General features: G+C 39.7%; 2 protein-coding genes across 2 annotated transcripts; both read right to left on the reverse strand.

The window, feature by feature from the left end:
- Positions 1-44,480: 44,480 nt before the first annotated feature.
- Positions 44,481-48,684, reverse strand: pus7l (pseudouridine synthase 7 like). Its single transcript, XM_039668111.2, has 9 exons — positions 48,297-48,684; positions 47,285-48,047; positions 47,052-47,211; positions 46,151-46,346; positions 45,973-46,071; positions 45,798-45,879; positions 45,284-45,576; positions 45,094-45,147; positions 44,481-45,007 (listed from the first exon to the last, which is right to left on the reverse strand). Exons 2-9 carry the CDS (start codon positions 48,036-48,038, stop codon positions 44,720-44,722), a joined length of 1,926 nt encoding a protein of 641 aa, XP_039524045.2. The 5' UTR covers positions 48,039-48,047; positions 48,297-48,684; the 3' UTR covers positions 44,481-44,719.
- Positions 48,685-48,820: 136 nt separating this feature from the next.
- Positions 48,821-56,375, reverse strand: twf1b (twinfilin actin-binding protein 1b). Its single transcript, XM_039668112.2, has 9 exons — positions 56,257-56,375; positions 55,450-55,527; positions 54,543-54,721; positions 53,576-53,671; positions 53,374-53,478; positions 52,008-52,133; positions 51,612-51,762; positions 50,587-50,708; positions 48,821-50,435 (listed from the first exon to the last, which is right to left on the reverse strand). Exons 1-9 carry the CDS (start codon positions 56,279-56,281, stop codon positions 50,268-50,270), a joined length of 1,050 nt encoding a protein of 349 aa, XP_039524046.1. The 5' UTR covers positions 56,282-56,375; the 3' UTR covers positions 48,821-50,267.
- Between the last annotated feature and the right edge of the window lie 15,266 nt (positions 56,376-71,641).

The raw sequence follows: 71,641 nt of genomic DNA on the forward strand, positions 1-71,641 counted from the left end.
AAAACGTAAGGGGTACCACTGTCGTTTTTTTTCGGGCCGAATTTTTTAGTTTCGATATCTCAGCTCTGGAAGGGGCTAGAGCCTCCATTTTTGCACTCAGGTCTAAGTCTCATGGCCCTCTATCAGAATTTGGGAAGATTGGAGAAACTTAATTTTTCGCCCAAAAAAAAAAAACGTAAGGGGTACCACTGTCGTTTTTTTTTTCGGGCCGAATTTTTGAGTTTCGATATCTCAGCTCTGGAAGGGGCTAGAGCCTCCATTTTTGCACTCAGGTCTAAGTCTCATGGCCCTCTATCAGAATTTGGGAAGATTGGAGAAACTTAATTTTTCGCCCCCAAAAAAAAGCGTAAGGGGTACCACTGTCGTTTTTTTTTTCGGGCCGAATTTTTGAGTTTCGATATCTCAGCTCTGGAAGGGGCTAGAGCCTCCATTTTTGCACTCAGGTCTAAGTCTCATGGCCCTCTATCAGAATTTGGGAAGATTGGAGAAACTTAATTTTTCGCTCAAAAAAAAAAAACGTAAGGGGTACCACTGTCGTTTCTTTTTTTCGGGCCGAATTTTTGAGTTTCGATATCTCAGCTCTGGAAGGGGCTAGAGCCTCCATTTTTGCACTCAGGTCTAAGCCTCATGGCCCTCTATCAGAATTTGGGAAGATTGGAGAAACTTAATTTTTCGCCCAAAAAAAAAAAACGTAAGGGGTACCACTGTCGTTTTTTTTTTCGGGACGAATTTTTGAGTTTCGATATCTCAGCTCTGGAAGGGGCTAGAGCCTCCATTTTTGCACTCAGGTCTAAGTCTCATGGCCCTCTATCAGAATTTGGGAAGATTGGAGAAACTTAATTTTTCGCCCAAAAAAAAAAACGTAAGGGGTACCACTGTCGTTTTTTTTTCGGGACGAATTTTTGAGTTTCGATATCTCAGCTCTGGAAGGGGCTAGAGCCTCCATTTTTGCACTCAGGTCTAAGTCTCATGGCCCTCTATCAGAATTTGGGAAGATTGGAGAAACTTAATTTTTCGCCCAAAAAAAAAACGTAAGGGGTACCACTGTCGTTTTTTTTTCGGGCCGAATTTTTGAGTTTCGATATCTCAGCTCTGGAAGGGGCTAGAGCCTCCATTTTTGCACTCAGGTCTAAGTCTCATGGCCCTCTATCAGAATTTGGGAAGATTGGAGAAACTTAATTTTTCGCCCAAAAAAAAAACGTAAGGGGTACCACTGTCGTTTTTTTTCGGGCCGAATTTTTGAGTTTCGATATCTCAGCTCTGGAAGGGGCTAGAGCCTCCATTTTTGCACTCAGGTCTAAGTCTCATGGCCCTCTATCAGAATTTGGGAAGATTGGAGAAACTTAATTTTTCGCCCAAAAAAAAAACGTAAGGGGTACCACTGTCGTTTTTTTTTCGGGACGAATTTTTGAGTTTCGATATCTCAGCTCTGGAAGGGGCTAGAGCCTCCATTTTTGCACTCAGGTCTAAGTCTCATGGCCCTCTATCAGAATTTGGGAAGATTGGAGAAACTTAATTTTTCGCCCAAAAAAAAAAAACGTAAGGGGTACCACTGTCGTTTTTTTTTTCGGGCCGAATTTTTGAGTTTCGATATCTCAGCTCTGGAAGGGGCTAGAGCCTCCATTTTTGCACTCAGGTCTAAGTCTCATGGCCCTCTATCAGAATTTGGGAAGATTGGAGAAACTTAATTTTTCGCCCCAAAAAAAAGCGTAAGGGGTACCACTGTCGTTTTTTTTTTCGGGCCGAATTTTTGAGTTTCGATATCTCAGCTCTGGAAGGGGCTAGAGCCTCCATTTTTGCACTCAGGTCTAAGTCTCATGGCCCTCTATCAGAATTTGGGAAGATTGGAGAAACTTAATTTTTCGCCCAAAAAAAAAAACGTAAGGGGTACCACTGTCGTTTTTTTTTTCGGGCCGAATTTTTGAGTTTCGATATCTCAGCTCTGGAAGGGGCTAGAGCCTCCATTTTTGCACTCAGGTCTAAGCCTCATGGCCCTCTATCAGAATTTGGGAAGATTGGAGAAACTTAATTTTTCGCCCAAAAAAAAAAACGTAAGGGGTACCACTGTCGTTTTTTTTTCGGGCCGAATTTTTGAGTTTCGATATCTCAGCTCTGGAAGGGGCTAGAGCCTCCATTTTTGCACTCAGGTCTAAGTCTCATGTCCCTCTATCAGAATTTGGGAAGATTGGAGAAACTTAATTTTTCGCCCAAAAAAAAAACGTAAGGGGTACCACTGTCGTTTTTTTTCCGGGCCGAATTTTTGAGTTTCGATATCTCAGCTCTGGAAGGGGCTAGAGCCTCCATTTTTGCACTCAGGTCTATGTCTCATGGCCCTCTATCAGAATTTGGGAAGATTGGAGAAACTTAATTTTTCGCCCAAAAAAAAAAACGTAAGGGGTACCACTGTCGTTTTTTTTTTCGGGCCGAATTTTTGAGTTTCGATATCTCAGCTCTGGAAGGGGCTAGAGCCTCCATTTTTGCACTCAGGTCTAAGTCTCATGGCCCTCTATCAGAATTTGGGAAGATTGGAGAAACTTAATTTTTCGCCCAAAAAAAAAAAACGTAAGGGGTACCACTGTCGTTTTTTTTTCGGGCCGAATTTTTGAGTTTCGATATCTCAGCTCTGGAAGGGTCTAGAGCCTCCATTTTTGCACTCAGGTCTAAGTCTCATGGCCCTCTATCAGAATTTGGGAAGATTGGAGAAACTTAATTTTTCGCCCAAAAAAAAAACGTAAGGGGTACCACTGTCGTTTTTTTTTTCGGGACGAATTTTTGAGTTTCGATATCTCAGCTCTGGAAGGGGCTAGAGCCTCCATTTTTGCACTCAGGTCTAAGTCTCATGGCCCTCTATCAGAATTTGGGAAGATTGGAGAAACTTAATTTTTTGCCCAAAAAAAAAAACGTAAGGGGTACCACTGTCGTTTTTTTTTCGGGCCGAATTTTTGAGTTTCGATATCTCAGCTCTGGAAGGGGCTAGAGCCTCCATTTTTGCACTCAGGTCTAAGTCTCATGGCCCTCTATCAGAATTTGGGAAGATTGGAGAAACTTAATTTTTCGCCCAAAAAAAAAAAAACGTAAGGGGTACCACTGTCGTTTTTTTTTTTCGGGCCGAATTTTTGAGTTTTGATATCTCAGCTCTGGAAGGGGCTAGAGCCTCCATTTTTGCACTCAGGTCTAAGTCTCATGGCCCTCTATCAGAATTTGGGAAGATTGGAGAAACTTAATTTTTCGCCCAAAAAAAAAAACGTAAGGGGTACCACTGTCGTTTTTTTTTTCGGGCCGAATTTTTGAGTTTCGATATCTCAGCTCTGGAAGGGGCTAGAGCCTCCATTTTTGCACTCAGGTCTAAGTCTCATGGCCCTCTATCAGAATTTGGGAAGATTGGAGAAACTTAATTTTTCGCCCAAAAAAAAAAACGTAAGGGGTACCACTGTCGTTTTTTTTTTTCGGGCCGAATTTTTGAGTTTCGATATCTCAGCTCTGGAAGGGGCTAGAGCCTCCATTTTTGCACTCAGGTCTAAGTCTCATGGCCCTCTATCAGAATTTGGGAAGATTGGAGAAACTTAATTTTTCGCCCAAAAAAAAAAAAACGTAAGGGGTACCACTGTCGTTTTTTTTTCGGGCCGAATTTTTGAGTTTCGATATCTCAGCTCTGGAAGGGGCTAGAGCCTCCATTTTTGCACTCAGGTCTAAGTCTCATGGCCCTCTATCAGAATTTGGGAAGATTGGAGAAACAGTGGTACCACTGTCGTTTTTTTTTTCGGGCCGAATTTTTGAGTTTCGATATCTCAGCTCTGGAAGGGGCTAGAGCCTCCATTTTTGCACCCAGGTCTAAGTCTCATGGCCCTCTATCAGAATTTGGGAAGATTGGAGAAACTTAATTTTTCGCCCAAAAAAAACGTAAGGGGTACCACTGTCGTTTTTTTTTCGGGCCGAATTTTTGAGTTTCGATATCTCAGCTCTGGAAGGGGCTAGAGCCTCCATTTTTGCACTCAGGTCTAAGTCTCATGGCCCTCTATCAGAATTTGGGAAGATTGGAGAAACTTAATTTTTCGCCCAAAAAAAACGTAAGGGTTACCACTGTCGTTTTTTTTTTCGGGCCGAATTTTTGAGTTTCGATATCTCAGCTCTGGAAGGGGCTAGAGCCTTCATATTTGCATTTAGGTCTAAGTCTCATGGCCCTCTATCAGAATTTGGGAAGATTGGAGAAACTTAATTTTTCGCCCAAAAAAAACGTAAGGGGTACCACTGTCGTTTTTTTTCGGGACAAATTTTTGAGTTTCGATATCTCAGCTCTGGAAGGGGCTAGAGCCTCCATTTTTGCACTCAGGTCTAAGTCTCATGGCCCTCTATCAGAATTTGGGAAGATTGGAGAAACTTAATTTTTCGCCCAAAAAAAAAAACGTGAGGGGTACCACTGTCGTTTTTTTTTCGGGCCGAATTTTTGAGTTTCGATATCTCAGCTCTGGAAGGGGCTAGAGCCTCCATTTTTGCACTCAGGTCTAAGTCTCATGGCCCTCTATCAGAATTTGGGAAGATTGGAGAAACTTAATTTTTCGCCCAAAAAAAAAACGTAAGGGGTACCACTGTCGTTTTTTTTTTCGGGACGAATTTTTGAGTTTCGATATCTCAGCTCTGGAAGGGGCTAGAGCCTCCATTTTTGCACTCAGGTCTTAGTCTCATGGCCCTCTATCAGAATTTGGGAAGATTGGAGAAACTTAATTTTTCGCCCAAAAAAAAAAACGTAAGGGGTACCACTGTCGTTTTTTTTTCGGGCCGAATTTTTGAGTTTCGATATCTCAGCTCTGGAAGGGGCTAGAGCCTCCATTTTTGCACTCAGGTCTAAGTCTCATGGCCCTCTATCAGAATTTGGGAAGATTGGAGAAACTTAATTTTTCGCCCCCCAAAAAAAACGTAAGGGGTACCACTGTCGTTTTTTTTTCGGGCCGAATTTTTGAGTTTCGATATCTCAGCTCTGGAAGGGGCTAGAGCCTCCATTTTTGCACTCAGGTCTAAGTCTCATGGCCCTCTATCAGAATTTGGGAAGATTGGAGAAACTTAATTTTTCGCCCAAAAAAAAACGTAAGGGGTACCACTGTCGTTTTTTTTCGGGCCGAAGTTTTCAGTTTCGATATCTCAGCTCTGGAAGGGGCTAGAGCCTCCATTTTTGCACTCAGGTCTAAGTCTCATGGCCCTCTATCAGAATTTGGGAAGATTGGAGAAACTTAATTTTTCGCCCCAAAAAAAAAAACGTAAGGGGTACCACTGTCGTTTTTTTTTCGGGACGAATTTTTGAGTTTCGATATCTCAGCTCTGGAAGGGGCTAGAGCCTCCATTTTTGCACTCAGGTCTAAGTCTCATGGCCCTCTATCAGAATTTGGGAAGATTGGAGAAACTTAATTTTTCGCCCAAAAAAAAAAACGTAAGGGGTACCACTGTCGTTTTTTTTTCGGGCCGAATTTTTGAGTTTCGATATCTCAGCTCTGGAAGGGGCTAGAGCCTCCATTTTTGCACTCAGGTCTAAGTCTCATGGCCCTCTATCAGAATTTGGGAAGATTGCAGAAACTTAATTTTTCGCCCCCCAAAAAAGCGTAAGGGGTACCACTGTCGTTTTTTTTTCGGGACGAATTTTTGAGTTTCGATATCTCAGCTCTGGAAGGGGCTAGAGCCTCCATTTTTGCACTCAGGTCTAAGTCTCATGGCCCTCAATCAGAATTTGGGAAGATTGGAGAAACTTAATTTTTCGCCCCCAAAAAAAGCGTAAGGGGTACCACTGTCGTTTTTTTTTTTCGGGCCGAATTTTTGAGTTTCGATATCTCAGCTCTGGAAGGGGCTAGAGCCTCCATTTTTGCACTCAGGTCTAAGTCTCATGGCCCTCTATCAGAATTTGGGAAGATTGGAGAAACTTAATTTTTCGCTCAAAAAAAAAAACGTAAGGGGTACCACTGTCGTTTCTTTTTTTCGGGCCGAATTTTTGAGTTTCGATATCTCAGCTCTGGAAGGGGCTAGAGCCTCCATTTTTGCACTCAGGTCTAAGCCTCATGGCCCTCTATCAGAATTTGGGAAGATTGGAGAAACTTAATTTTTCGCCCAAAAAAAAAACGTAAGGGGTACCACTGTCGTTTTTTTTTTCGGGACGAATTTTTGAGTTTCGATATCTCAGCTCTGGAAGGGGCTAGAGCCTCCATTTTTGCACTCAGGTCTAAGTCTCATGGCCCTCTATCAGAATTTGGGAAGATTGGAGAAACTTAATTTTTCGCCCAAAAAAAAAAACGTAAGGGGTACCACTGTCGTTTTTTTTCGGGACGAATTTTTGAGTTTCGATATCTCAGCTCTGGAAGGGGCTAGAGCCTCCATTTTTGCACTCAGGTCTAAGTCTCATGGCCCTCTATCAGAATTTGGGAAGATTGGAGAAACTTAATTTTTCGCCCAAAAAAAAAACGTAAGGGGTACCACTGTCGTTTTTTTTTCGGGCCGAATTTTTGAGTTTCGATATCTCAGCTCTGGAAGGGGCTAGAGCCTCCATTTTTGCACTCAGGTCTAAGTCTCATGGCCCTCTATCAGAATTTGGGAAGATTGGAGAAACTTAATTTTTCGCCCAAAAAAAAAACGTAAGGGGTACCACTGTCGTTTTTTTTCGGGCCGAATTTTTGAGTTTCGATATCTCAGCTCTGGAAGGGGCTAGAGCCTCCATTTTTGCACTCAGGTCTAAGTCTCATGGCCCTCTATCAGAATTTGGGAAGATTGGAGAAACTTAATTTTTCGCCCAAAAAAAAAACGTAAGGGGTACCACTGTCGTTTTTTTTTCGGGACGAATTTTTGAGTTTCGATATCTCAGCTCTGGAAGGGGCTAGAGCCTCCATTTTTGCACTCAGGTCTAAGTCTCATGGCCCTCTATCAGAATTTGGGAAGATTGGAGAAACTTAATTTTTCGCCCAAAAAAAAAAAACGTAAGGGGTACCACTGTCGTTTTTTTTTTCGGGCCGAATTTTTGAGTTTCGATATCTCAGCTCTGGAAGGGGCTAGAGCCTCCATTTTTGCACTCAGGTCTAAGTCTCATGGCCCTCTATCAGAATTTGGGAAGATTGGAGAAACTTAATTTTTCGCCCCAAAAAAAAGCGTAAGGGGTACCACTGTCGTTTTTTTTTTCGGGCCGAATTTTTGAGTTTCGATATCTCAGCTCTGGAAGGGGCTAGAGCCTCCATTTTTGCACTCAGGTCTAAGTCTCATGGCCCTCTATCAGAATTTGGGAAGATTGGAGAAACTTAATTTTTCGCCCAAAAAAAAAAACGTAAGGGGTACCACTGTCGTTTTTTTTTTCGGGCCGAATTTTTGAGTTTCGATATCTCAGCTCTGGAAGGGGCTAGAGCCTCCATTTTTGAAATCAGGTCTAAGCCTCATGGCCCTCTATCAGAATTTGGGAAGATTGGAGAAACTTAATTTTTCGCCCAAAAAAAAAAACGTAAGGGGTACCACTGTCGTTTTTTTTTCGGGCCGAATTTTTGAGTTTCGATATCTCAGCTCTGGAAGGGGCTAGAGCCTCCATTTTTGCACTCAGGTCTAAGTCTCATGTCCCTCTATCAGAATTTGGGAAGATTGGAGAAACTTAATTTTTCGCCCAAAAAAAAAACGTAAGGGGTACCACTGTCGTTTTTTTTCCGGGCCGAATTTTTGAGTTTCGATATCTCAGCTCTGGAAGGGGCTAGAGCCTCCATTTTTGCACTCAGGTCTATGTCTCATGGCCCTCTATCAGAATTTGGGAAGATTGGAGAAACTTAATTTTTCGCCCAAAAAAAAAAAACGTAAGGGGTACCACTGTCGTTTTTTTTTTCGGGCCGAATTTTTGAGTTTCGATATCTCAGCTCTGGAAGGGGCTAGAGCCTCCATTTTTGCACTCAGGTCTAAGTCTCATGGCCCTCTATCAGAATTTGGGAAGATTGGAGAAACTTAATTTTTCGCCCAAAAAAAAAAAACGTAAGGGGTACCACTGTCGTTTTTTTTTCGGGCCGAATTTTTGAGTTTCGATATCTCAGCTCTGGAAGGGTCTAGAGCCTCCATTTTTGCACTCAGGTCTAAGTCTCATGGCCCTCTATCAGAATTTGGGAAGATTGGAGAAACTTAATTTTTCGCCCAAAAAAAAAAACGTAAGGGGTACCACTGTCGTTTTTTTTTTCGGGACGAATTTTTGAGTTTCGATATCTCAGCTCTGGAAGGGGCTAGAGCCTCCATTTTTGCACTCAGGTCTAAGTCTCATGGCCCTCTATCAGAATTTGGGAAGATTGGAGAAACTTAATTTTTTGCCCAAAAAAAAAAACGTAAGGGGTACCACTGTCGTTTTTTTTTCGGGCCGAATTTTTGAGTTTCGATATCTCAGCTCTGGAAGGGGCTAGAGCCTCCATTTTTGCACTCAGGTCTAAGTCTCATGGCCCTCTATCAGAATTTGGGAAGATTGGAGAAACTTAATTTTTCGCCCAAAAAAAAAAAAACGTAAGGGGTACCACTGTCATTTTTTTTTTCGGGCCGAATTTTTGAGTTTTGATATCTCAGCTCTGGAAGGGGCTAGAGCCTCCATTTTTGCACTCAGGTCTAAGTCTCATGGCCCTCTATCAGAATTTGGGAAGATTGGAGAAACTTAATTTTTCGCCCAAAAAAAAAAACGTAAGGGGTACCACTGTCGTTTTTTTTTTCGGGCCGAATTTTTGAGTTTCGATATCTCAGCTCTGGAAGGGGCTAGAGCCTCCATTTTTGCACTCAGGTCTAAGTCTCATGGCCCTCTATCAGAATTTGGGAAGATTGGAGAAACTTAATTTTTCGCCCAAAAAAAAAAACGTAAGGGGTACCACTGTCGTTTTTTTTTTTCGGGCCGAATTTTTGAGTTTCGATATCTCAGCTCTGGAAGGGGCTAGAGCCTCCATTTTTGCACTCAGGTCTAAGTCTCATGGCCCTCTATCAGAATTTGGGAAGATTGGAGAAACTTAATTTTTCGCCCAAAAAAAAAAAACGTAAGGGGTACCACTGTCGTTTTTTTTTCGGGCCGAATTTTTGAGTTTCGATATCTCAGCTCTGGAAGGGGCTAGAGCCTCCATTTTTGCACTCAGGTCTAAGTCTCATGGCCCTCTATCAGAATTTGGGAAGATTGGAGAAACAGTGGTACCACTGTCGTTTTTTTTTTCGGGCCGAATTTTTGAGTTTCGATATCTCAGCTCTGGAAGGGGCTAGAGCCTCCATTTTTGCACCCAGGTCTAAGTCTCATGGCCCTCTATCAGAATTTGGGAAGATTGGAGAAACTTAATTTTTCGCCCAAAAAAAACGTAAGGGGTACCACTGTCGTTTTTTTTTCGGGCCGAATTTTTGAGTTTCGATATCTCAGCTCTGGAAGGGGCTAGAGCCTCCATTTTTGCACTCAGGTCTAAGTCTCATGGCCCTCTATCAGAATTTGGGAAGATTGGAGAAACTTAATTTTTCGCCCAAAAAAAACGTAAGGGTTACCACTGTCGTTTTTTTTTTCGGGCCGAATTTTTGAGTTTCGATATCTCAGCTCTGGAAGGGGCTAGAGCCTTCATATTTGCATTTAGGTCTAAGTCTCATGGCCCTCTATCAGAATTTGGGAAGATTGGAGAAACTTAATTTTTCGCCCAAAAAAAACGTAAGGGGTACCACTGTCGTTTTTTTTCGGGACAAATTTTTGAGTTTCGATATCTCAGCTCTGGAAGGGGCTAGAGCCTCCATTTTTGCACTCAGGTCTAAGTCTCATGGCCCTCTATCAGAATTTGGGAAGATTGGAGAAACTTAATTTTTCGCCCAAAAAAAAAAACGTGAGGGGTACCACTGTCGTTTTTTTTTCGGGCCGAATTTTTGAGTTTCGATATCTCAGCTCTGGAAGGGGCTAGAGCCTCCATTTTTGCACTCAGGTCTAAGTCTCATGGCCCTCTATCAGAATTTGGGAAGATTGGAGAAACTTAATTTTTCGCCCAAAAAAAAAAACGTAAGGGGTACCACTGTCGTTTTTTTTTTTCTGGCCGAATTTTTGAGTTTCGATATCTCAGCTCTGGAAGGGGCTAGAGCCTCCATTTTTGCACTCAGGTCTAAGTCTCATGGCCCTCTATCAGAATTTGGGAAGATTGGAGAAACTTAATTTTTCGCCCAAAAAAAAAAAAACGTAAGGGGTACCACTGTCGTTTTTTTTTCGGGCCGAATTTTTGAGTTTCGATATCTCAGCTCTGGAAGGGGCTAGAGCCTCCATTTTTGCACTCAGGTCTAAGTCTCATGGCCCTCTATCAGAATTTGGGAAGATTGGAGAAACTTAATTTTTCGCCCAAAAATAAAAACGTAAGGGGTACCACTGTCGTTTTTTTTTTTCGGGACGAATTTTTGAGTTTCGATATCTCAGCTCTGGAAGGGGCTAGAGCCTCCATTTTTGCACTCAGGTCTAAGTCTCATGGCCCTCTATCAGAATTTGGGAAGATTGGAGAAACTTAATTTTTCGCCCAAAAAAAAAACGTAAGGGGTACCACTGTCGTTTTTTTTTTCGGGCCGAATTTTTGAGTTTCGATATCTCAGCTCTGGAAGGGGCTAGAGCCTCCATTTTTGCACTCAGGTCTAAGTCTCATGGCCCTCTATCAGAATTTGGGAAGATTGGAGAAACTTAATTTTTCGCCCAAAAATAAAAACGTAAGGGGTACCACTGTCGTTTTTTTTTTCGGGCCGAATTTTTGAGTTTCGATATCTCAGCTCTGGAAGGGGCTAGAGCCTCCATTTTTGCACTCAGGTCTAAGTCTCATGGCCCTCTATCAGAATTTGGGAAGATTGGAGAAACTTAATTTTTCGCCCAAAAAAAAAACGTAAGGGGTACCACTGTCGTTTTTTTTTTCGGGCCGAATTTTTGAGTTTCGATATCTCAGCTCTGGAAGGGGCTAGAGCCTCCATTTTTGCACTCAGGTCTAAGTCTCATGGCCCTCTATCAGAATTTGGGAAGATTGGAGAAACTTAATTTTTCGCCCAAAAAAAAAAAAAGTAAGGGGTACCACTGTCGTTTTTTTTTTCGGGCCGAATTTTTGAGTTTCGATATCTCAGCTCTGGAAGGGGCTAGAGCCTCCATTTTTGCACTCAGGTCTAAGTCTCATGTTCCTCTATCAGAATTTGGGAAGATTGGAGAAACTTAATTTTTCGCCCCAAAAAAAAAGCGTAAGGGGTACCACTGTCGTTTTTTTTTTCGGGCCGAATTTTTGAGTTTCGATATCTCAGCTCTGGAAGGGGCTAGAGCCTCCATTTTTGCACCCAGGTCTAAGTCTCATGGCCCTCTATCAGAATTTGGGAAGATTGGAGAAACTTAATTTTTCGCCCCAAAAAAAACGTAAGGGGTACCACTGTCGTTTTTTTTTCGGGCCGAATTTTTGAGTTTCGATATCTCAGCTCTGGAAGGGGCTAGAGCCTCCATTTTTGCACTCAGGTCTAAGTCTCATGGCCCTCTATCAGAATTTGGGAAGATTGGAGAAACTTAATTTTTCGCCCAAAAAAAAACGTAAGGGGTACCACTGTCGTTTTTTTTTTTCGGGCCGAATTTTTGAGTTTCGATATCTCAGCTCTGGAAGGGGCTAGAGCCTTCATTTTTGCACTCAGGTCTAAGTCTCATGGCCCTCTATCAGAATTTGGGAAGATTGGAGAAACTTAATTTTTCGCCCAAAAAAAAACGTAAGGGGTACCACTGTCGTTTTTTTTTTTTTCGGGCCGAATTTTTGAGTTTCGATATCTCAGCTCTGGAAGGGGCTAGAGCCTCCATTTTTGCACTCAGGTCTAAGTCTCATGGCCCTCTATCAGAATTTGGGAAGATTGGAGAAAATAAATTTTTCGCCCAAAAAAAAAAAACGTAAGGGGTACCACTGTCGTTTTTTTTTCGGGCCGAATATTTGAGTTTCGATATCTCAGCTCTGGAAGGGGCTAGAGCCTCCATTTTTGCACTCAGGTCTAAGTCTCATGGCCCTCTATCAGAATTTGGGAAGATTGGAGAAACTTAATTTTTCGCCCAAAAAAAAAACGTAAGGGGTACCACTGTCGTTTTTTTTTCGGGCCGAATTTTTGAGTTTCGATATCTCAGCTCTGGAAGGGGCTAGAGCCTCCATTTTTGCACTCAGGTCTAAGTCTCATGGCCCTCTATCAGAATTTGGGAAGATTGGAGAAACTTAATTTTTCGCCCAAAAAAAAAAACGTAAGGGGTACCACTGTCGTTTTTTTTTCGGGCCGAATTTTTGAGTTTCGATATCTCAGCTCTGGAAGGGGCTAGAGCCTCCATTTTTTAACTCAGGTCTAAGTCTCATGGCCCTCTATCAGAATTTGGGAAGATTGGAGAAAATTAATTTTTCACCCCCCCAAAAAAAACGTAAGGGGTACCACTGTCGTTTTTTTTTCGGGCCGAATTTTTGAGTTTCGATATCTCAGCTCTGGAAGGGGCTAGAGCCTCCATTTTTGCACTCAGGTCTAAGTCTCATGGCCCTCTATCAGAATTTGAGAAGATTGGAGAAACTTAATTTTTCGCCCAAAAAAAAAACGTAAGGGGTACCACTGTCGTTTTTTTTTCGGGCCGAATTTTTGAGTTTCGATATCTCAGCTCTGGAAGGGGCTAGAGCCTCCATTTTTGCACTCAGGTCTAAGTCTCATGGCCCTCTATCAGAATTTGGGAAGACTGGAGAAACTTAATTTTTCGCCCCAAAAAAAAAAACGTAAGGGGTACCACTGTCGTTTTTTTTTCGGGCCGAATATTTGAGTTTCGATATCTCAGCTCTGGAAGGGGCTAGAGCCTCCATTTTTGCACTCAGGTCTAAGTCTCATGGCCCTCTATCAGAATTTGGGAAGATTGGAGAAACTTAATTTTTCGCCCAAAAAAAAAACGTAAGGGGTACCACTGTCGTTTTTTTTTCGGGCCGAATTTTTGAGTTTCGATATCTCAGCTCTGGAAGGGGCTAGAGCCTCCATTTTTGCACTCAGGTCTAAGTCTCATGGCCCTCTATCAGAATTTGGGAAGATTGGAGAAACTTAATTTTTCGCCCAAAAAAAAAAAACGTAAGGGGTACCACTGTCGTTTTTTTTTTCGGGCCGAATTTTTGAGTTTCGATATCTCAGCTCTGGAAGGGGCTAGAGCCTCCATTTTTTAACTCAGGTCTAAGTCTCATGGCCCTCTATCAGAATTTGGGAAGATTGGAGAAAATTAATTTTTCACCCCCCCAAAAAAAACGTAAGGGGTACCACTGTCGTTTTTTTTTCGGGCCGAATTTTTGAGTTTCGATATCTCAGCTCTGGAATGGGCTAGAGCCTCCATTTTTGCACTCAGGTCTAAGTCTCATGGCCCTCTATCAGAATTTGAGAAGATTGGAGAAACTTAATTTTTCGCCCAAAAAAAAAACGTAAGGGGTACCACTGTCGTTTTTTTTTCGGGCCGAATTTTTGAGTTTCGATATCTCAGCTCTGGAAGGGGCTAGAGCCTCCATTTTTGCACTCAGGTCTAAGTCTCATGGCCCTCTATCAGAATTTGGGAAGATTGGAGAAACTTAATTTTTCGCCCAAAAAAAAAACGTAAGGGGTACCACTGTCGTTTTTTTTTCGGGCCGAATTTTTGAGTTTCGATATCTCAGCTCTGGAAGGGGCTAGAGCCTCCATTTTTGCACTCAGGTCTAAGTCCCATGGCCCTCTATCAGAATTTGGGAAGATTGGAGAAACTTAATTTTTTGCCCAAAAAAAAAAAAACGTAAGGGGTACCACTGTCGTTTTTTTTTCGGGCCGAATTTTTGAGTTTCGATATCTCAGCTCTGGAAGGGGCTAGAGCCTCCATTTTTGCACTCAGGTCTAAGTCTCATGGCCCTCTATCAGAATTTGGGAAGATTGGAGAAACTTAATTTTTCGCCCAAAAAAAAACGTAAGGGGTACCACTGTCGTTTTTTTTTTCAGGCCGAATTTTTGAGTTTCGATATCTCAGCTCTGGAAGGGGCTAGAGCCTCCATTTTTGCACTCAGGTCTAAGTCTCATGGCCCTCTATCAGAATTTGGGAAGATTGGAGAAACTTAATTTTTCGCCCCCCAAAAAAAACGTAAGGGGTACCACTGTGGTTTTTTTTCCGGGCCGAATTTTTGAGTTTCGATATCTCAGCTCTGGAAGGGGCTAGAGCCTCCATTTTTGCACTCAGGTCTAAGTCTCATGGCCCTCTATCAGAATTTGGGAAGATTGGAGAAACTTAATTTTTCGCCCAAAAAAAAAAAACGTAAGGGGTACCACTGTCGTTTTTTTTTCGGGCCGAATTTTTGAGTTTCGATATCTCAGCTCTGGAAGGGGCTAGAGCCTCCATTTTTGCACTCAGGTCTAAGTCTCATGGCCCTCTATCAGAATTTGGGAAGATTGGAGAAACTTAATTTTTCGCCCAAAAAAAAAAACGTAAGGGGTACCACTGTCGTTTTTTTTTTTCGGGCCGAATTTTTGAGTTTCGATATCTCAGCTCTGGAAGGGGCTAGAGCCTCCATTTTTGCACTCAGGTCTAAGTCTCATGGCCCTCTATCAGAATTTGGGAAGATTGGAGAAACTTAATTTTTCGCCCAAAAAAAAAACGTAAGGGGTACCACTGTCGTTTTTTTTTTCGGGCCGAATTTTTGAGTTTCGATATCTCAGCTCTGGAAGGGGCTAGAGCCTCCATTTTTGCACTCAGGTCTAAGTCTCATGGCCCTCTATCAGAATTTGGGAAGATTGGAGAAACTTAATTTTTCGCCCAAAAAAAAAAAACGTAAGGGGTACCACTGTCGTTTTTTTTTTCGGGCCGAATTTTTGAGTTTCGATATCTCAGCTCTGGAAGGGACTAGAGCCTCCATTTTTGCACTCAGGTCTAAGTCTCATGGCCCTCTATCAGAATTTTGGAAGATTGGAGAAACTTAGTTTTTCGCCCCCCCAAAAAAACGTAAGGGGTACCACTGTCGTTTTTTTTTTTCAGGCCGAATTTTTGAGTTTCGATATCTCAGCTCTGGAAGGGGCTAGAGCCTCCATTTTTGCACTCAGGTCTAAGTCTCATGGCCCTCTATCAGAATTTGGGAAGATTGGAGAAACTTAATTTTTCGCCCAAAAAAAAAAAACGTAAGGGGTACCACTGTCGGTTTTTTTTCGGGCCGAATTTTTGAGTTTCGATATCTCAGCTCTGGAAGGGGCTAGAGCCTCCATTTTTGCACTCAAGTCTAAGTCTCATGGCCCTCTATCAGAATTTGGGAAGATTGGAGAAACTTAATTTTTCGCCCAAAAAAAAAAACGTAAGGGGTACCACTGTCGTTTTTTTTTCGGGACGAATTTTTGAGTTTCGATATCTCAGCTCTGGAAGGGGCTAGAGCCTCCATTTTTGCACTCAGGTCTAAGTCTCATGGCCCTCTATCAGAATTTGGGAAGATTGGAGAAACTTAATTTTTCGCCCAAAAAAGAAAAACGTAAGGGGTACCACTGTCGTTTTTTTTTTCGGGCCGAATTTTTGAGTTTCGATATCTCAGCTCTGGAAGGGGCTAGAGCCTCCATTTTTGCACTCATGTCTAAGTGTCATGGCCCTCTATCAGAATCCAGAGTTTTGGGAAGATTGGAGAAACTTAATTTTTCGCCCAAAAAAAAAAAAACGACAGTGGTACCCCTTACGTTTTTTTTTTTTGGGCGAAAAATTAAGTTTCTCCAATCTTCCCAAAACTCTGGATTCTGATAGACGGCCATTAGACTTAGACCTGAGTGCAAAAATGGAGGCTCTAGCCCCTTCCAGAGCTGAGATATCGAAACTCAAAAATTCGGCCTGAAAAAAAAAACGACAGTGGTACCCCTTACGTTTTTTTTTTTTTGGGCAAAAAATTAAGTTTCTCCAATCTTCCCAAATTCTGATAGAGGGCCATGAGACTTAGACCTGAGTGCAAAAATGGAGGCTCTAGCCCCTTCCAGAGCTGAGATATCGAAACTCAAAAATTCGGCCCGAAAAAAAAACGACAGTGGTACCCCTTACGTTTTTTTTTGAGTTTCGATATCTCAGCTCTGGAAGGGGCTAGAGCCTCCATTTTTGCACTCAGGTCTAAGTCTCATGGCCCTCTATCAGAATTTGGGAAGATTGGAGAAACTTAATTTTTCGCCCAAAAAAAAAACGTAAGGGGTACCACTGTCGTTTTTTTTTTTCGGGCCGAATTTTTGAGTTTCGATATCTCAGCTCTGGAAGGGGCTAGAGCCTCCATTTTTGCACTCATGTCTAAGTATCATGGCCCTCTATCAGAATCCAGAGTTTTGGGAAGATTGGAGAAACTTAATTTTTCGCCCAAAAAAAAAACGACAGTGGTACCCCTTACGTTTTTTTTTTTTGGGCGAAAAATTAAGTTTCTCCAATCTTCCCAAAACTCTGGATTCTGATAGACGGCCATTAGACTTAGACCTGAGTGCAAAAATGGAGGCTCTAGCCCCTTCCAGAGCTGAGATATCGAAACTCAAAAATTCGGCCTGAAAAAAAAACGACAGTGGTACCCCTTACGTTTTTTTTTTTGGGGCGAAAAATTACGTTTCTCCAATCTTCCCAAAACTCTGGATTCTGATAGAGGGCCATGATACTTAGACCTGAGTGCAAAAATGGAGGCTCTAGCCCCTTCCAGAGCTGAGATATCGAAACTCAAAAATTCGGCCCGAAAAAAAAACGACAGTGGTACCCCTTACCTTTTTTTTTTTGGGTGAAAAAATAAGTTTCTCCAATCTTCCCAAAACTCTGGATTCTGATAGAGGGCCATGAGACTTAGACCTGAGTGCAAAAATGGAGGCTCTAGCCCCTTCCAGAGCTGAGATATCGAAACTCAAAAATTCGGCCTGAAAAAAAAACGACAGTGGTACCCCTTACGTTTTTTTTTGGGGGCGAAAAATTAAGTTTCTCCAATCTTCCCAAAACTCTGGATTCTGATAGAGGGCCATGATACTTAGACCTGAGTGCAAAAATGGAGGCTCTAGCCCCTTCCAGAGCTGAGATATCGAAACTCAAAAATTCGGCCCGAAAAAAAAACGACAGTGGTACCCCTTACCTTTTTTTTTTTGGGCGAAAAAATAAGTTTCTCCAATCTTCCCAAAACTCTGGATTCTGATAGAGGGCCATGAGACTTAGACCTGAGTGCAAAAATGGAGGCTCTAGCCCCTTCCAGAGATGAGATATGGAAACTCAAAAATGCGGCCCGAAAAAAAAACGACAGTGGTACCCCTTACGTTTTTTTTTTTTGGGCGAAAAATTAAGTTTCTCCAATCTTCCCAAAACTCTGGATTCTGATAGAGGGCCATGAGACTTAGACCTGAGTGCAAAAATGGAGGCTCTAGCCCCTTCCAGAGCTGAGATATCGAAACTCAAAAATTTGGCCCGAAAAAAAAACGACAGTGGTACCCCTTACGTTTTTTTTTTTGGGCGAAAAATTAAGTTTCTCCAATCTTCCCAAAACTCTGGATTCTGATAGAGGGCCATGAGACTTAGACCTGAGTGCAAAATGGAGGCTCTAGCCCCTTCCAGAGCTGAGATATCGAAACTCAAAAATTCGGCCCGAAAAAAAAAACGACAGTGGTACCCCTTACGTTTTTTTTTTTTGGGCGAAAAATTAAGTTTCTCCAATCTTCACAAATTCTGATAGAGGGCCATGAGACTTAGACCTGAGTGCAAAAATGGAGGCTCTAGCCCCTTCCAGAGCTGAGATATCGAAACTCAAAAATTCGGCCCGAAAAAAAAACGACAGTGGTACCCCTTACGTTTTTTTTTTGGGCGAAAAATTAAGTTTCTCCAATCTTCCCAAATTCTGATAGAGGGTCATGAGACTTGGACCTGAGTGCAAAAATGGAGACTCTAGCCCCTTCCAGAGCTGAGATATCGAAACTCAAAAATTCGGCCCGAAAAAAAACGACAGTGGTACCCCTTACGTTTTTTTTTTTTTGGGCGAAAATTAAGTTTCTCCAATCTTCCCAAATTCTGATAGAGGGCCATGAGACTTAGACCTGAGTGCAAAAATGGAGGCTCTAGCCCCTTCCAGAGCTGAGAAATCGAAACTAAAAAAAAAACGTAAGGGGTACCACTGTCGTTTTTTTTTCGGGCCGAATTTTTGAGTTTCGATATCTCAGCTCTGGAAGGGGCTAGAGCCTCCATTTTTGCACTCATGTCTAAGTCTCATGGCCCTCTATCAGAATCCAGAGTTTTGGGAAGATTGGAGAAACTTAATTTTTTGCCCAAAAAAAAAAACGACAGTGGTACCCCTTACGTTTTTTTTTTTGGGCGAAAAATTAAGTTTCTCCAATCTTCCCAAAACTCTGGATTCTGATAGACGGCCATTAGACTTAGACCTGAGTGCAAAAATGGAGGCTCTAGCCCCTTCCAGAGCTGAGATATCGAAACTCAAAAATTCGGCCTGAAAAAAAAAACGACAGTGGTACCCCTTACGTTTTTTTTTTTTGGGCAAAAAATTAAGTTTCTCCAATCTTCCCAAATTCTGATAGAGGGCCATGAGACTTAGACCTGAGTGCAAAAATGGAGGCTCTAGCCCCTTCCAGAGCTGAGATATCGAAACTCAAAAATTCGGCCCGAAAAAAAAACGACAGTGGTACCCCTTACGTTTTTTTTTGAGTTTCGATATCTCAGCTCTGGAAGGGGCTAGAGCCTCCATTTTTGCACTCAGGTCTAAGTCTCATGGCCCTCTATCAGAATTTGGGAAGATTGGAGAAACTTAATTTTTCGCCCAAAAAAAAAACGTAAGGGGTACCACTGTCGTTTTTTTTTTTCGGGCCGAATTTTTGAGTTTCGATATCTCAGCTCTGGAAGGGGCTAGAGCCTCCATTTTTGCACTCATGTCTAAGTATCATGGCCCTCTATCAGAATCCAGAGTTTTGGGAAGATTGGAGAAACTTAATTTTTCGCCCAAAAAAAAAACGACAGTGGTACCCCTTACGTTTTTTTTTTTTTTGGGCGAAAAATTAAGTTTCTCCAATCTTCCCAAAACTCTGGATTCTGATAGACGGCCATTAGACTTAGACCTGAGTGCAAAAATGGAGGCTCTAGCCCCTTCCAGAGCTGAGATATCGAAACTCAAAAATTCGGCCTGAAAAAAAAACGACAGTGGTACCCCTTACGTTTTTTTTTTTGGGGCGAAAAATTACGTTTCTCCAATCTTCCCAAAACTCTGGATTCTGATAGAGGGCCATGATACTTAGACCTGAGTGCAAAAATGGAGGCTCTAGCCCCTTCCAGAGCTGAGATATCTAAACTCAAAAATTCGGCCCGAAAAAAAAACGACAGTGGTACCCCTTACCTTTTTTTTTTTGGGTGAAAAAATAAGTTTCTCCAATCTTCCCAAAACTCTGGATTCTGATAGAGGGCCATGAGACTTAGACCTGAGTGCAAAAATGGAGGCTCTAGCCCCTTCCAGAGCTGAGATATCGAAACTCAAAAATTCGGCCTGAAAAAAAAACGACAGTGGTACCCCTTACGTTTTTTTTTGGGGCGAAAAATTAAGTTTCTCCAATCTTCCCAAAACTCTGGATTCTGATAGAGGGCCATGAGACTTAGACCTGAGTGCAAAAATGGAGGCTCTAGCCCCTTCCAGAGCTGAGATATCGAAACTCAAAAATTCGGCCCGAAAAAAAAACGACAGTGGTACCCCTTACCTTTTTTTTTTTTGGGCGAAAAAATAAGTTTCTCCAATCTTCCCAAAACTCTGGATTCTGATAGAGGGCCATGAGACTTAGACCTGAGTGCAAAAATGGAGGCTCTAGCCCCTTCCAGAGATGAGATATGGAAACTCAAAAATGCGGCCCGAAAAAAAAACGACAGTGGTACCCCTTACGTTTTTTTTTTTTGGGCGAAAAATTAAGTTTCTCCAATCTTCCCAAAACTCTGGATTCTGATAGAGGGCCATGAGACTTAGACCTGAGTGCAAAAATGGAGGCTCTAGCCCCTTCCAGAGCTGAGATATCGAAACTCAAAAATTCGGCCCGAAAAAAAAACGACAGTGGTACCCCTTACGTTTTTTTTTTTTGGGCGAAAAATTAAGTTTCTCCAATCTTCACAAATTCTGATAGAGGGCCATGAGACTTAGACCTGAGTGCAAAAATGGAGGCTCTAGCCCCTTCCAGAGCTGAGATATCGAAACTCAAAAATTCGGCCCGAAAAAAAAACGACAGTGGTACCCCTTACGTTTTTTTTTTGGGCGAAAAATTAAGTTTCTCCAATCTTCCCAAATTCTGATAGAGGGTCATGAGACTTGGACCTGAGTGCAAAAATGGAGACTCTAGCCCCTTCCAGAGCTGAGATATCGAAACTCAAAAATTCGGCCCGAAAAAAAACGACAGTGGTACCCCTTACGTTTTTTTTTTTTGGGCGAAAATTAAGTTTCTCCAATCTTCCCAAATTCTGATAGAGGGCCATGAGACTTAGACCTGAGTGCAAAAATGGAGGCTCTAGCCCCTTCCAGAGCTGAGAAATCGAAACTAAAAAAAAAACGTAAGGGGTACCACTGTCGTTTTTTTTTCGGGCCGAATTTTTGAGTTTCGATATCTCAGCTCTGGAAGGGGCTAGAGCCTCCATTTTTGCACTCAGGTCTAAGTCTCATGGCCCTCTATCAGAATTTGGGAAGATTGGAGAAACTTAATTTTTCGCCCAAAAAAAAAACGTAAGGGGTACCACTGTCGGTTTTTTTTCGGGCCGAATTTTTGAGTTTCGATATCTCAGCTCTGGAAGGGGCTAGAGCCTCAATTTTTGCACTCAGGTCCAAGTCTCATGACCCTCTATCAGAATTTGGGAAGATTGGAGAAACTTAATTTTTCGCCCAAAAAAAAAACGTAAGGGGTACCACTGTCGTTTTTTTTTTTTGGCCGAAAAATTAAGTTTCTCCAATCTTCCCAAAACTCTGGATTCTGATAGAGGGCCATGAGACTTAGACATGAGTGCAAAAATGGAGGCTCTAGCCCCTTCCAGAGCTGAGATATCGAAACTCAAAAATTCGGCCCGAAAAAAAAACGACAGTGGTACCCCTTACGTTTTTTTTTTTTTGGGCGAAAAATTAAGTTTCTCCAATCTTCCCAAATTCTGATAGAGGGCCATGAGACTTAGACCTGAGTGCAAAAATGGAGGCTCTAGCCCCTTCCAGAGCTGAGATATCGAAACTCAAAAATTCGTCCCGAAAAAAAAACGACAGTGGTACCCCTTACGTTTTTTTTTTTGGGGCGAAAAATTAAGTTTCTCCAATCTTCCCAAATTCTGATAGAGGGCCATGAGACTTAGACCTGAGTGCAAAAATGGAGGCTCTAGCCCCTTCCAGAGCTGAGATATCGAAACTCAAAAATTCGTCCCGAAAAAAAAACGACAGTGGTACCCCTTACGTTTTTTTTTTTGGGCGAAAAATTAAGTTTCTCCAATCTTCCCAAATTCTGATAGAGGGCCATGAGACTTAGACCTGAGTGCAAAAATGGAGGCTCTAGCCCCTTCCAGAGCTGAGATATCGAAACTCAAAAATTCGTCCCGAAAAAAAAACGACAGTGGTACCCCTTACGTTTTTTTTTTTGGGCGAAAAATTAAGTTTCTCCAATCTTCCCAAATTCTGATAGAGGGCCATGAGACTTAGACCTGAGTGCAAAAATGGAGGCTCTAGCCCCTTCCAGAGCTGAGATATCGAAACTCAAAAATTCGGCCCGAAAAAAAAACGACAGTGGTACCCCTTACGTTTTTTTTTTGGGCGAAAAATTAAGTTTCTCCAATCTTCCCAAATTCTGATAGAGGGCCATGAGACTTAGAACTGAGTGCAAAAATGGAGGCTCTAGCCCCTTCCAGAGCTGAGATATCGAAACTCAAAAATTCGGCCCGAAAAAAAAACGACAGTGGTACCCCTTACGTTTTTTTTTTTTTGGGCGAAAAATTAAGTTTCTCTAATCTTCCCAAATTCTGATAGAGGGCCATGAGACTTAGACCTGAGTGCAAAAATGGAGGCTCTAGCCCCTTCCAGAGCTGAGATATCGAAACTCAAAAATTCGGCCCGAAAAAAAAACGACAGTGGTACCCCTTACGTTTTTTTTTTTGGGCGAAAAATTAAGTTTCTCCAATCTTCCCAAATTCTGATAGAGGGCCATGAGACTTAGACCTGAGTGCAAAAATGGAGGCTCTAGCCCCTTCCAGAGCTGAGATATCGAAACTCAAAAATTCGGCCCGAAAAAAAAACGACAGTGGTACCCCTTACGTTTTTTTTTTGGGCGAAAAATTAAGTTTCTCCAATCTTCCCAAATTCTGATAGAGGGCCATGAGACTTAGAACTGAGTGCAAAAATGGAGGCTCTAGCCCCTTCCAGAGCTGAGATATCGAAACTCAAAAATTCGGCCCGAAAAAAAAACGACAGTGGTACCCCTTACGTTTTTTTTTTTTTGGGCGAAAAATTAAGTTTCTCTAATCTTCCCAAATTCTGATAGAGGGCCATGAGACTTAGACCTGAGTGCAAAAATGGAGGCTCTAGCCCCTTCCAGAGCTGAGATATCGAAACTCAAAAATTCGGCCCGAAAAAAAAAACGACAGTGGTACCCCTTACGTTTTTTTTTTGGGCGAAAAATTAAGTTTCTCCAATCTTCCCAAATTCTGATAGAGGGCCATGAGACTTAGACCTGAGTGCAAAAATGGAGGCTCTAGCCCCTTCCAGAGCTGAGATATCGAAACTCAAAAATTCGGCCCGAAAAAAAAACGACAGTGGTACCCCTTACGTTTTTTTTTTTTGGGCGAAAAATTAAGTTTCTCCAATCTTCCCAAATTCTGATAGAGGGCCATGAGACTTAGACCTGAGTGCAAAAATGGAGGCTCTAGCCCCTTCCAGAGCTGAGATATCGAAACTCAAAAATTCGGCCCGAAAAAAAAAACGACAGTGGTACCCCTTACGTTTTTTTTTTTGGGGCGAAAAATTAAGTTTCTCCAATCTTCCCAAATTCTGATAGAGGGCCATGAGACTTAGACCTGAGTGCAAAAATGGAGGCTCTAGCCCCTTCCAGAGCTGAGATATTGAAACTCAAAAATTCGGCCCGAAAAAAAAACGACAGTGGTACCCCTTACGTTTTTTTTTTGGGCAAAAAATTAAGTTTCTCAAATCTTCCCAAATTCTGATAGAGGGCCATGAGACTTAGAACTGAGTGCAAAAATGGAGGCTCTAGCCCCTTCCAGAGCTGAGATATCGAAACTCAAAAATTCGGCCCGAAAAAAAAACGACAGTGGTACCCCTTACGTTTTTTTTTTTTGGGCGAAAAATTAAGTTTCTCCAATCTTCTCAAATTCTGATAGAGGGCCATGAGACTTAGACCTGAGTGCAAAAATGGAGGCTCTAGCCCCTTCCAGAGCTGAGATATCGAAACTCAAAAATTCGGCCCGAAAAAAAAACGACAGTGGTACCCCTTACGTTTTTTTTTTTGGGCGAAAAATTAAGTTTCTCCAATCTTCCCAAATTCTGATAGAGGGCCATGAGACTTAGACCTGAGTGCAAAAATGGAGGCTCTAGCCCCTTCCAGAGCTGAGATATCGAAACTCAAAAATTCGGCCCGAAAAAAAAAAACGACAGTGGTACCCCTTACGTTTTTTTTTTTGGGCGAAAAATTACGTTTCTCCAATCTTCCCAAATTCTGATAGAGGGCCATGAGACTTAGACCTGAGTGCAAAAATGGAGGCTCTAGCCCCTTCCAGAGCTGAGATATCGAAACTCAAAAATTCGGCCCGAAAAAAAAAAAAAACGACAGTGGTACCCCTTACGTTTTTTTTTTTGGGCGAAAAATTAAGTTTCTCCAATCTTCCCAAATTCTGATAGAGGGCCATGAGACTTAGACCTGAGTGCAAAAATGGAGGCTCTAGCCCCTTCCAGAGCTGAGATATCGAAACTCAAAAATTCGGCCCGAAAAAAAAACGACAGTGGTACCCCTTACGTTTTTTTTTTTTGGGCGAAAAATTAAGTTTCTCCAATCTTCCCAAATTCTGATAGAGGGCCATGAGACTTAGACCTGAGTGCAAAAATGGAGGCTCTAGCCCCTTCCAGAGCTGAGATATCGAAACTCAAAAATTCGGCCCGAAAAAAAAAACGACAGTGGTACCCCTTACGGTTTTTTTTTTGGGCGAAAAATTAAGTTTCTCCAATCTTCCCAAATTCTGATAGAGAGCCATGAGACTTAGACCTGAGTGCAAAAATGGAGGCTCTAGCCCCTTCCAGAGCTGAGATATCGAAACTCAAAAATTCGGCCCGAAAAAAAAACGACAGTGGTACCCCTTACGTTTTTTTTTTTTGGGCGAAAAATTAAGTTTCTCCAATCTTCCCAAATTCTGATAGAGGGCCATGAGACTTAGACCTGAGTGCAAAAATGGAGGCTCTAGCCCCTTCCAGAGCTGAGATATCGAAACTCAAAAATTCGGCCCGAAAAAAAAACGACAGTGGTACCCCTTACATTTTTTTTTTTGGGCGAAAAATTAAGTTTCTCCAATCTTCCCAAATTCTGATAGAGGGCCATGAGACTTAGACCTGAGTGCAAAAATGGAGGCTCTAGCCCCTTCCAGAGCTGAGATATCGAAACTCAAAAATTCGGCCCGAAAAAAAAACGACAGTGGTACCCCTTACGTTTTTTTTTGGGCGAAAAATTAAGTTTCTCCAATCTTCCCAAATTCTGATAGAGGGCCATGAGACTTAGAACTGAGTGCAAAAATGGAGGCTCTAGCCCCTTCCAGAGCTGAGATATCGAAACTCAAAAATTCGGCCCGAAAAAAAAACGACAGTGGTACTCCTTACGTTTTTTTTTTTTGGGCGAAAAATTAAGTTTCTCCAATCTTCCCAAATTCTGATAGAGGGCCATGAGACTTAGACCTGAGTGCAAAAATGGAGGCTCTAGCCCCTTCCAGAGCTGAGATATCGAAACTCAAAAATTCGTCCCGAAAAAAAAACGACAGTGGTACCCCTTACGTTTTTTTTTTTTGGGCGAAAAATTAAGTTTCTCCAATCTTCCCAAATTCTGATAGAGGGCCATGAGACTTAGACCTGAGTGCAAAAATGGAGGCTCTAGCCCCTTCCAGAGCTGAGATATCGAAACTCAAAAATTCGTCCCGAAAAAAAAACGACAGTGGTACCCCTTACGTTTTTTTTTTTGGGCGAAAAATTAAGTTTCTCCAATCTTCCCAAATTCTGATAGAGGGCCATGAGACTTAGACCTGAGTGCAAAAATGGAGGCTCTAGCCCCTTCCAGAGCTGAGATATCGAAACTCAAAAAATCGGCCCGAAAAAAAAACGACAGTGGTACCCCTTACGTTTTTTTTTTGTGCAAAAAATTAAGTTTCTCCAATCTTCCCAAATTCTGATAGAGGGCCATGAGACTTAGAACTGAGTGCAAAAATGGAGGCTCTAGCCCCTTCCAGAGCTGAGATATCGAAACTCAAAAATTCGGCCCGAAAAAAAACGACAGTGGTACCCCTTACGTTTTTTTTTTTTGGGCGAAAAATTAAGTTTCTCTAATCTTCCCAAATTCTGATAGAGGGCCATGAGACTTAGACCTGAGTGCAAAAATGGAGGCTCTAGCCCCTTCCAGAGCTGAGATATCGAAACTCAAAAATTCGGCCCGAAAAAAAAACGACAGTGGTACCCCTTACGTTTTTTTTTTTGGGCGAAAAATTAAGTTTCTCCAATCTTCCCAAATTCTGATAGAGGGCCATGAGACTTAGACCTGAGTGCAAAAATGGAGGCTCTAGCCCCTTCCAGAGCTGAGATATCGAAACTCAAAAATTCGGCCCGAAAAAAAAAACGACAGTGGTACCCCTTACGTTTTTTTTTTGGGCGAAAAATTAAGTTTCTCCAATCTTCCCAAATTCTGATAGAGGGCCATGAGACTTAGAACTGAGTGCAAAAATGGAGGCTCTAGCCCCTTCCAGAGCTGAGATATCGAAACTCAAAAATTCGGCCCGAAAAAAAAACGACAGTGGTACCCCTTACGTTTTTTTTTTTTGGGCGAAAAATTAAGTTTCTCTAATCTTCCCAAATTCTGATAGAGGGCCATGAGACTTAGACCTGAGTGCAAAAATGGAGGCTCTAGCCCCTTCCAGAGCTGAGATATCGAAACTCAAAAATTCGGCCCGAAAAAAAAAACGACAGTGGTACCCCTTACGTTTTTTTTTGGGCGAAAAATTAAGTTTCTCCAATCTTCCCAAATTCTGATAGAGGGCCATGAGACTTAGACCTGAGTGCAAAAATGGAGGCTCTAGCCCCTTCCAGAGCTGAGATATCGAAACTCAAAAATTCGGCCCGAAAAAAAAAACGACAGTGGTACCCCTTACGTTTTTTTTTTTGGGCGAAAAATTAAGTTTCTCCAATCTTCCCAAATTCTGATAGAGGGCCATGAGACTTAGACCTGAGTGCAAAAATGGAGGCTCTAGCCCCTTCCAGAGCTGAGATATCGAAACTCAAAAATTCGGCCCGAAAAAAAAAACGACAGTGGTACCCCTTACGTTTTTTTTTTTGGGGCGAAAAATTAAGTTTCTCCAATCTTCCCAAATTCTGATAGAGGGCCATGAGACTTAGACCTGAGTGCAAAAATGGAGGCTCTAGCCCCTTCCAGAGCTGAGATATTGAAACTCAAAAATTCGGCCCGAAAAAAAAACGACAGTGGTACCCCTTACGTTTTTTTTTTGGGCGAAAAATTAAGTTTCTCAAATCTTCCCAAATTCTGATAGAGGGCCATGAGACTTAGAACTGAGTGCAAAAATGGAGGCTCTAGCCCCTTCCAGAGCTGAGATATCGAAACTCAAAAATTCGGCCCGAAAAAAAAACGACAGTGGTACCCCTTACGTTTTTTTTTTTTGGGCGAAAAATTAAGTTTATCTAATCTTCCCAAATTCTGATAGAGGGCCATGAGACTTAGACCTGAGTGCAAAAATGGAGGCTCTAGCCCCTTCCAGAGCTGAGATATCGAAACTCAAAAATTCGGCCCGAAAAAAAAAAAACGACAGTGGTACCCCTTACGTTTTTTTTTTTTTGGGCGAAAAATTAAGTTTCTCCAATCTTCCCAAATTCTGATAGAGGGCCATGAGACTTAGACCTGAGTGCAAAAATGGAGGCTCTAGCCCCTTCCAGAGCTGAGATATCGAAACTCAAAAATTCGGCCCGAAAAAAAAACGACAGTGGTACCCCTTACGTTTTTTTTTTTGGGCGAAAAATTAAGTTTCTCCAATCTTCCCAAATTCTGATAGAGGGCCATGAGACTTAGACCTGAGTGCAAAAATGGAGGCTCTAGCCCCTTCCAGAGCTGAGATATCGAAACTCAAAAATTCGGCCCGAAAAAAAAAACGACAGTGGTACCTCTTACGTTTTTTTTTTTGGGCGAAAAATTAAGTTTCTCCAATCTTCCCAAATTCTGATAGAGAGCCATGAGACTTAGACCTGAGTGCAAAAATGGAGGCTCTAGCCCCCTCCAGAGCTGAGATATCGAAACTCAAAAATTCGGCCCGAAAAAAAAACGACAGTGGTACCCCTTACGTTTTTTTTTTTTGGGCGAAAAATTAAGTTTCTCCAATCTTCCCAAATTCTGATAGAGGGCCATGAGACTTAGACCTGAGTGCAAAAATGGAGGCTCTAGCCCCTTCCAGAGCTGAGATATCGAAACTCAAAAATTCGTCCCGAAAAAAAAACGACAGTGGTACCCCTTACGTTTTTTTTTTGGGCGAAAAATTAAGTTTCTCCAATCTTCCCAAATTCTGATAGAGGGCCATGAGACTTAGACCTGAGTGCAAAAATGGAGGCTCTAGCCCCTTCCAGAGCTGAGATATCGAAACTCAAAAATTCGGCCCGAAAAAAAAAACGACAGTGGTACCCCTTACGTTTTTTTTTTGGGCGAAAAATTAAGTTTCTCCAATCTTCCCAAATTCTGATAGAGGGCCATGAGACTTAGACCTGAGTGCAAAAATGGAGGCTCTAGCCCCTTCCAGAGCTGAGATATCGAAACTCAAAAATTCGGCCCGAAAAAAAAACGACAGTGGTACCCCTTACGTTTTTTTTTTTTGGGCGAAAAATTAAGTTTCTCCAATCTTCCCAAATTCTGATAGAGGGCCATGAGACTTAGACCTGAGTGCAAAAATGGAGGCTCTAGCCCCTTCCAGAGCTGAGATATCGAAACTCAAAAATTCGGCCCGAAAAAAAAAACGACAGTGGTACCCCTTACGTTTTTTTTTTTGGGGCGAAAAATTAAGTTTCTCCAATCTTCCCAAATTCTGATAGAGGGCCATGAGACTTAGACCTGAGTGCAAAAATGGAGGCTCTAGCCCCTTCCAGAGCTGAGATATTGAAACTCAAAAATTCGGCCCGAAAAAAAAACGACAGTGGTACCCCTTACGTTTTTTTTTTGGGCAAAAAATTAAGTTTCTCAAATCTTCCCAAATTCTGATAGAGGGCCATGAGACTTAGAACTGAGTGCAAAAATGGAGGCTCTAGCCCCTTCCAGAGCTGAGATATCGAAACTCAAAAATTCGGCCCGAAAAAAAAACGACAGTGGTACCCCTTACGTTTTTTTTTTTTGGGCGAAAAATTAAGTTTCTCCAATCTTCTCAAATTCTGATAGAGGGCCATGAGACTTAGACCTGAGTGCAAAAATGGAGGCTCTAGCCCCTTCCAGAGCTGAGATATCGAAACTCAAAAATTCGGCCCGAAAAAAAAACGACAGTGGTACCCCTTACGTTTTTTTTTTTGGGCGAAAAATTAAGTTTCTCCAATCTTCCCAAATTCTGATAGAGGGCCATGAGACTTAGACCTGAGTGCAAAAATGGAGGCTCTAGCCCCTTCCAGAGCTGAGATATCGAAACTCAAAAATTCGGCCCGAAAAAAAAAAACGACAGTGGTACCCCTTACGTTTTTTTTTTTGGGCGAAAAATTACGTTTCTCCAATCTTCCCAAATTCTGATAGAGGGCCATGAGACTTAGACCTGAGTGCAAAAATGGAGGCTCTAGCCCCTTCCAGAGCTGAGATATCGAAACTCAAAAATTCGGCCCGAAAAAAAAAAAAACGACAGTGGTACCCCTTACGTTTTTTTTTTTTGGGCGAAAAATTAAGTTTCTCCAATCTTCCCAAATTCTGATAGAGGGCCATGAGACTTAGACCTGAGTGCAAAAATGGAGGCTCTAGCCCCTTCCAGAGCTGAGATATCGAAACTCAAAAATTCGGCCCGAAAAAAAAACGACAGTGGTACCCCTTACGTTTTTTTTTTTTGGGCGAAAAATTAAGTTTCTCCAATCTTCCCAAATTCTGATAGAGGGCCATGAGACTTAGACCTGAGTGCAAAAATGGAGGCTCTAGCCCCTTCCAGAGCTGAGATATCGAAACTCAAAAATTCGGCCCGAAAAAAAAAACGACAGTGGTACCCCTTACGGTTTTTTTTTTGGGCGAAAAATTAAGTTTCTCCAATCTTCCCAAATTCTGATAGAGAGCCATGAGACTTAGACCTGAGTGCAAAAATGGAGGCTCTAGCCCCTTCCAGAGCTGAGATATCGAAACTCAAAAATTCGGCCCGAAAAAAAAACGACAGTGGTACCCCTTACGTTTTTTTTTTTTGGGCGAAAAATTAAGTTTCTCCAATCTTCCCAAATTCTGATAGAGGGCCATGAGACTTAGACCTGAGTGCAAAAATGGAGGCTCTAGCCCCTTCCAGAGCTGAGATATCGAAACTCAAAAATTCGGCCCGAAAAAAAAACGACAGTGGTACCCCTTACATTTTTTTTTTTGGGCGAAAAATTAAGTTTCTCCAATCTTCCCAAATTCTGATAGAGGGCCATGAGACTTAGACCTGAGTGCAAAAATGGAGGCTCTAGCCCCTTCCAGAGCTGAGATATCGAAACTCAAAAATTCGGCCCGAAAAAAAAACGACAGTGGTACCCCTTACGTTTTTTTTTGGGCGAAAAATTAAGTTTCTCCAATCTTCCCAAATTCTGATAGAGGGCCATGAGACTTAGAACTGAGTGCAAAAATGGAGGCTCTAGCCCCTTCCAGAGCTGAGATATCGAAACTCAAAAATTCGGCCCGAAAAAAAAACGACAGTGGTACTCCTTACGTTTTTTTTTTTTTGGGCGAAAAATTAAGTTTCTCCAATCTTCCCAAATTCTGATAGAGGGCCATGAGACTTAGACCTGAGTGCAAAAATGGAGGCTCTAGCCCCTTCCAGAGCTGAGATATCGAAACTCAAAAATTCGTCCCGAAAAAAAAACGACAGTGGTACCCCTTACGTTTTTTTTTTTTGGGCGAAAAATTAAGTTTCTCCAATCTTCCCAAATTCTGATAGAGGGCCATGAGACTTAGACCTGAGTGCAAAAATGGAGGCTCTAGCCCCTTCCAGAGCTGAGATATCGAAACTCAAAAATTCGTCCCGAAAAAAAAACGACAGTGGTACCCCTTACGTTTTTTTTTTTGGGCGAAAAATTAAGTTTCTCCAATCTTCCCAAATTCTGATAGAGGGCCATGAGACTTAGACCTGAGTGCAAAAATGGAGGCTCTAGCCCCTTCCAGAGCTGAGATATCGAAACTCAAAAAATCGGCCCGAAAAAAAAACGACAGTGGTACCCCTTACGTTTTTTTTTTGTGCAAAAAATTAAGTTTCTCCAATCTTCCCAAATTCTGATAGAGGGCCATGAGACTTAGAACTGAGTGCAAAAATGGAGGCTCTAGCCCCTTCCAGAGCTGAGATATCGAAACTCAAAAATTCGGCCCGAAAAAAAACGACAGTGGTACCCCTTACGTTTTTTTTTTTTGGGCGAAAAATTAAGTTTCTCTAATCTTCCCAAATTCTGATAGAGGGCCATGAGACTTAGACCTGAGTGCAAAAATGGAGGCTCTAGCCCCTTCCAGAGCTGAGATATCGAAACTCAAAAATTCGGCCCGAAAAAAAAACGACAGTGGTACCCCTTACGTTTTTTTTTTTGGGCGAAAAATTAAGTTTCTCCAATCTTCCCAAATTCTGATAGAGGGCCATGAGACTTAGACCTGAGTGCAAAAATGGAGGCTCTAGCCCCTTCCAGAGCTGAGATATCGAAACTCAAAAATTCGGCCCGAAAAAAAAAACGACAGTGGTACCCCTTACGTTTTTTTTTTGGGCGAAAAATTAAGTTTCTCCAATCTTCCCAAATTCTGATAGAGGGCCATGAGACTTAGAACTGAGTGCAAAAATGGAGGCTCTAGCCCCTTCCAGAGCTGAGATATCGAAACTCAAAAATTCGGCCCGAAAAAAAAACGACAGTGGTACCCCTTACGTTTTTTTTTTTTGGGCGAAAAATTAAGTTTCTCTAATCTTCCCAAATTCTGATAGAGGGCCATGAGACTTAGACCTGAGTGCAAAAATGGAGGCTCTAGCCCCTTCCAGAGCTGAGATATCGAAACTCAAAAATTCGGCCCGAAAAAAAAAACGACAGTGGTACCCCTTACGTTTTTTTTTGGGCGAAAAATTAAGTTTCTCCAATCTTCCCAAATTCTGATAGAGGGCCATGAGACTTAGACCTGAGTGCAAAAATGGAGGCTCTAGCCCCTTCCAGAGCTGAGATATCGAAACTCAAAAATTCGGCCCGAAAAAAAAAACGACAGTGGTACCCCTTACGTTTTTTTTTTTGGGCGAAAAATTAAGTTTCTCCAATCTTCCCAAATTCTGATAGAGGGCCATGAGACTTAGACCTGAGTGCAAAAATGGAGGCTCTAGCCCCTTCCAGAGCTGAGATATCGAAACTCAAAAATTCGGCCCGAAAAAAAAAACGACAGTGGTACCCCTTACGTTTTTTTTTTTGGGGCGAAAAATTAAGTTTCTCCAATCTTCCCAAATTCTGATAGAGGGCCATGAGACTTAGACCTGAGTGCAAAAATGGAGGCTCTAGCCCCTTCCAGAGCTGAGATATTGAAACTCAAAAATTCGGCCCGAAAAAAAAACGACAGTGGTACCCCTTACGTTTTTTTTTTGGGCGAAAAATTAAGTTTCTCAAATCTTCCCAAATTCTGATAGAGGGCCATGAGACTTAGAACTGAGTGCAAAAATGGAGGCTCTAGCCCCTTCCAGAGCTGAGATATCGAAACTCAAAAATTCGGCCCGAAAAAAAAACGACAGTGGTACCCCTTACGTTTTTTTTTTTTGGGCGAAAAATTAAGTTTATCTAATCTTCCCAAATTCTGATAGAGGGCCATGAGACTTAGACCTGAGTGCAAAAATGGAGGCTCTAGCCCCTTCCAGAGCTGAGATATCGAAACTCAAAAATTCGGCCCGAAAAAAAAAAAACGACAGTGGTACCCCTTACGTTTTTTTTTTTTTGGGCGAAAAATTAAGTTTCTCCAATCTTCCCAAATTCTGATAGAGGGCCATGAGACTTAGACCTGAGTGCAAAAATGGAGGCTCTAGCCCCTTCCAGAGCTGAGATATCGAAACTCAAAAATTCGGCCCGAAAAAAAAACGACAGTGGTACCCCTTACGTTTTTTTTTTTGGGCGAAAAATTAAGTTTCTCCAATCTTCCCAAATTCTGATAGAGGGCCATGAGACTTAGACCTGAGTGCAAAAATGGAGGCTCTAGCCCCTTCCAGAGCTGAGATATCGAAACTCAAAAATTCGGCCCGAAAAAAAAAACGACAGTGGTACCTCTTACGTTTTTTTTTTTGGGCGAAAAATTAAGTTTCTCCAATCTTCCCAAATTCTGATAGAGAGCCATGAGACTTAGACCTGAGTGCAAAAATGGAGGCTCTAGCCCCCTCCAGAGCTGAGATATCGAAACTCAAAAATTCGGCCCGAAAAAAAAACGACAGTGGTACCCCTTACGTTTTTTTTTTTTGGGCGAAAAATTAAGTTTCTCCAATCTTCCCAAATTCTGATAGAGGGCCATGAGACTTAGACCTGAGTGCAAAAATGGAGGCTCTAGCCCCTTCCAGAGCTGAGATATCGAAACTCAAAAATTCGTCCCGAAAAAAAAACGACAGTGGTACCCCTTACGTTTTTTTTTTGGGCGAAAAATTAAGTTTCTCCAATCTTCCCAAATTCTGATAGAGGGCCATGAGACTTAGACCTGAGTGCAAAAATGGAGGCTCTAGCCCCTTCCAGAGCTGAGATATCGAAACTCAAAAATTCGGCCCGAAAAAAAAAACGACAGTGGTACCCCTTACGTTTTTTTTTTGGGCGAAAAATTAAGTTTCTCCAATCTTCCCAAATTCTGATAGAGGGCCATGAGACTTAGACCTGAGTGCAAAAATGGAGGCTCTAGCCCCTTCCAGAGCTGAGATATCGAAACTCAAAAATTCGGCCCGAAAAAAAAAACGACAGTGGTACCCCTTACGTTTTTTTTTTTGGGCGAAAAATTAAGTTTCTCCAATCTTCCCAAATTCTGATAGAGGGCCATGAGACTTAGACCTGAGTGCAAAAATGGAGGCTCTAGCCCCTTCCAGAGCTGAGATATCGAAACTCAAAAATTCGGCCCGAAAAAAAAAACGACAGTGGTACCCCTTACGTTTTTTTTTTTGGGGCGAAAAATTAAGTTTCTCCAATCTTCCCAAATTCTGATAGAGGGCCATGAGACTTAGACCTGAGTGCAAAAATGGAGGCTCTAGCCCCTTCCAGAGCTGAGATATTGAAACTCAAAAATTCGGCCCGAAAAAAAAACGACAGTGGTACCCCTTACGTTTTTTTTTTGGGCAAAAAATTAAGTTTCTCAAATCTTCCCAAATTCTGATAGAGGGCCATGAGACTTAGAACTGAGTGCAAAAATGGAGGCTCTAGCCCCTTCCAGAGCTGAGATATTGAAACTCAAAAATTCGGCCCGAAAAAAAAACGACAGTGGTACCCCTTACGTTTTTTTTTTGGGCAAAAAATTAAGTTTCTCAAATCTTCCCAAATTCTGATAGAGGGCCATGAGACTTAGAACTGAGTGCAAAAATGGAGGCTCTAGCCCCTTCCAGAGCTGAGATATCGAAACTCAAAAATTCGGCCCGAAAAAAAAACGACAGTGGTACCCCTTACGTTTTTTTTTTTTGGGCGAAAAATTAAGTTTATCTAATCTTCCCAAATTCTGATAGAGGGCCATGAGACTTAGACCTGAGTGCAAAAATGGAGGCTCTAGCCCCTTCCAGAGCTGAGATATCGAAACTCAAAAATTCGGCCCGAAAAAAAAAAAACGACAGTGGTACCCCTTACGTTTTTTTTTTTTTGGGCGAAAAATTAAGTTTCTCCAATCTTCCCAAATTCTGATAGAGGGCCATGAGACTTAGACCTGAGTGCAAAAATGGAGGCTCTAGCCCCTTCCAGAGCTGAGATATCGAAACTCAAAAATTCGGCCCGAAAAAAAAACGACAGTGGTACCCCTTACGTTTTTTTTTTTGGGCGAAAAATTAAGTTTCTCCAATCTTCCCAAATTCTGATAGAGGGCCATGAGACTTAGACCTGAGTGCAAAAATGGAGGCTCTAGCCCCTTCCAGAGCTGAGATATCGAAACTCAAAAATTCGGCCCGAAAAAAAAAACGACAGTGGTACCTCTTACGTTTTTTTTTTTGGGCGAAAAATTAAGTTTCTCCAATCTTCCCAAATTCTGATAGAGAGCCATGAGACTTAGACCTGAGTGCAAAAATGGAGGCTCTAGCCCCCTCCAGAGCTGAGATATCGAAACTCAAAAATTCGGCCCGAAAAAAAAACGACAGTGGTACCCCTTACGTTTTTTTTTTTTGGGCGAAAAATTAAGTTTCTCCAATCTTCCCAAATTCTGATAGAGGGCCATGAGACTTAGACCTGAGTGCAAAAATGGAGGCTCTAGCCCCTTCCAGAGCTGAGATATCGAAACTCAAAAATTCGTCCCGAAAAAAAAACGACAGTGGTACCCCTTACGTTTTTTTTTTGGGCGAAAAATTAAGTTTCTCCAATCTTCCCAAATTCTGATAGAGGGCCATGAGACTTAGACCTGAGTGCAAAAATGGAGGCTCTAGCCCCTTCCAGAGCTGAGATATCGAAACTCAAAAATTCGGCCCGAAAAAAAAACGACAGTGGTACCCCTTACGTTTTTTTTTGGGCGAAAAATTAAGTTTCTCCAATCTTCCCAAATTCTGATAGAGGGCCATGAGACTTAGAACTGAGTGCAAAAATGGAGGCTCTAGCCCCTTCCAGAGCTGAGATATCGAAACTCAAAAATTCGGCCCGAAAAAAAAACGACAGTGGTACCCCTTACGTTTTTTTTTTTTGGGCGAAAAATTAAGTTTCTCCAATCTTCCCAAATTCTGATAGAGGGCCATGAGACTTAGACCTGAGTTCAAAAATGGAGGCTCTAGCCCCTTCCAGAGCTGAGATATCGAAACTCAAAAATTCGGCCCGAAAAAAAAACGACAGTGGTACCCCTTACGTTTTTTTTTTTGGGCGAAAAATTACGTTTCTCCAATCTTCCCAAATTCTGATAGAGGGCCATGAGACTTAGACCTGAGTGCAAAAATGGAGGCTCTAGCCCCTTCCAGAGCTGAGATATCGAAACTCAAAAATTCGGCCCGAAAAAAAAACGACAGTGGTACCCCTTACGTTTTTTTTTTTTGGGCTAAAAATTAAGTTTCTCCAATCTTCCCAAATTCTGATAGAGGGCCATTAAACTTAGACCTGAGTGCAAAAATGGAGGTTCTAGCCCCTTCCAGAGCTGAGATATCGAAACTCAAAAATTCGTCCCGAAAAAAAAACGACAGTGGTACCCTTTACGTTTTTTTTTTTTTTTGGGCAAAAAATTAAGTTTCTCCAATCTTCCCAAATTCTGATAGAGGGCCATGAGACTTAGACCTGAGTGCAAAAATGGAGGCTCTAGCCCCTTCCAGAGCTGAGATATCGAAACTCAAAAATTCGTCCCGAAAAAAAAAATGACAGTGGTACCCCTTACGTTTTTTTTTTTGGGCGAAAAATTTAGTTTCTCCAATCTTCCCAAATTCTGATAGAGGGCCATGAGACTTAGACCTGAGTGCAAAAATGGAGGCTCTAGCCCCTTCCAGAGCTGAGATATCGGAACTCAAAAATTCGGCCCGAAAAAAAAACGACAGTGGTACCCCTTACGTTTTTTTTTTTTTTGGGCGAAAAATTAAGTTTCTCCAATCTTCCCAAATTCTGATAGCGGGCCATGAGACTTAGACCTGAGTGCAAAAATGGAGGCTCTAGCCCCTTCCAGAGCTGAGATATCGAAACTCAAAAATTCGGCCCGAAAAAAAAACGACAGTGGTACCCCTTACGTTTTTTTTTTTGGGCGAAAAATTAAGTTTCTCCAATCTTCCCAAATTCTGATAGAGGGCCATGAGACTTAGACCTGAGTGCAAAAATGGAGGCTCTAGCCCCTTCCAGAGCTGAGATATCGAAACTCAAAAATTCGTCCTGAAAAAAAAAACGACAGTGGTACCCTTTACGGTTTTTTTTTTGGGCAAAAAATTAAGTTTCTCCAATCTTCCCAAATTCTGATAGAGGGCCATGAGACTTAGACCTGAGTGCAAAAATGGAGGCTCTAGCCCCTTCCAGAGCTGAGATATCGAAACTCAAAAATTCGGCCCGAAAAAAAAAAACGACAGTGGTACCCTTTACGTTTTTTTTTTTGGGCGAAAAATTAAGTTTCTCCAATCTTCCCAAATTCTGATAGAGGGCCATGAGACTTAGACCTGAGTGCAAAAATGGAGGCTCTAGCCCCTTCCAGAGCTGAGATATCGAAACTCAAAAATTCGGCCCGAAAAAAAAAAACGACAGTGGTACCCCTTACGTTTTTTTTTTGGGCGAAAAATTAAGTTTCTCCAATCTTCCCAAATTCTGATAGAGAGCCATGAGACTTAGACCTGAGTGCAAAAATGGAGGCTCTAGCCCCTTCCAGAGCTGAGATATCGAAACTCAAAAATTCGGCCCGAAAAAAAAACGACAGTGGTACCCCTTACGTTTTTTTTTTTTTGGGCGAAAAATTAAGTTTCTCCAATCTTCCCAAATTCTGATAGAGGGCCATGAGACTTAGACCTGAGTGCAAAAATGGAGGCTCTAGCCCCTTCTAGAGCTGAGATATCGAAACTCAAAAATTCGGCCCGAAAAAAAAACGACAGTGGTACCCCTTACGTTTTTTTTTTGGGCGAAAAATTAAGTTTCTCCAATCTTCCCAAATTCTGATAGAGGGCCATGAGACTTAGAACTGAGTGCAAAAATGGAGGCTCTAGCCCCTTCCAGAGCTGAGATATCGAAACTCAAAAATTCGGCCCGGAAAAAAAACCACAGTGGTACCCCTTACGTTTTTTTTTTTTGGGCGAAAAATTAAGTTTCTCTAATATTCCCAAATTCTGATAGAGGGCCATGAGACTTAGACCTGAGTGCAAAAATGGAGGCTCTAGCCCCTTCCAGAGCTGAGATATCGAAACTCAAAAATTCGGCCCGAAAAAAAAACGACAGTGGTACCCCTTACGTTTTTTTTTTGGGCGAAAAATTAAGTTTCTCCAATCTTCCCAAATTCTGATAGAGGGCCATGAGACTTAGACCTGAGTGCAAAAATGGAGGCTCTAGCCCCTTCCAGAGCTGAGATATCGAAACTCAAAAATTCGGCCCGAAAAAAAAAAAACGACAGTGGTACCCCTTACGTTTATTTTTTTTTGGGCGAAAAATTAAGTTTCTCCAATCTTCCCAAATTCTGATAGAGGGCCATGAGACTTAGACCTGAGTGCAAAAATGGAGGCTCTAGCCCCTTCCAGAGCTGAGATATTGAAACTCAAAAATTCGGCCCGAAAAAAAACCGACAGTGGTACCCCTTACGTTTTTTTTTTGGGCAAAAAATTAAGTTTCTCCAATCTTCCCAAATTCTGATAGAGGGCCATGAGACTTAGAACTGAGTGCAAAAATGGAGGCTCTAGCCCCTTCCAGAGCTGAGATATCGAAACTCAAAAATTCGGCCCGAAAAAAAAACGACAGTGGTACCCCTTACGTTTTTTTTTTTTGGGCGAAAAATTAAGTTTCTCTAATCTTCCCAAATTCTGATAGAGGGCCATGAGACTTAGACCTGAGTGCAAAAATGGAGGCTCTAGCCCCTTCCAGAGCTGAGATATCGAAACTCAAAAATTCGGCCCGAAAAAAAAAAAACGACAGTGGTACCCCTTACGTTTATTTTTTTTTGGGCGAAAAATTAAGTTTCTCCAATCTTCCCAAATTCTGATAGAGGGCCATGAGACTTAGACCTGAGTGCAAAAATGGAGGCTCTAGCCCCTTCCAGAGCTGAGATATCGAAACTCAAAAATTCGGCCCGAAAAAAAAAACGACAGTGGTACCCCTTACGTTTTTTTTTTTGGGCAAAAAATTAAGTTTCTCCAATCTTCCCAAATTCTGATAGAGGGCCATGAGACTTAGACCTGAGTGCAAAAATGGAGGCTCTAGCCCCTTCCAGAGCTGAGATATCGAAACTCAAAAATTCGGCCCGAAAAAAAAAACGACAGTGGTACCTCTTACGGTTTTTTTTTGGGCGAAAAATTAAGTTTCTCCAATCTTCCCAAATTCTGATAGAGAGCCATGAGACTTAGACCTGAGTGCAAAAATGGAGGCTCTAGCCCCCTCCAGAGCTGAGATATCGAAACTCAAAAATTCGGCCCGAAAAAAAAACGACAGTGGTACCCCTTACATTTTTTTTTTGGGCGAAAAATTAAGTTTCTCCAATCTTCCCAAATTCTGATAGAGGGCCATGAGACTTAGACCTGAGTGCAAAAATGGAGGCTCTAGCCCCTTCCAGAGCTGAGATATCGAAACTCAAAAATTCGGCCCGAAAAAAAAACGACAGTGGTACCCCTTACGTTTTTTTTTTGGGCGAAAAATTAAGTTTCTCCAATCTTCCCAAATTCTGATAGAGGGCCATGAGACTTAGAACTGAGTGCAAAAATGGAGGCTCTAGCCCCTTCCAGAGCTGAGATATCGAAACTCAAAAATTCGGCCCGAAAAAAAAACGACAGTGGTACCCCTTACGTTTTTTTTTTGGGCGAAAAATTAAGTTTCTCCAATCTTCCCAAATTCTGATAGAGGGCCATGAGACTTAGACCTGAGTGCAAAAATGGAGGCTCTAGTCCCTTCCAGAGCTGAGATATCGAAACTCAAAAATTCGGCCCGAAAAAAAAACGACAGTGGTACCCCTTACGTTTTTTTTTTGGGCGAAAAATTACGTTTCTCCAATCTTCCCAAATTCTGATAGAGGGCCATGAGACTTAGACCTGAGTGCAAAAATGGAGGCTCTAGCCCCTTCCAGAGCTGAGATATCGAAACTCAAAAATTCGGCCCGAAAAAAAAAACGACAGTGGTACCCCTTACGTTTTTTTTTTTTGGGGCTAAAAATTAAGTTTCTCCAATCTTCCCAAATTCTGATAGAGGGCCATTAAACTTAGACCTGAGTGCAAAAATGGAGGTTCTAGCCCCTTCCAGAGCTGAGATATCGAAACTCAAAAATTCGTCCCGAAAAAAAAACGACAGTGGTACCCTTTACGTTTTTTTTTTTTGGGCAAAAAATTAAGTTTCTCCAATCTTCCCAAATTCTGATAGAGGGCCATGAGACTTAGACCTGAGTGCAAAAATGGAGGCTCTAGCCCCTTCCAGAGCTGAGATATCGAAACTCAAAAATTCGTCCCGAAAAAAAAAACGACAGTGGTACCCCTTACGTTTTTTTTTGGGGGCGAAAAATTTAGTTTCTCCAATCTTCCCAAATTCTGATAGAGGGCCATGAGACTTAGACCTGAGTGCAAAAATGGAGGCTCTAGCCCCTTCCAGAGCTGAGATATCGGAACTCAAAAATTCGGCCCGAAAAAAAAACGACAGTGGTACCCCTTACGTTTTTTTTTTTTGGGCGAAAAATTAAGTTTCTCCAATCTTCCCAAATTCTGATAGAGGGCCATGAGACTTAGACCTGAGTGCAAAAATGGAGGCTCTAGCCCCTTCCAGAGCTGAGATATCGAAACTCAAAAATTCGGCCCGAAAAAAAAAACGACAGTGGTACCCCTTACGTTTTTTTTTTTGGGCGAAAAATTAAGTTTCTCCAATCTTCCCGAATTCTGATAGAGGGCCATGAGACTTAGACCTGAGTGCAAAAATGGAGGCTCTAGCCCCTTCCAGAGCTGAGATATCGAAACTCAAAAATTCGTCCCGAAAAAAAAACGACAGTGGTACCCTTTACGTTTTTTTTTTTGGGCAAAAAATTAAGTTTCTCCAATCTTCCCAAATTCTGATAGAGGGCCATGAGACTTAGACCTGAGTGCAAAAATGGAGGCTCTAGCCCCTTCCAGAGCTGAGATATCGAAACTCAAAAATTCGGCCCGAAAAAAAAACGACAGTGGTACCCCTTACGTTTTTTTTTTGGGCGAAAAATTAAGTTTCTCCATTCTTCCCAAATTCTGATAGAGGGCCATGAGACTTAGACCTGAGTGCAAAAATGGAGGCTCTAGCCCCTTCCAGAGCTGAGATATCGAAACTCAAAAATTCGGCCCGAAAAAAAAACGACAGTGGTACCCCTTACGTTTTTTTTTTTCGCGAAAAATTAAGTTTCTCCAATCTTCCCAAATTCTGATAGAGAGCCATGAGACTTAGACCTGAGTGCAAAAATGGAGGCTCTAGCCCCTTCCAGAGCTGAGATATCGAAACTCAAAAATTCGGCCCGAAAAAAAAACGACAGTGGTACCCCTTACGGTTTTTTTTTGGGCGAAAAATTAAGTTTCTCCAATCTTCCCAAATTCTGATGGCCATGAGACTTAGACCTGAGTGCAAAAATGGAGGCTCTAGCCCCTTCCAGAGCTGAGATATCGAAACTCAAAAATTCGGCCCGAAAAAAAAACGACAGTGGTACCCCTTACGTTTTTTTTTTTGGGCGAAAAATTAAGTTTCTCTAATCTTCCCAAATTCTGATAGAGGGCCATGAGACTTAGACCTGAGTGCAAAAATGGAGGCTCTAGCCCCTTCCAGAGCTGAGATATCGAAACTCAAAAATTCGGCCCGAAAAAAAAAACGACAGTGGTACCCCTTACATTTTTTTTTGGGGCAAAAAATTAAGTTTCTCCAATCTTCCCAAATTCTGATAGAGGGCCATGAGACTTAGACCTGAGTGCAAAAATGGAGGCTCTAGCCCCTTCCAGAGCTGAGATATCGAAACTCAAAAATTCGGCCCGAAAAAAAAAAACGACAGTGGTACCCCTTACGTTTTTTTTTTGGGGCGAAAAATTAAGTTTCTCCAATCTTCCTAAATTCTGATAGAGGGCCATGAGACTTAGACCTGAGTGCAAAAATGGAGGCTCTAGCCCCTTCCAGAGCTGAGATATCGAAACTCAAAAATTCGGCCCGAAAAAAAAACGACAGTGGTACCCCTTACGTTTTTTTTTGGGGCGAAAAATTAAGTTTCTCCAATCTCCCCAAATTCTGATAGAGGGCCATGAGACTTAGACCTGAGTGCAAAAATGGAGGCTCTAGCCCCTTCCAGAGCTGAGATATCGAAACTCAAAAATTCGGCCCAAAAAAAAAAAAAAGTGGTACCCCTAACGTTTTTTTTTTTGGGCGAAAAATTAAGTTTCTCCAATCTTCCCAAATTCTGATAGAGGGCCATTTGACTTAGACCTGAGTGCAAAAATGGAGGCTCTAGCCCCTTCCAGAGCTGAGATATCGAAACTCAAAAATTCGGCCCGAAAAAAAAACGACAGTGGTACCCCTTACGTTTTTTTTTTGGGCGAAAAATTAAGTTTCTCCAATCTTCCCAAATTCTGATAGAGGGCCATGAGACTTAGACCTGAGTGCAAAAATGGAGGCTCTAGCCCCTTCCAGAGCTGAGATATCGAAACTCAAAAACTCGGCCCGAAAAAAAAAAACGACAGTGGTACCCCTTACGTTTTTTTTTTGGGGCGAAAAATTAAGTTTCTCCAATCTTCCCAAATTCTGATAGAGGGCCATGAGACTTAGACCTGAGTGCAAAAATGGAGGCTCTAGCCCCTTCCAGAGCTGAGATATCGAAACTCAAAAATTCGGCCCGAAAAAAAAACGACAGTGGTACCCCTTACGTTTTTTTTTTGGGCGAAAAATTAAGTTTCTCCAATCTTCCCAAATTCTGATAGAGGGCCATGAGACTTAGACCTGAGTGCAAAAATGGAGGCTCTAGCCCCTTCCAGAGCTGAGATATCGAAACTCAAAAATTCGGCCCGAAAAAAAAACGACAGTGGTACCCCTTACGTTTTTTGTTTTTTTTTGGGTGAAAAATTAAGTTTCTCCAATCTTCCCAAATTCTGATAGAGGGCCATGAGACTTAGACCTGAGTGCAAAAATGGAGGCTCTAGCCCCTTCCAGAGCTGAGATATCGAAACTCAAAAACTCGGCCCGAAAAAAAAACGACAGTGGTACCCCTTACGTTTTTTTTTTTTTGGGCGAAAAATTAAGTTTCTCCAATCTTCCCAAATTCTGATAGAGGGCCATGAGACTTAGACCTGAGTGCAAAAATGGAGGCTCTAGCCCCTTCCAGAGCTGAGATATCGAAACTCAAAAATTCGGCCCGAAAAAAAAACGACAGTGGTACCCCTTACGTTAACTGCCTCTTTCAGCCTCTTCTGCCAGCTCTTTCATGGCTTTCCGGTGCCATATGCCTGTTGCACCCATGTCGCGGAGCAGACGAGAGGTTGAGGAGCCCACGAACCCCCGGCACCCCACCTCCACAGGGTATGTGACTGCCCTCCAACCAGCCTCCCTGCACTCTGCAGCCAGATCAAAATATTTGGCCCGCTTCCGCTCATGGGCAGCTTCAAGTCCTCCTTCCCATGGGACTGTGAGCTCCGCCATCAGGACCACCTTGCAAGCAGCAGACCACAGCACCAGATCTGGACATTTCCACTATCTCCCTGGGAAACTGGAGCTGCTTACCAAGCTCGACTGCTAGTGTCCACCCCTTGCCTGGTGTAAGGAATCTTCCTGTGTCCTTCCGGTGGTGGGTGTTACCCCTCTCCCCAGCCCTCGTGAACTGGATGGAATGTAAAATGCAACAACTTATTTCTTGAGCCACTGAGTCTCTCAAGGGCAGGAATGTTTTTGACGTGTTTTATTGAGACCTTTGTGTTATAAATGAGAGGTTTGAACCCTTGTCTCTATTTCCACTTTATCTGCAAGTGACGTGTTTAACCACTGCAGCATCATGTCCTTCAAGTAGTGATTTGGGGATTTTAGTGATTTGATACACAGTTTATCATGAGCAAAAGTGAAATTTGAACTCCAGACTCAGCGCTTTATCTCCTGAGCCACTGAGTCTGAGAAGCTGTTTGGTTTTTTTTTTCAAGGGTTTGTTTTCTGTGATGAATAGCTTCAGTAATTGTGGGATTTAAACACAGACCACCATGCATTATAAGGCAAGCAATTAGCCACTGAGGCCCTGTCCACAATACTGCGTTTTCGTTTAAAAACGGAGAATTAAAACGAAAACGATCTCCGTCCACACTAGCGTTTTACCTGCGTATTAGAATTTATCTCCGTCCACACTAAAACGACTGAAAACGTGGATCACGTGACCATTCACCAACACTGGGCATGCGCGCGCCGGTGTAAGTGGTTGGCGAATCAGGGAAAGATACGTCATGACTGATGACACCCAATCATAGAGCCGAGCGTGAGCCTCTGCGTCATCGTTTGTAAACTCCTCCGTTTTGTCTCGTCCACACTAAAACACCCTCCGGAGATTCAAAACGCAAAACGCAGCTGCAGCGTTTCTAAACTTCTCCGTTTTAGGTCTTCGTTTTTCCCGTTTTAGTGTGGACGGGAGGTGCAAACGTAGCAAAAGGTCTCCGTTTTTAAACGAAAACGCAGTAGTGTGGACGGGGCCTGAGCCACAGATGTTGCTGAGTTGTCTGATTTTCAGTCTAGCTAAAGCATTCAAACTCAGGACTTAAAAGGCAGTGTATTATTTACATTTACAGGCATTATTATTTACAAAATAATAGATTTGATGTAAAACATTTAAGTTTTAGTCCTCTCACCTGCGACTCGCCACCTCAGTTTTGTAGTTTTAATTATTAAAGCAGATACACTTACTGACCACAAGAGGGAGCTGATGATCATCTGTTTGTCAATGTGAGAGACTTGTTAGAATGAAAATGTTAAAGCTACACTCACTGTGTGATTTTTACCCGCATCTAGCGGTGAAAATGTATATGACCATCCAGAGAATATTAGTTTCTGTTCCTGTCAATTCTGATTTCATTTTAACTCCTACGGTGGCCAATGTAGTCCAAGATTAACATGGCTTCCAGTTCGACCTCGTCCATGAGTGTTAACTCAAACAAAAGGCAAAGCTTGAATCAACGGGTGTGTACCTCTTTGGCTAATGTACTTTCAAGATAGAGGGGCAACATGGCGACCGACATTAGAACCCCTTACCCGTATGTATTTTCAATGGCATATTATACACTCACAAGAATACTTTATTACATTGGCACAGAACATCCTTTAAAATCCCTAATGCACATGACATACAGACCACAGGTATACTTTGAATCAATGTATATCTGTTGGTTTTAATGAAAGAAAATATTTTCTGTTAATACCTGGACTTTCAGACACCATAGTTATGGATTGGGTTGTTATCCTGATGTTCCTCTTCTTTTCTTGTAAGTGGTTAATCCATCTGAGAGCACAAATGCTTTATGACAAGAAGTCCAAAATATTTCTCACCAGCCCGTCATATTCAACATTACCAAAGATCCACATTATTTAGACTGTAAACATCTTACGAACTATGAAATATTAAGCTTCATAATCTCTCTGAGACACACAGTAGCGTAGCAGGATGCATCCAGGTCAAAGGTTAGAGACAGACTTGGCTGCTCCGCAGTCCGCAAGCTGTATGTGATGTTCTGTGGCTTTGCGAGCAGGGGGCGATAACACCCCGGGACGTTGAGTTTAAGAGGAGTCACTCTAAAACGGCATGACCCCAAGCCATCCTGAGCCAATCTGTTCTGATACCATTGGCCCAGCAGGTTTTCTGGGTACTTGACACTATTCCCTGGCATCGGAAGAATCACCTAGAAGAAAACCAGCAGAAAAAATAGAAACTGATGGGTAAGGGTTAGCAGACAGCAAGAGAAAAGGAGGCATTTGAACATAGTACCTGGTCTAATGAGAAAACTTCATCCTTCTCCTCCTCAGAGGTCACAACATGGACCTACAACACAGAAATCAAACAATTACTACAAGTGATATGACCATAAATTAATATTTTCATATATATATATACACAGTATATTTAAAAAAACATTTATGGTTAAAGAACTATATATTATATATACACATTTCCTAACCTGTGGAGCGTTCAGTTCCTCTGTGGTGCTTTTGTGTCCCGTTTCACATCTAGCCCAAACCAGATCTCCATGGACAGTCTTTAAGCCCAGTTTTTGGAGCCGGTATTTGGCTGCTTCGTTCCACACTCTGCTACAGTAAGAGTGGAGGTAAAAGACCCTCATGCTGTGGGGTAAACTGAGCCAGCCACGTATGCAACCCTCCTGCCTGCTGCCGTACCGGTGGAGTGCACGGAGCATAAGCCGCTCTCTAGCTTTGTAAGCTGGCATAAGTGTCAAGCTCTCCTTGGCATTCCCTGAAGAAAGAGATGTAAGGAAATGGCTTGTTGTTCTTGGGTGCACAGGCACTGAAATCTATGAAGCAACAATGTTTACTATTTTTCTATAGAAAGACTAGTATGCAAAGAAACATAGTCAAAAGGGTTTGGAATGAAACGGATCAGCAAATAATGACCAAATTGAAATTTTGGGGTGAACTATCACAAGCTTCAGCTGTCAGAGAAATCCCAGCACAGACCTGTGAGAAGGAAATGACGTTTTGCCTTGTTCTGGAGGTCATCGCCATCCTCTGGGGTGAAGAACAGCTTAACAGAAGCCTCCTGCTCAAAACACCAACTGTTTTAGCACTTTCAAACAAAATACGGTGCACCAAATATAGACATTAAATGGAAATAAATGGCATGACGTAGTACTATATTCTCCTTCAAGAGCGCAAGTCCTATTTGGTCTGCTTGGACACACGATCCACTTCCAAACCTCTGGGGACCGTAATTATTCACAAAGCCTCTGATCTGTAAAAACAAAATTTTTTAACTTGTGTTTGTCCATTTCAATGATTTATTAAATGCTGGTGAACATGCACATAATTACCTTCACATTTTCCACGGCCTCTTTCACAAGCTGATGCAGCTCTGCAAGTCCATGTTTCCCATGAGGCTTCAGGTCTCTTATGACAAGATCAAAGTGATTTCCCTGGAGTCTGCCCAGCTTAAGGGGTTCAGACACAGGACGGACATGAGAGATCTGCATTCCTCTCCGCTCGAACTCTGAGACTTTGTCCAGCAACCTGCCAATACATTTTTTTTTTTATATTTATCTACAAATGGAGTGAAGTTTTTGAGGACAAGGACCCTTACATTTTAATGCCAAGAATCTCATTCCATGCATAAAAACATTTAAACTGTGTGGGAAAAATTATGTGAAATTATAAAGACAGCTAAATTAAAATAATTGAAATAAATTAAATTAAAAGAATTGTTTACAAGTAAATGTTATTTATACTGTTAGTGTAGTAAACCAAAATATATCTGGGGGGCATATATATATATATATAATTTATGATTAAAAAAATATTGTAGTTCATTGTGGGTTCTGCATAATTGCAGAACCCCCAAAAAATGGCAGACGACGCCAAAGTTAACAGTATTTCCAAATATTGTAATTTTCTTATAAAATGCATTTAATTTTACAATATTTTTTCTTCTTGTTAAGGTTAGAGAGAATACAATTTTTTTCATGATTTATGACTAGTTTTAAAATCACTGCTACACGTTCCATTGACATGTAAACATTAACTTTGACAGCCCTAAAAGTTTGTATTCTTTCCAATTATCTGCAGATACCCTATCCTGGGTATCCCCAGAGTTTGAAAACCACTATAGAGTGGAACATGGTCAACAAGACATTCCCAAAAATATTTTTTACTCAATACTCAAGAAAATAGAGAAACCAATGGGAAAAGACTGTGCTAATTGACCAACCAGCTGTTTACCTCTCTGGAGAGATCTTTTTGACCACCATGGCCTGGTAGGTGATGGCTCGCTTGTCTTTGATTCCCGCGTAGGTAAAATCGGAAGGAAGCACTCCGAGTACTGCAGCCATGTAGCTGATGGCCTCCAAAGTCTCCAAGTTCTCCTTCCGCAGCGTGAAAGCTGAGGGGAAATGAAGACTTGCATTTTAGGATCAGTTATAAATGATGATAAGTAGTGTGTCTTCTCCACTCACCTGTGTATAATGTCACCACCTCCTCCTCCTCTTGACAGTCTGCTATTGTTCTCTTCTTGGTTTGTTTACTTCTCTCCCTTAGTCTCACTGTAATGGAAGTCTTCTGCTGGTCGGTGAAGCTCTTGGTTTCCACAAGCTTTCCAAATCGCCTGCTAACAAAATGATGAACTGAAGTTCGGTGCTCCTTGCTATCATCGGGCAGGAAGGTGAACACAGAGCCGGGCACTTTGGCGTCAATGAACCTGAAGAACTCCTCGGCTTCTCCTTCGGAGGCTAAACTGGCGAGTTCCTTGAAGTCTGGGTCCTCTCTGACCCGAATCTCTGATTGGTTGGTTAAAGTCTGAAGAAAGGGGAAGTTGTATCGTACTGCTCTGTGAACAACAGCTCTCAGGTGCTTATCAGGATAAGTACCCAAAGACAGTTCTGCCTTTTCTTGGTCACAACTTTCATTTGGATTTGCTCTCATTTTGTTAGTGAAATGTTCCAGCTCTTCGTTCACAGCTGGACCCAGGATTAGATTCAGATCAAAGCAATCCTGATTTAAAATGTCAGTGTCATCTGGTTTAGATGGTTTTAATTTATCATCCCTTTCATTAGCTTGACTTTGTTGAGGTCGTTTTGTGTGTTCTTCCTGAACATTAGGGCTGTTAACAAGTTGTCCATGGGTGTCTATCTCAATAACCACAAAGTCTTGCGGTGAGTTTTTTATAGTCCCATAGAAACCTTCATGGTCTGATATAGTGTCCCTCTCCATTTTTGAATCCTAAACAAAAACGCACTTAGCGATAGAGTCACTGAATCATTTTATTGTGTAGCCTAAGTGATTTATAACAACTTGTATAAACATATGATGATATAATGAAATGGAAAGAGGATTTAATCGTTTTAACAAAATTGATTACATAAAATGATTACATAAGAAAAGGTCGTATCACTGTTACAAGGGCTCGAGCGATTAAAATTGTTATGTCAAAATAATAAAAATACAGGCGAAAATAGTGCGTTCACTCACCCGCGTGCTATTGTTGTCAGTTGATTACTTCCGCAACACGTGGTACCGCTCTTAAAGGCACAGAAGCGCAGAATTACAAGCGTCTTAACGGGACAGTTCACTCAAAAATTAAAATTATGTCATTTACTCATCTTCAAGTTGTTCCAAACCTGTATGAATTTCTTCATACATCTTCAAAAGAATACATTTTGAGCAATGAGAGTAACTTAAAAGCATCTAGCCTCAATTGTCTTCCATTTTTGTGTTCAACAGAAGAAAGAAATCCATTCAAGTTTGGAAGGTGAGTAAAAGATGACAGAATTTTCATTTTCTGTCATAAGTATCCCTTTAAATAAAAAAAAAATTTATTTATTTAAATAAAACACTTTCTATCCTTTTGCAATCTAATGTACTGATTACATAATGTGTGTAGGATAATATCACATTAAATCAATCATAATAATAACCACACATTAAGTATTAAGCTTAAATTAAATTAAAACAAAATAAACATGCACTATATCATGAAATAGATGACTCCCAAAGTATATCTTCAAATTTTTATTTTTCTCTCTCTTCTTTCTTATACAATGCATAGAAAAAGACATTTAAGACTCTACAATGATTCAGTTCCAGACTTCATAATACCCATAAACAGGAGAAATGTTAATAGTGGTTTGCCTGTTGTTGTTAATCAGCAGATGGATCGTCCCAGAGGATATGGAACATACAGTCCCTTCCCTTATGAGTGGTTTCAACAGCATCTCAAGCGAACTGAACTCCATGCACTGTATACATTAGTTTGGTTGCAAATGGCATGAAATGGAGGTTAACCATTAGTTGACATGTAAACATTCATTCAGACACACAGGATGGCCAGAAACCCCTGAAACCATGGACACTCAGATCAAGATGTTAGACAACGACATCATCTGAACAAACAGCTGTACAGGCTTAGAAAAATAGTTTCTTTGCAGGTTTAGTCTTCACTAGAGGAAAAATAGCTAATGGCTTTTTCAGATTTGTGTTACGACTGATTCAACTATAATCATATCTCTATAATTAAACAATCCTACGTTAAAAAAACAACAACGAAAAAGACAAGACCAATTTTTAAGAATTAAAACATATTTAAAAAGGTATTGGAACATTTTCAGCACATTATTCTTGGCAAATCCTTCATTGAAATCATCCCTACCTTATCGCTACAAGGTTCAGTGGCTGTCAAAATACTGATGAGCTTGTCAAGTGATTTATTTGGACGCTTATTTCAACCAAATCCATCGGAAAGTTAATAAATAATGCTTATGGCCTCATTCAATAGATCTGAACTTCTGACCTTCCTGATCAGACAACCACTTGGAGCAAGATTCACAGCCGTGGACTGTTTAACTTTCTGGGCTTGTTTTCCAAACATAAATCTTGCCTAATCTCCAAAGCCAATTTCCTGGACAAATATTAACTCAGCTAAAATATAGTTTTACTGGAAAGCTACCATTGAAGTGCTATACCTGGACTAGATTAGATATTAATTTATGGGAAACTATCTCTTAGTGTTTTTTTTTTTTTTCTTAATTTTTCTTCAAAAAGGGATTTTCCAAGAAAATCAATATCTATTTCTGGAAAACAAGCACTAAATGGAGTATCTATTTCAACAATATTGCACTACATCATAATCTTGGCTAATATGCAAGTAAACAGCATAATAGTGTTAAAACTATTTACCAGGAACATCACAGACGGCATCCTTGAATGCAAGTGAAGCTTCGTAAAATACATTCTCGTGTACCTCAATCCGTGTTCTTCGACATAGCGCATCATATTGCAAGCTACAAAATGTATTTTCACAGGCTTAGTGTTTTACTTTGTGCATAGATCAGTCTATAGGGCTGTGGTCTAGATGAGTCAATGGAAAATGGAAATTTGCTTCAGGACGGGGATTCATTAGACTAAGTGGAATGTGCCACTGTCAATCTCGGAATAGGAAGAGGTTTAATCGTCATCTCCACCGTCCCCCGGCGGCCTTGTGATTCGGCGGACCCCCCTCTTTCCGGTTGGCCCCTTGGGTTTGGCAAAAGCTTGCTTGTGCGCATGCTGCTTGGGATGGACCTCTTCGTACAGGAAATCACTGGTTAGTTCGTCACCGTTTTCAATTTCCAGCTGAAAGGATGGATAATTAAAAGAGAAACAGGTTGAAAACTATAACGTTGACATTATTGTAAATAGTCTGAGTCTGATTCCATGCCTCCAGGCATTTATGCTGTAATGTACTCGACACGGCAGTAAAAATGGTTAGGCGAGGATATCATACCTTTTTTGCAATTTCAATGCCCAAGTTTTTCTCCACTGTGTCTATAAGAGGGTTCTTGCAGCTTGAATACAGCATTCTCTCTTTGATGCTGCATTTATAACCAGGCATAGAGTAAATGAACACTGGAAAAACAAACACACGTACACAAAAAAGCATTAAAACAGAATTAAAATGCATCATAATGTAGTTATTCAAAATGACAAATTTAGAATAAAAAAAATAAACATCTTAAGTTAACTTGTGTGTGTATATATTAGGGTTGTCAAACGATTAATCGCGATTAATCGCATCCAAAATAAAAGTTTGTGTTTTCATAATATATGTGGGTGCACTATGTATAATTATTTTATATATATATATATATATATATATATATATATATAAATACACACACATGCTTGTATATATTTAAGAAATATTTTCATGCATATACTGTATATAGATTTATATAAAATTTATATTATACATAAATATTCTATATATAAATATATAGAATATTTATGTATGTATGTATATGTAAATATATAGAATATTTATGAATATTCATGAATATTAAAATATTTAGAATATTTTATATTATACATGAATATTCTATATATAAATAATATTTTTTTCTTAAATATACATGCATGTGTATGTATATATATATATATATATATATATATATATATATACACAAAATAATTATACACAGTGCACCCACATATATTATGAAAACACAAACTTTTATTTTGGATGCGATTAATCGTGATTAATCGTTTGACAGCCCTAGTATGTATATATATATATATATATATATATATATATATATATATATATATATATATATATTACATTACTTTTACAAATTACATTTCAAAATATACTAAAATATGAAACATTTTCAATTATAACAATGACAGTTTTTACTGTGTTTTTGATCAAATAAATGAAGCCTCACTAAGCATAAGAGACAAATAAAATGTTATATACACACATACAGTATTTATACATATTTTTTTTTTTATCTATAAACAATTGATTACCTGTGGACTCGAGGTAGTCTCCTTCATGAGAGTGTTTGTAAAGGAAAAAATGATATCTAGCCGCATCATTTGGGATCCTTTTAGGCAGATCTTTCAGATCCGTAGGAGCCGTGCTGAACAACTTGATGGATTCCTTAGGAAAATCTATTTCCTGTTAATGGGATAGACATGATCAATAAATATCACTTAATAGTTACTCTACAGCATGTATTTCTGTCAAGTGTTGGGGTAATGTGGCTAAGAGTCAACCCAACCAGTCTGTCAACAAGTTCAGGCCATTATGCACAGGCATTATTTCTTTATATCCAACAAATAGAGTAAAGGGTTAAAAAGAAGGATAAGATGCCATTGTACAGAGCTGCTGGGAGTGGTGGAAGGGGAAAAGGCCTGAAGTACCAGTTGAACGTAGTTAATCCTTTTCTCCCTGAACTGCTCCAGAGCCTGAATAGCTTCTCTCTGCATAGGGAACGCCACTCCCTGAAGCGTCTGCTGCTTTGTGTCAACATGGACGTCTGTCTGCAACTGAAAACACACATATACCCTTAACAACGTGTATGCACTGGCCTGTAATAACCAAAGCAGTCACAATGATTGTTAAATGATTAGTTAGGAACCACACTACAATTCATGGTGTAGTTTATTCTTCTAATGTCTACTACCGGTTCTTGCACTGCATTACAAAGAGCTTTTTGCACTTTAAAACACTGCACATACTATACACTTATTATTTAATATACAAAGTAAACATAACATTCAAACATATATTTGTTTTGCATGTATATATACTTTACTGTAAATAAATACTTACTTTTTTTTCTTATAACGGTATATACAGTATATTGGACTACTGTTGAATGCCTGAGCCTCAACCAAATGCATTCATATATACATACTGTACACAATAAAAATGCACATTTCAGTGCTGCAAGCCACATTCTGTGTTTCACCCACTGATTGAACTTCCTGCTTTGCTTCTCTGCCTCCTTTCATCTAGGATTGGGACCAGCGTTTCATCCACCCATCTACTCAATAAAATCTCTCTTTCAACAAATTAATAAAAATAAAACATCACAAAGCTGCTTTCCTCTCCTCTTATACATGTAGATTAGTGTAGTATTATCTTCCTCCCACAGCTGCTGCTCAGAGGGAGTTCAGGGAGCCTTTTGATTGGTTCATTAAGCTGCCTGTCATTCTGCAACACCCAATGAGGCGTTTAAGAGTCAGAGCATATCCTTTTATGGTTTATGGGAGGTTTGTATGCACTGCCAGCACCATCCTTTGAAATTGGTTCCAGAAGCTGGTTTAACTGAGCGAGTGCATGGGACTGAGCTTCTCTATTTTTAGTCAGCGTATGTTTGAGGTCAAATATTACATTTATGTTTTAAGCAGACTCTTTTCCACAAATCATGTTAATAATACACTAGGCTTTGACATGATGTCGTAAATAGATCAAAACAACAAACTGCATTACAAGATAAATACAAATATATCAGATCTACAACATGCATATTGCTAAGCAAACAATTCACAATGCAGTGTAGTGCACTAAACCATTCTGGCCTAATGGTTTCTAAAAGAGCAGCCTCAGATAACAGAGACGATTTTGTGCAAAATGTATCGAAACAGTTTTTTTGCCTCAGGATACAAAAGGCCTGAGGTGGACGGTTGGACTGATGCGGTTTTCACATTATTTGAATAAAACCACAGCAGGGCCTGACTAAGGTGTACACCCATGCTGTGTTTACGCCGATGTCAGCATTACCTCATTGAGTTTGATTTGCCTCAGTTCCTCCTCTGCTGCAGTCAAAGGCAGAGGCGCCGCCTGCGAGGTGAGGTACTTCCTGTAGCCGTTTAGAGAGATATCATCCTGGCCAGACAGAGACGCACGCGTTAGTGGGGAAACCAACGGCTGTGATTCGTTCATGAGAGAATTTGATTATAATGGCAGCTGATATATGTCATACCTTCACTGTGCCAAAAATCTCCTCTTTAATGTGGCCACCACCAAACTCTTTTTTCAGCGTGGCCCTCGTAGCAGCATACAACATCTTTTGTCGGACCTGAAAGAAAAGAAAATTGTTTTCAAAATAGGTTTCTGGATTTTTTTTTTAGGATCAGATAAATGTATTTTAACAGCATCAACATGCATCAGTAAAAAAGAACTTTTAACAGGCATGATCAAAAACCAAGCAAATGTATATAACAACAATATAAAACGCAATACATAAAGATAACAAATAATAAATGACAACATATAAGAATACTCAAAAAAAAATCATAATAGTAACAAATTAACAATATTAATATTATTTCTGTTTCCAGATCAACCTTGAAGTTGTTTTGTAAAAGAGCAGTTTGAGCAATTTAATCTTGCTCTAGATCAGCATGAAAGACTTATTTGGGTGCCATTGAGACTCTGACCATTTCAGTCTCTCTCTGTTTAACATTGAGGGAAAAAATTAGAATGGCAAATATGTAGACCTGTATCAGGTCAGCCCATGCTTTCCATAAAACCATATATATATATATATATATATATATATATATATATATATGTACTGTGAAAACTAGATTGACATCTAGATATTTTGCTTCGATGCAAAGACTATTATATGAGCATAACTAATATTTTCACTCTGTAGACAATCACAGTACTAGTGGATCTCCATAGATATCCACACTCACTTTAGATATACTCTTTTGTTATAACAATGGTACAATGTCCTTGATGATCATTCATTTCAACATAGTACTATAAAATAGGCTGTTTTAATATGGTTAAAACAAGCTTAACTGGGATATTTTTTTAAAGAGCTTTAAACCAGGATACTATAGAGTGGATGGATTAAAATGCACTGAGTGATGTCATCTCATGATTTCTTTTGGCCTCATACCAGCTGAAAGACGACGACATCATGCAAACAAACTCACTGGAGAGTGATCCGGAGACCAGGCTAGAAAGATCCACTCGTAACCCTGGTTGTTGGTGGAATCCAACCTGTAGAGAAGGTACGAGGGCATTTCGTCCTCCACGAGCGAAAGAACATAACTGTCCCATTCCTGGTCCCATTTCTTGGCAGCCCGTTTACTTCCGCCAAGAACTAACTTCTCTACAGGAAGAGAATTGAGGAAAGGAAAGTGTGATATGATTCATTTGGTCATACATGGATTGGACATACATCATTTTTTTCTATTTAAATCTTCTATTTATTTCAGTCAAATGCAAAATAAAAAGTACAGCATTATTCAACAGCTCAGAGAATGTGAGGTAAAGAAAAACAATAAAACAAAGTGAACATATAAAACAGATTTGGACAGATAAAGGAAATAGAAAACCTTTTGTTGGTTTCTTGTTTTGTGTTCTAATAAATAAATTAGATTTTCTATTGAGTAAAGGCCTGTTCACACCAGGGCCGATAATCAACAATGAAGATATACCGGTAGTTATAAACATATTTCTAAATTAAAAAGAATAGCACACCAGAACTATAATGATAACAGCGTAGAGGAAAAATATTATTGGAATCATTTTCACAACATTTTTTAATAAAACATTGACGGCCAATCAGAATCCACTCAACTTTAAAGAGCTTGAGCATTTAAAGCAGCAGGCGACAAAACTTCAGCACACTAATATAGTGATTTGTGAATGTAAAATTTTGCTGAAAATAAAAGAATAATGATGTAATTCTATTTTTCAGAAAACTTTGTAAATAAATTAAAATATTGTAAGGTTTTTTAATGTTTCTGTCAATTGAAAAATGCAAGTGAAAGGGGGTTTCAATACATTTTTGTACTTTGTTTTGATATTTTAAATGAAGTAAAACTGTTATCTCACCATTTTCAATCACTACTTTGATGAGCCGATATTCTCCATTCCGAGCCTTTGCAAAGATTTCTTTCACTTCCCCGGTAGCTGAGAAGAGAAAGCACAGGGCGATAAAGAACAGGACACAATGAATCCATTTATTCTGATCCGAAACAAAGCTGACCATCTCTGGATAACGGAATTGAAATTTGGCTGATGAACTAAAGCGAGAAATCTGAAGAGGCATTGTTAGGGGCAGTTTTAGGAGACTGTTGTCCATTCTTGGAGTAAGTTCTTTGAAATTCTTTGCAGAAATCACAATATTATCATGCAAAGTGATCTTTAATTAAACAATTAGCATAACTGCATTGATTCATAGTAATGTGTTGTCATGGTAACATAACGCCACTGCAGTAAAAGCCCAATCAATGTAAACACATGCCCATTGCATAATGCTTGGCAACAGCTTTGGATAAAGGTGACACGGTTATTACAGCTGGACCTTTGAAACCTGCTGTCTTCCTTATAAGTGCACACTCCCCAACTTCAGTTCGACTGCACACACACTGATAGTGAAAGACCAATCGGAGTTTATTTGCATGCCCATACGGAGCACCAAAAGGCAGAGTACACTTGACACAGATTCACTGTCTGTCTCTGGTTTGTTTACTGCTAGCTCCCAATAAAGCCCTACAAGGCAATTCAGTCTCAGCAACGGCCACAACAGGTTATTCTGTTTACAAACAATCGCCAAATAAAGAAACGTGCATTATAGCTATGTAATAAACTCCGTCCGACTTATTTGAATCGACGATAAACGATCATAAAGGTGTTTACCTTGGATGCCGGTTTGGTGAGACATTCTCGCTCTCTTGCGTCGGCCGGTTGGTTGATGATGGTAGTAGTGAAAGAACCAAAGAACACGGAAGTGGGAGAATGAACTACAGTAATTTGATAATCCTGTCATGTGATGTCATTACGTGACCCCGCCCATTGCGGCGTCCGTGTGTGTTTTTTTTTTTTTTTTTTTTTTTTTTTAGGAGCAAACTCTATAAATATAATTTTTATAAATATAAATATTTATAAATATAAAAATTATTACAAAAGTTGCCTTAAAAGCAACTTTCTATTGCTGCCCTAATATATATATATATATATATATATATATATATATATTCCCCTTAAATGCATATGTTATATAATGGTTACATAATTATCAAATAGCCTACTAAAATTAGCATTGATCGAATTGAATCATAACATCAATTGTAGTATGCACTATATTTTTCAAACTGGGGTCCGGGGACCCAGAGGGGGTAAGGGGGCCCGTGTAAAATCTGAAAGAAAAAGAAAAAAGTACAAAAAAAAAGAGTAAAAAAATAAAATAAACGTAATATAGGCTATTTTAGCTAGTTTTCCAAATAATATAATAGCCAGTTTTCTAAATAATACGAAAAATGTTTTGCTATAATATTACCTGTTCCCCATGGGTTTTATATATATATATATATATATATATATATATATATATATATATATATATATATATATATATATATATATATATATATATATATATATATATGCCCTTTAAATCTTAGCTTGGGGGGGCCCTCATGCAAGGATGATCATATTTGGGGCTTGACATCTCCTGCACTGTTCAGTTCATGCTGAGAGAAGCAAGGCGCTTGGCATTAGGTTCTGTGCACTTGGGACTGATCTTGGAAGTGCTGGAATTTCTCAAATGCAGGGTGGGGTTGAGAACATCCCACAGACATATAAATATACTGCCAGACTAAAGTGTTGTTACTGCGTGTGTGCGTGTGTGCGTGTGTGTGTGTGTGTATGTGTGTGTGTGCGTGTGTGTGCGTTAAATGAACCACAGACTCAGCAGGGAGGGGTAGTACTATGCAATGGTAGGGTAATTCATAGTCAAAGCAGACAAAACCTTCCTTGTGAATTAGAGGTTACTGGGCCACACACCCCAGTGCCAAAGGCCTTAATCAAGATCCTCTGCGATAGTTCTGTGTAATAACATATTCTATTTAAAGAATTAATTTCTATTATTACTCAAAACTGTCTGCTAGCTAATTACTAAAAAGTAATCTGTTCCTAACTGACTTCTCTTGATACATTAAAAACATTTTAAAGCAACTTTTTATCAATGAATCCAGCATTCCAAGAAAGACTGAATTGAAACTTTCCATTCCCCCCACATCAATTAGTTATTTCTGACCCGATGAAACATGTGTTTTGTAATATTGTCTGAATACCTGATTCATGCCGCAGGGGACATTCATTGTGATATGTGCAGCTTCTGTCTATCTGCTTATGTAAAGCACACAAAGGACAAGCGAAAGTCACATCTCAAAGCTATAAAAAATGCAAAGAGCCTGGATTTTCACAACTATGTTCAAGGATCAATTATACAGGAGACAGAGTGATGAAGCCAGTCAGTGTATATACATGCATGGGGATGATTAGGAGGCCATGATGATGGACAGAGGCCAATGCATGGCAACTTTATGGGATTTTTAGAGTCATGAACTCATTGGAATGACGGTGCTCTGTGACAGTATAGCATCCCCATCACTATACTGGGGCATTAGGACCCACACATACCCCAGGATGAGCACCCCCTGCTGGCCTCACTAACACCTCTTCCAGCGACAACCTATTTTACTTTTTTTTTTTTTTTTTTTTTCAATGTGATCAAGAACCAGGATAGGGCCTTGGTAGGGACTTGGAGGGGTCATGGGCCTTTCCCAGAAGGTTTCCCATCCAGGTACTAACCAGCCTCAATGCCCCGTGTGCATCTTGGTATACCTTAAATCTATTCTAAAGTGTACATAATAGTATGTAAATTGTAGCTACACTACTAAATGTAGAAACGTTTGAAAAGGATAACAGCTTTTTGTGCCATTTTTCTTCTCAGAGTATTAATAGAAAACTGGTATTCAGCTGATTTAACCACTAGGTGGTGCTATTATCCTATACGTTTTTGGAGCTCCTCTAGACTCCTCGCTTTTTTTATACTTAGACTATGAATTGTAAATCCAGGAAAGCAGTTGCAGATTGCAGGATTCACTTACCACAGATGTTTCATGTTATAGACTTAACAGAGAGCGCGAGTCTTCATTATACTCTTTAAAGACACCTTTAACGCAGCGACACAAAACAAACAGGACAAAGTTAACAAGCTGTCATGAGACACACACCCAGACACTCAGTAAGGTTCACAAGCAAGTACACATATAAAAATCCCTAGAACAAAAGAATATTGTCTGGCCTTCCTGTAATGGGAAAATAAATAGACCAATCTAAAGCTGCCATCAGGTGTTTGTCCAAAACTGAAAGGCCATATCAAAATACATATAGAGGCCATAACTCAAGCATTTGTTTGAGGGTGTGTGTGTGTGTTAGAGAGAGAGAGAGAAAGAGAATGAAAATGTGCAGGCTTATGTTTTTTTGTTTGTGTGTGTGTGTGTGTGTGTGTGTGTGTGCGTGTATGTGTGTGTATGTGCGTGCGTGCGCGCGTGGGAGGGAGATAGAGAAAGGTAGAGAACAGAAAAGATAGAGCCTGAAAAGATATTTCTGTCCATGACTATGATATTAGTGTACATAATTATGCATAGGCTTATAAAACCACCTACTGTAATGATGCACACGGTACGCTGACTCTTGGCTTAATATGAGATACTGTATAATGGATCTAACTGTTGGCTCTTTTTCAAAAGTCATTATTGAAAACCATCACTACAGGAAAATCCCACCATTCATCCTCTAACCCAAACCAAATTGCACCCCAAAGAAGATGTTATACATGTGTCTGAAAGATCTGCGGGAAAATTCACAGCCATTAGTCAAGAAATGGATGAATGCTTTCTCATTTTGAGGCCACTGAAAGCGTTCTTGCCTTCATCCGTCACTGGGCTCCTGGTATAGTGGCTTTGGCACCGCACGGCTGCTTTATTGCTCATATCCAGATGGACATCACCAACTTTTGGTGCTAAAAATTTCATGACCTTCAGCAGAGTAGGAGATTTATGGTCGCTGCACGACATCCAGTGCTACATTTATGGAGGAGGTTCATGAACTTGAATTTGTAATCAAGTGTTTCATTTCACAATGTGATTTGATGCATTTTGTACCATAACAAGGCAATTATAGTCTCTCTGAGACATGTTGATCAGCCAAAGTGTGTTTACATACAGTAGGGTGTAATGACTATGAGTGCTTCTTGATTATGAAATCATTTTCAAGTTAAGACTTCTGTATACTTTCATCTTTGAATCATGCACAGAACACATTTTTTGTTAATTTATGAGCTTTCCTCAAAGCCGTGAGATTTCAAAAATGACTGCCCAATTAGAGAAAATTATACTATGAACATTCTAAACATCCATTTTTTTTAAGTTTTAAGGGTGTTTGGTAACTTTTAAGCAATCTGGTGTTGACCATAAGTAACTTTGCAACTACTTGTCCACTAACTCTCTTTATAGTATTAGTACACTCACTATCTGCTTAATATCTGCTAACACTTTTTTGTCTTGTTCCCCCAAAAGATGTTCTATATGAGTAACTTTGCAACATGCAGGTGCATTAGTCAACAAAATGTGTTAAAAATCGAAATAAACAACACATTCTCATCCCAAAGGTGCCATCTAACTGACAATTTTGACCATGCTTCAATATCTGACGCTTGTTACTTGACGCGATCTGACTGGGGCTAAAGGGTGCCTAAAGCGTCAGATATTGTAGCATGGTCAAAATGCTTCCCAAGGCGTCAGTTAGATGACGCTTTGGGATGAGAATGTGAAACTGAATGTTTTTAGAACGGAAGTGTTTCAGAAATGTTGAAAACATTTAAAAGTTCCGAAATAATGTTTTCATAATTCAATGGAAACCAGGAAACAAGCTAAGTTTAAAACCAAGCACAAATTATATTTTGTGGCATTCCCTATCACGAAAGGCAAGGTTGCCCCTGCGGGATGAGCAACTGGCTCCCACAATTTCACAGCACTGACTTATCAATGAATCAAGATATGATGTGTGACAGAACGGAACCCCAGTGCTCCAATGTCTATTTTATTAAGCTCATATTTTACAGTTGTACCAATGCAGGCCAACAGCTCATGATGCACGCACACTAAGAGCGACTCTAGAGGAAAGCAGGATATTTTTCATCAATTTTCTATTGGGGGGCAGGGTACATGCTTTTGTAATCACCCCATCCATTACTCGGGTCATGAAAGGTGATGAAGACATCAGTCATGGGATGGGGGAGGGACATCTTATGGACCAGGCTGAGAGAGAGAGAGATCTTTGACACATCACAATTGTCTTAATATGGACGAGATGGAAAAAAAAGAAAGAAAAAAGAAATATGTTTGTTTGATTTTTTTGAAGACCATCCCAGGCTTTGTTCATTGTTCTCGTGAGTTGGGTGTGGTCGGTGCAAGGAATGGAAATCAGATGGTCAGCTTTGACAGCACCTTCAATCAAGACACATCTCACCTGTTATTTCCCTTTTTCTTTCAGCTGAATACACAGCATAAGTCTTTCTAAATCTCTCTCTGTAATTGTGTGTATATTTATTGTATTTAATTATGTACACACACCACACACCGAGAGCAGAAGATATCTGGTGTCGTATTGAGCGGATTTCTCTCCGCACCATTTGTCACATACCAAAACCCAATGGTTTGCAATGCAAAAATCAATCCACAAACAGCAGAAAAAAACACAATTATAAGTGCAATTATAATCATGCAGAGTTAATATATAAGCTTATTAACTTTTAAAAACGAATGACATAAAGCACCTTAGATCTGTTGTTATCAAAAGCCTATTCTAGCAAAGTGCGAAAGGTTGCGTGGTGTACCCTCAACTGTGACTACATTAAAATGTTTAATATTATATTGCTTATAACATTGTATAATATTAATATATACTATTTGATTTATATATATATATATATATATATATATATATATATATTATACAATATTTACATAATAAAATATATATATATATATATATATATATATATATGAAGAGTTCAGATGCAAAAGCCTCTAAATGCCATTTGAAATTTTCTTCTAAATTTACCATTTTTATCAAGCTTGTATATTTAAGTTCAGTGATTTCACTCAAATGGCAATGATAATTACCTATTAATTGTTATTTAAGTGAAATTACTGAACTTTATATACAAGTTTGATAAAAAATCATCATTAAAGAAGAACATTTAAAATGGCATTTAGAGGCTTTTGCATCTGAACTCTTCATATATATATATATATATATATATATATATATATAAATTACAATTTATAATTTTGTACCATAAACAATTTTGGTACTGTGCTGGATCACCAGTTATTGCCCAATATAAAATCGGGTTCCTGAAGTAAAACCAGAGAATAACTTTGACTTTTTAACATTTTAACTCTTTTGTGCCATTTTGGCCTGGTGTGGAACCTGTGGAAACGAAGAGGGAAAACAACATGTGTCTGTGCCTGACCAAAATTAGTCCTAAAGCAATAAGGGAGGTTTAAATTTAATCATTTCAAATTTCATATTAAAACGTTAAGTTGCATTGTCCAAAGCGTCAAAAATTAATGCTGGTATCTAATTAGACTGAACCTACAGTATATTTAGATCTCATTATCATGACATATTTTCCCCTTATAGCTAATTCATATAGAGGAGTTTCCTCGTGAGAAGCAGATGGCTGTGCTGTTAATACTAACGAACTGGCTTAATTGTACAGAAATGTATTTGACCGTGAAAATTCCAGTCAAACCGCTGAAAATGCTTCTCTCAGCATGAATAACTCTTGCAGATTCAATTAACATCACCTCAGTTTACACACCGCCATTCATCAAGCACCGGCACAGCACTGTGTGTGTGTGTGTGTGTGTGTGTTGGGGAGTGGTGCAGAGGGATTTATTTAGAATGATATATTGTGAGGGGGATTTTGAGGCGGTAAATGTCTTACACTGAGAGGGCCATTAGAAACGCCTGCTTAGTTGGATTATAGCATGCAGCTAGTTCAGTTTTCCATTCATCTCCTCCCTTTCATTGTTTCCATTCTCCCTCCTGTTGACCCCATGCACTGTTTCTCCAAACTCATTGTAAAGAGTTATCAACCGAGCCGTTTTTTAGGCTAATATTACACCTAACGATGGATTGGAATACATTGACATATAAAGGTGAATTAAGCAGAATTACAGCAGCTATTCAGAAACATTCTGTTACAAATAATTCTAATACTATATATATATATATATATATATATATATATATATATATATATATATATATATATATATTTAAAATGATGGTCTCATTTGGGTTGTGGTCCTAGCCTGGTACCAAACTACCAAACGTGGGAAGACATGTTTGTTATGATGCGAAAACGAAACTACCGAGTTTTGCTGCCTCCTTAACCTGATCCTCCATGAGTTCAACCAAGGGGGACACAATCACAACTATTGCCTTGCCAGCCTTTGGCCTCCCCAGTTTCACGCTGACGATCGATAATAGTTGGTAAATTAAACTTTTCCTAAAACCTGTCAGGAGTAGGGCCACAACATCACCTCCATTCAAAATATTTAACAAACACTCTTCCAACACAGGTCCATTTCTTTTACTGTCTACGCTTAAATACAATATTTAAACACTGCGCTTAGCGTTTAAGTCACGGCTCTTAGCCTGCCCTCTGTTTGCTGATTGACCGGCTGTTTTCAGGCCGGAGGAAAACTGTAGTCGCTATCTCAGACAGAAGCGAACTGAAATTGAGCGGAAGTACGAAGTCTGACGTAGGCAGACTAATGTGGTACAAAGATACATATCAAGCAAATTTTCACACTTTTTCCCAAGCAACATAAACATGCCCACAATTCTTGTATTTTTGGCAATGCAAAGGATCCCAGACTTTAGTTGACATGACCCAATCAGGTTGTGATCTGTGCAGAAGGCACATTGCACATTCACAATGTGCCCTCAGACACAATCTGTCCGAAAAAGAGGGCCTAATGAAGAGCCCAGGGGGTCTGGCTATCAGAGTGATGCATGGCATCATATGAACGGACACCTTTTCCTCCTGCTGAATGGGTAGGGGAGCAGTCCGCTGAAAAACGATTAGAGGGCTGGGAACGTGACCCCCACAGCTTGCTAATGACATTTCTACAAGCTAGTCCAGAGCCGTGCACTACTTTGCTGAGGGAATATTACGATTTTGTCTCTCTCAGGAATGATGGAAAGAGGAGAGGTTTAATAGATGTAGATGATTGCTGTTCATGGCCGCTTGTTGCCCTTCAGTTAGAGCTGGTGGGACATATTGAACATAGAAGAAATGGTTCTATTTAGAATTTTTGGTAAAAGGTTCTATTAGCCAAGTATGGAACCCCAGGGTTCTATATAGAACCCAGAGGAACCCTTTTTTAAGAGTGTATAGAACCTTTTAGGGGTTCCAAATACGTAGCGCTGATAGAACCTTTTCTTCTAAGCGTGTGGGTTTGGTAAATAAATGAATGAAATCTGCTGCCGATGCATAGTACAATCTGTAGAAGCAGTAGACATACTTAAAAAAATATCACCAAATATTGTGATACCCCTCCTGGAAATGTATATATATTGCCCTCTATCATAATCATTTTCTCAATTCTATTTTTTTCCCAATAAAAATATCTGAACATCTTTAAAATAATGAATTTACCTGAGAAGCAAAAAATAGATAATATTTTAGGACATGGTTTTAGAGAATGCACAAAAATAAGGTGTTTCTCTTACACCATTGGCAAATAGTTTTTCTTAAATCAACAACATGTAATGTCATTTGTATATTGAACATATTATATAAACATATTATAACATTCATATTATTTAACATAAGGGGAAAAACTACTTACAATGGACTAAGAAAACAAACTTATCAAAGTTATATTATCTGAAAACACAAGTTATTTTAAGAAACTATACTGGGTTTCAATTGTGAGAAAATAGGTTAATGATCAATAAATACATGAAAGGGGGTATTTGCATATTTTACGAATAACCTTTGGTTTTATCACAAAATCAATATCAGTAACAGAACATGTGAGGCTCTCAAGAGGAAATGTGACCTTATTTGTCCTTTTGGACAAGGCACTTTCAAAGCCTGAGGGGGTTTGGTGATTGGAGAACGTTGGAGCAGACAGTAATTTAATGACGAATGGTTTTAAGGACCGGCATGGTGTTCATGGCCTCTCAGTGGAGACCGAACGGCTGAATCTGCTAGTCTCTCATTGCTTTAGTATGATAATGATGCCTTATGGGGGTCCAGAGGTACAGCTGGTGGGTCCTGAACACCCGAGTCTGTTCTTTCACTTAAAAGTGAGCCACGGCAACAATTAATGAAACACAAAGGAATTGTGGATTCCTGAATTCAGTGCTGAAGGCAAACTTGAACATTTGTAAGAAAAAATAAAATAAAAATTTCACTGAAAAACTAAACTAGCTTTGAAAAGCTAGAGTCTGAGCAAAAGTTTTCTCAAATCTGTTGGAAAACATAAGAACCCACAATCTTACATCTTTTTCCTCTGTACCAGACGACTGCTGGGGTCTGTCTCCAGGTGTGTGCTGATGAACAGATGCACACCACAGGTGGGCTGAAGGTTTTTTGTATATATTCATGAGTGTGCTGATGTGACTGTGTCGCTCTGATGGTAAGGCAAGAGCCCAGCAGGGGCGTCCAGTTTGTATTTTACAAATGCTGCTCTCCTCACAAACTCATAATTAGCACTAGTGAACTAAAATGGCTAATGAGTCTCAGAGGGAGTTCAAAGACTAACCCACACAAGACCTGGGGTTTATGGCCATGGCTCTGACAGGTGTCTTACATTCTGCCTGTTTTCAAATTGTTTCATACATGAATAAAGCATGCAAGAGGAACAAATGAAACATGACTGCCCGAATGATTTGACATGTTTAAAACCCAACGACCCCTTTGATATCAACGGAGAAAATTGAAGCCTGTTAAAAGCTGAGAGCCAGGTGTACTGCGCAAGCTCATACTGAGCCTGTCACGTGTATTCTAGTGGCTGTGCCGAGTGAAATCTGAATAATATCCCTTCCGAATCTCTCAGAGACGGAGAGAGTGAGTATTAGCTGTCCATGAGCTAGCAGCAACTTTACAACTCTCTATGGGCTTCTCCCTCGACTTTATGTCTCTACGTATAAATAAAATAAAATAAAAATCACTTTTATCTTCCCAGACCTATGTTCTCAGTCACGCTAACATAACATTTTTCATAAGAATATATATATATTTAAATAATTACAAAAATGCATTTTCCCACACTGCCCAGGGTCATTCAAAATGTAGGACAAAACAAACACAGCCTTCATAGTTTGTATGTCACAGTAATCCATTTGGATCATTTCTAAATGGATTTTCAGATATGAAGCCATACATTGAACTGCAATTCTGTTATGACAAACCCCTGCACTGGAGAGATAACACAAAGGTGGTCCTCTTCTCCATATGAGGCACAGGTTGAGGACACGAGAGGTTCCCAGGCTACTGTGGGTTTGACGGACGATGGGGATCTTCAGGTCTAATGAGCTGTGTAGGAAGCAAGTGGAAAGGAGAAGATTTCCTGCAGCGAGTCGGACAAAAACGATTTAACAAAAGGAAATATGCAGGAGGTCCAACAGTGAAGGGCTTTTCATTTTCTCCCCTCTCCCCTTATGCCTTCCTCTCTCAATTTCCTGCCTCAATTTGTGATCGCGAGTGAGAAGAGGAGATATATGGAATGGGAGAGTAAAATTGTTTCAATCTGTGAGGAACAGGAATGCAGTGCAGGCCCGGTGAGAGCCATGGGATGTGTGTGTGGGCTGGAGTTAGCTCACAATGTTTTGACATTTTTTAAATGGAATAAAATAATAAGGCTTTGAGGATCAGGCAGGAGTGAATTTGTATCTGGAGTCGATCATTTAGTTCTCGTTATGGCTGATATTGAGTGAATGCTACTACTGTTGCGTTTGAGGGGAATGATTTGGCAATAATTTACACAGTATTCAGTGTCGGTTTGAACATTACCTACACCTACACAGGTCTACCGAACAAGATGTAAATTATCTCACTGAACCATGAGCTCAGCTTAACCTGAGTGGTATACAGTATATATACAGTGCAATATGTGGGCATGAGAGATGAGTCAATATAACAGTTAAAATATATTACTATTAAACTTTAAAGCTGAAGTGCATCATATGTGCTTTGTGTTTGGAATTCAGACTCACATTTAAGGGACCCCCCCAAAAAAAATTAGGTGTGTTAATATGTGTGTACTAAAATCCAAATATGTGCTCGGTTGGATTTATTATTTTGGATTTGGATTATTTTGGATTGCTCAATTGGATTTATTATTATTATTATTTTTTTATACCAAGACCTATGGACAATTTCCACCACTGTTCATCTACTGTTTTTCGAATACTATTCATTTGGACATATAATGTTGGCATGCACATAGTATGTAGGGAAGTATTTGAAGTATTTCAGATGCAGCAACTGTCTTCTGTTTAAACCGGCCAAATACTAAGCAAATACAATAGTCAAGCCTTTTAAGGCCTACTAACTTTTAGTCTGTTCAACTATTACAGGGTAATTTAAATCATATGACTTTTTGACTGTTGGCAGATGTGGAGAGTTTTCAGGTTTTTTGGGAAACCTGATTGAAAACAATCAATATTAATTCCATTTGACGTATGCTTTTCAGGTTTAAATAATTTCAGTGCGGCATCAGGTGCGAACTTCCCTCATTCCTCTGACCTTTAACCTTCTCTATTGAACCAAATTATATTACACATACACATTGTTGCATTATAGTCCCTGGAGTTTTGGCTCTTCATTCATCTACTTGCAAGATGGTCTATATCTACTCAAGGGAAAGCAAGTGACCCAGATTCACTAGGCACTATCAATGAGACTAAAAAGCAAACTCTCTCACTGTGGCCCATATACAGTGAGCACTGTCCTTAATTTCATAAAATGACTACAACAAGGATGATGGATCACTTTTTTGTTTGGACAAACAGTCATTACATAACATAAATGGATGATGTTCAAACAGACTGTGTGAGTTGGACTGAATCCCTCATTGTGTTTCTCTCTCACACACACACACACACACACACACACACACACACACACTGATTGGCGCTCCTTCACTCATTCACACGTCCACTCTGTAGCACTTTCTCCCACTCATTTTCTTTTTTTCCCTACTGGTACTCCTCTCTCTTTTCTCTCAAGATGCTGCTTCTGTTGTCAGTCATGCGAAGACTCTAGAAAAAGATTGGCCGTTGTGTTCACAAAAAACAAAAACAAAAAAAGAAAAAAAAAAGTATGTTAAATTGGTTATTTTGAACCACACAGAGTAGTATGGTTGAATTGATTTTTGTTCTACCATCTGTCTGTCAGCAAAAACATGGATAGGTGGATTCGATTAGACAGTAGCCAGACATAAGGTAATTAATCTTACACATCCTCTAAAAATGGTAACACACACTGCACTGCAATACATTTGATCTTATTCACTGATTCAGTTTCAAAGACAAAAACAAACAAATAAATAAATATTTTGAATGGAAGTTAAAGTGCATTGAAGCAACTGCCATGTGATTGGTTGATTAGATAATTGCGTTAATGAGAAATTGAACATGTGAAGAGTTCAGATGCAAAAGCCTCTAAATGCCATTTGAAATTTTCTTCTTTAATGATGATTTTTATCAAACTTGTATACTTAAGTTCAGTAATTTCACTTAAATGGCAATGGTAATTACCTATTAATTGTTATTTAAGTGAAATTACTGAACTTAAATATACAAGTTTGATAAAAATCATCATTGAAGAAGAAAATTTCAAATGGCATTTAGAGGCTTTTGCATCTGAACTCTTCATGTGTTCCTAATAATCCTAGGTAAGTTTAGGTGAGACACACACACACACACACACACACACACATACACGTCTATATTACTAAAAGGGGACTATCACTCTACACTGGCCAAGAGGGGACTAGTGTTTCTGGTCATTTTGAAGAAACAAAAATGACGTACAAAATTCTCTTTTAAGGTCTTTTTTCATAATATAACTTTAAATATGCATTTTTTTATTTTTAAAAAAACATGCCAAGTGGGGACCTGAAACTCTGGCCGATGTCTACCTTACCAACAGGGGACTCATATAGCCTGCAATTAAACTGTATGTCTGTGTGAACAGTGAAGTGAACTGGCAGTGAAATCTTGTCTTCATTTTGTAACTTATACATACTTATACACATATATGTGTGTGTGTGTGGGTGTGTCATTATATAATGCTCAAACATATACATGTCTATATTGCTACACAGCAGTGTCGCTGTACACTGGCAAAGAGGGGACATTCTGAATGATATCTATCCAACCAAGTGGGGACTTTGTATGTGTGTGAACTGGCAGTGAAATATTTCTTAATTCCGCTTACATTATATATCTATTATATACATTATATATATATATATATATATATATATATATATATATATATATTCACATAGAAAAACGCTGTTTTAAATTGTAATAATATTTCACAATATTACTGTTTTTTTTTATCAAATAATTGCAGCCTTGGTGAGCAGAAGAGACTTCTTAAAAAACACAAACAATCTTACCGATCTAAAACTATACATTTCTATATTACTAACAGCAGTGTCGCTCCACACTGGCAAAGAGGGGACATTCTGAACGATATCTATCCAACCAAGCGGGGACTTTGTGTGTGTGAACTGGCAGTGAAATCTTTCTTAATTACGCTTACATTATATATCTATTATATACATTATATATATATTCACATAGAAAAACGCTGTTTTAAATTGTAATAATATTTCACAATATTACTGTTTTTTTTATCAAATAATTTCAGCCTTGGTGAGCAGAAGAGACTTCTTTTAAAAACATAAACAATCTTACCGATCTATATATTTCTATATTACTAACAGCAGTGTCGCTGTACACTGGCAAAGAGGGGACATTCTGAACGATATCTATCCAACCAAGTGGGGACTTTGTGTGTGTGAACTGGCAGTGAAATCTTTCTTAATTACGCTTACATTATATATCTATTATATACATTATATATATATATATATATATATATATATATATATATATATATATTCACATAGAAAAACGCTGTTTTAAATTGTAATAATATTTCACAATATTACTGTTTTTTTTTATCAAATAATTGCAGCCGTGGTGAGCAGAAGAGACTTCTTAAAAAACATAAACAATCTTACCGATCTAAAACTATACATTTCTATATTACTAACAGCAGTGTCGCTGTACACTGGCAAAGAGGGGACATTCTGAACGATATCTATCCAACCAAGTGGGGACTTTGTGTGTGTGAACTGGCAGTGAAATCTTTCTTAATTACGCTTACATTATATATCTATTATATACATTATATATATATATATATATATATATATATATATATATATATATATATATATTCACATAGAAAAACGCTGTTTTAAATTGTAATAATATTTCACAATATTACTGTTTTTTTTATCAAATAATTTCAGCCTTGGTGAGCAGAAGAGACTTCTTTTAAAAACATAAACAATCTTACCGATCTAAAACTATATATTTCTATACTACTAACAGCAGTGTCGCTGTACACTGGCAAAGAGGGGACATTCTGAACGATATCTATCCAACCAAGTGGGGACTTTGTGTGTGTGTGTGTGAACTGGCAGTGAAATCTTTCTTAATTACGCTTACATTATATATCTATTATATACATTATATATATATATATATATATATATATATATATATATATATATATATATATATATATATATATATATATATTATATATATATATATATATTCACATAGAAAAACGCTGTTTTAAATTGTAATAATATTTCACAATATTACTGTTTTTTTTTATCAAATAATTTCAGCCTTGGTGAGCAGAAGAGACTTCTTTTAAAAACATAAACAATCTTACCGATCTAAAACTATATATTTCTATACTACTAACAGCAGTGTCGCTGTACACTGGCAAAGAGGGGACATTCTGAACGATATCTATCCAATCAAGCGGGGACTTTGTGTGTGTGAACTGGCAGTGAAATCTTTCTTAATTACGCTTACATTATATATCTATTATATACATTATATATATATATATATATTCACATAGAAAAACGCTGTTTTAAATTGTAATAATATTTCACAATATTACTGTTTTTTTTATCAAATAATTGCAGCCTTGGTGAGCAGAAGAGACTTCTTAAAAAACACAAACAATCTTACCGATCTAAAACTATACATTTCTATATTACTAACAGCAGTGTCGCTCCACACTGGCAAAGAGGGGACATTCTGAACGATATCTATCCAACCAAGCGGGGACTTTGTGTGTGTGAACTGGCAGTGAAATCTTTCTTAATTACGCTTACATTATATATCTATTATATACATTATATATATATATATATATATATATATATATATATATATTCACATAGAAAAACGCTGTTTTAAATTGTAATAATATTTCACAATATTACTGTTTTTTTTATCAAATAATTTCAGCCTTGGTGAGCAGAAGAGACTTCTTTTAAAAACATAAACAATCTTACCGATCTATATATTTCTATATTACTAACAGCAGTGTCGCTGTACACTGGCAAAGAGGGGACATTCTGAACGATATCTATCCAACCAAGCGGGGACTTTGTGTGTGTGAACTGGCAGTGAAATCTTTCTTAATTACGCTTACATTATATATCTATTATATACATTATATATATATATATATATATATATATATATATATATATATATATATATATATATTCACATAGAAAAACGCTGTTTTAAATTGTAATAATATTTCACAATATTACTGTTTTTTTTATCAAATAATTTCAGCCTTGGTGAGCAGAAGAGACTTCTTTTAAAAACATAAACAATCTTACCGATCTATATATTTCTATATTACTAACAGCAGTGTCGCTGTACACTGGCAAAGAGGGGACATTCTGAACGATATCTATCCAACCAAGTGGGGACTTTGTGTGTGTGTGAACTGGCAGTGAAATCTTTCTTAATTACGCTTACATTATATATCTATTATATACATTATATATATATATATATA

This window comes from Pimephales promelas, chromosome 24 (genome assembly GCF_988280905.1).
Source record: "Pimephales promelas chromosome 24, fPimPro1.hap1.1, whole genome shotgun sequence".
Taxonomy (NCBI): Eukaryota; Metazoa; Chordata; class Actinopteri; order Cypriniformes; family Leuciscidae; genus Pimephales; species Pimephales promelas.

Bases quoted from the DNA above. Each gene is read 5' to 3' on its own strand.
- pus7l (XM_039668111.2), bottom strand. From the start codon at position 48,038: ATGGAGAGGGACACTATATCAGACCATGAAGGTTTCTATGGGACTATA. The intron at 46,072-46,150 runs GTAATTATGTGC...TTGTTTTTACAG, and splicing joins AGGCCGTGGAAAATGTGAAG to ATCAGAGGCTTTGTGAATAA. The intron at 45,148-45,283 runs GTTAGGAAATGT...TCTGTGTTGTAG, and splicing joins AGGAACTGAACGCTCCACAG to GTCCATGTTGTGACCTCTGA.
- twf1b (XM_039668112.2), bottom strand. From the start codon at position 56,281: ATGTCTCACCAAACCGGCATCCAAG. The intron at 55,528-56,256 runs GTAAACACCTTT...TTCTCTTCTCAG, and splicing joins TCACCAAACCGGCATCCAAG to CTACCGGGGAAGTGAAAGAA. The intron at 50,436-50,586 runs GTATGATATCCT...CCATCCTTTCAG, and splicing joins GCATTGAAATTGCAAAAAAG to CTGGAAATTGAAAACGGTGA.